Genomic DNA, 72,089 nt, shown 5'->3' on the forward strand with positions numbered 1-72,089 from the left:
TTGGTACCTACATGTTGGTACTTACATCACCCACACAACACAACAGCTCTATTCAGAGCTACCCTACCTCAAAGCACTCTAAAATATTATTTTACTATTTCCATTGGTTTTCCCCTTGTTACGCTTTCCGGAGTTTTTTTTTTTTACATATATGGGCCTCCTCAGCCACCCTCAGAAAACCTAGGGGGTCAGGATATGTCTCCCGTGCCCCCTTATACCCATTCCCAACATTGTTTATCCTCCATCTTGTGACTAAATTCGTCCGAAACACAAGATGGCGGACTCCCGTTACGCTACCGGTGAGCTACCCGGTTCGCGTACCGGGTAGCGCTTCCACCGCGAAAAATCGAAGAAAAAAAAATATTTTATTTTTTTGCCCCGCGGGGCCCTTTAATAGCCCCCACATCAATCCTAGGGGGTCAGGAGGGGTCTACCTTGCCCCCTTTTTATTCATTTCCCCCTTTGTTTATTTCCACCTCTTGTCTCTCGATCCTACCGAGAGACAAGATGGCGGCCGCTCCAGACTGTTTAGAATGTTGACAGTCACCGGAGAGCCAATCCGCTTCTCCTCGCGAAGATCCTTTACGCGTCTGGTACGCGAACCGGGGCGCTAACCGTGACGCTGTCACTGATATATATATTTTTTTGAACGTTAATTTCTCAAAATCCACTGGAGCACATATCTTGAGACCTAGCAAAGGCACATCGGGCAAACAGTCTCTACAATTTTGCCAAGTTTCATAGAAATCCATTCAGCCGTTCGAGCTAAAAGTGAGTCCAACCGCCGAATGGAAAACTCAATGTTAAAAACACGTTTTGGGACCCCCCTTTTTTCTCAGCCCCCGCTTGACGAAACCCCCCCAAACTTTCAGGGGACGCTCAGAAACAAAATGTGCCATTTTCCTGAAAATGTCAGCCAATTCCGTCCATCAACGCCAAAGTTATTCAACATAGAATTTTCAGAAATCCCTATTCAAAAAAATCCTAACTATATATACCTACTGACGACCGCCAGTAGGTAATATATATATATATATATATATATATATATGTATATATATATATATATATAACATTTCTATGGCAAAATAAAACCCCTTATTTTGTTCCTTTTCAAATTAAATGTATTAAGTGTTACCACTTTATTCCAATCAAGATGACTTCATGTGTGCCATACTTTTGTCATAAGTAAGACTGTTAGCGTGCTAGTTGTTCTTTAGAACACTCTGGGACATTCTGTCATTGGGCTATAGTTGGGCTACATCTGGCTGATATTTGGGCTACATTTGGGCTCTTTTGTCTCTGGTGGCCATCTTGGGAGACTGCATATCAGAATCTTTTTAATGAAATATAAGAGGATTTGAGAAGTCACTCAAAATGTGCCCTAATTTTTCTTTCTTCAGCACTAATCATAATTTCTATGGCAAAATGAACCCCCTCATTTTGTTCCTTTGCAAATTAAATGTTTTAAGTGTTAACACTTTATTCCAATCAAGATGACTTCAGGTGTGCCATACTTTTGTCATAAGTAAGACTATTAGCGCTCTAGTTGTTCTTTAGAACACTCTGGGACATTCTGTCACTGGGCTATAGTTGGGCTACATCTGGCTGATATTTGGGCTACATTTGTTTTTTTTTGTCTCTGGTGGCCATATTTGGGCTACATTTGGGCTCTAACATATATAGCCCAATGTAGCCCAATATATATTTTTCAAAGTTAATTTTCCTAAAAACCACTGGAGCATATATCTTGAGACATAGCAAAGGCAAATCGGGCTACCAGTCCCTACAATCTTGCCAAGTTTTGTGGAAATCCATTCAGCCGTTCGAGTTAAAAGTGAGTCCAACCGCCCTATGGAAAACTCAATGTTAAAAACACGTTTTGGGACCCCCCTTTTTTCTCGGCCCCCGCTTGACGAAACCCCCCCCCAAACTTTCAGGGGACGCTCAGAAACAAAATGTGCCATTTTCCTGAAAATTTCAGCCAATTCCGTCCATCAACGCCAAAGTTATTCAACATAGAATTTTCAGAAATCCCTATTCAAAAAAATCCTAACTATATATACCTACTGGCAACCGCCAGTAGGTAATGTGTGTGTGTGTATATATATATATATATATATATATATATATATGTATGTATATATATATATATATATATATATATGTATATGTATATGTATATGTATATGTTTATATCGAAGCTCCAATTGCACCAGAGTGCAGCTCTCTCCCGGACAGGTGCTTGTAACGCGGTGGTGCAACCGCGTAAATATACATGCTCACTCCTTACTCCTTCTTAGTCGTGGGAAAGCACTCCACAGAGACCGCAACAGTTGCAAATTACTTTATTCCATGATCAGCAGGGATATGTGTAACATGACGCGTTTCAGCGATGCCTTAGTCTGATGTTTACATTACAGACACCGCGAAACGTCCATTTTAAAACACGGTAAAGCAAATCGCATGACCAGTTGATCCATAAAGGTCGAAAACAGACTGAATTGTGCTGGCGTCAAAAGCCATCTTACAGAGTGTCAATAGAACTTTATCAAACACATTCAATCTGTTCAACATTTATCTGTTCAAATATAAGTTTGCATATTATCACAGCCAATACTTGCGATGTTTTAAATATTTTAAACGGGCAGATGTAAAAACCGCACACCAACATTAGATTGTAAATTCCAACAAATGTGGCTCTTAAGAATAGCAAGTTTTGTCCCACCAGTCATTGTTGACATGATATTTTCATTGGAGGGACTAACTTGCATTTATATAAGAATTTTTACATGTTTTAAGAGCCACAGCCTCAGTGGGGCTTCGAAAATAAAACAAAAGTTTGTGTCTGCTTTGGGGTCCCGAAACTCTCTTCCACACCCCCGTGGCATCACAGCTGACTGCGCAGGCCAAGTGTCAGCGTCGCTCCACACCCTCTGTGCACGATGTCCCCAGCTTCTGGCAAAGCCTCGGAGGACTCTGGCGGGCCACTGAATTAACCCGACTCCTCGGAAACACTGCATTAATCGCCAATTTTTTCAGCTCGGCCACTTTATGAGATGGTCCGTCGTGCGCGTAACTGGAAACCGCGCTAGAATTGCACTCACTCTCTCCCCTTTCAAGAAGAAGACCACTCGGGACACATTCGGACTCCAAAACAGGTAATTTATTCAGGGCTTTTGGCGTGACCGGTTTCGGCGTGTGCCTTCTTCAAACACCATTGTCCTTAAACCTCGATAGCTCCCACAGGGATTCTTATGAGCTCCTCCTTCAAACGGTAGTTGGTCTCACCTGGGGCTGATTGGCTAGTGCTCGCTTAAGTTTTGGGGACTACCAGTCCCAGAATACCGCGTGCTTGCAATCACCTTCAGGCAGTGGGACTTCGAAAATAAAACAAAAGTTTGTGTCTGCTTTGGGGTCCCGAAACTCTCTTCCACACCCCCGTGGCATAGCAGCTGACTGCACAGGCCAAGTGTCAGCGTCGCTCCACACCCTCTGTGCACCATGTCCCCAGCTGCTGGCAAAGCCTCAGAGGTCTCTGTGGCGGGCCGCTGAATTAACCTGACTCATCACATTTGATGGAATTTACAATATAATGTTGGTGTGCGGTTTTTACATCTGCCCGTTTAAAATATTTAAAATATTTAAAACAACGCAAGTATTGGCTGTGATAATATGCAAACTTATATTTGAACAGATAAATGTTGAATGGATTGAATGTGTTTGATAAAGTTGTATTGACACTCTGTAAGATGGCGTTTGACGCCAGCACAATTCAGTCCGTTTTCGACCTTTATGGCTCAACTGGTCATGTGATTCGCTTTACCGTGTTTTAAAATGGCAGTTTCGCGGTGTCTGTAATGTAAACATCAGACTAAGGCATCGCCGAAACGCTTCATGTTATACATGTCCCTGCTGATCATGGAATAAAGTAATTTGCAACTGTTGCAGTCCCCGTGGAGTGCTTTCCTATGACTAAGAAGGAGTAAGGAGTGAGCGTGTATATATATATATATATATATATATATATATATATATATATATACTACATCGAACTGATGAAAAAACTACAGGACAATGAAGACCTCATTATAAAACAATCAGATAAGGGGGGTAGCATAGTCCTGTGGCCACGATCACTATATATGGAGGAGGCGCACTTACAGTTGAATAATGTGTTTTGTTATAAAAAGAGCAATTTACAAATCGTAAGGGCCTCTTGGCTGGATTATTATGGTAGATTGGTTGCATGGAAAAGTGGTGGTCTAATCAGCAATGATGAATATCGCTTTTTAAGGAATGACCATCCTATAATTCCGTCCCTATACTTTTTACCAAAAGTGCACAAAAATGATCAGAGACCACCGGGACGGCCGATCATTTCTGCAATAGGTAGTGTTATGGAAAATACTTCAAAGTACATAGACTACTTTTTGCAGGAATGGGTTACATCTCTGCCGTCCTACTTAAGAGATACTTCAGATTTTTTACGTAAAATCCAGGATATGACTTGGGGGGGGGGATGACTTGATTCTCATTACTATGGATGTTACCTCGTTATACACCTCTATTGGGCATTTCGATGGTGTCAAAGAAGTTGAACATTATTTAAACCGTAGGCCTGCATTTTTCACGCTGCACAACAAGATGCTTATTACCATGGTAAAGATGTGTTTAGAACATAATTATTTTTGCTTTGATAACACTATCTATCAACAGATAAGGGGAGTCGCAATGGGGGCCTGCTTTTCCCCCAGTGTTGCGGGTCTGCATATGGGGCTGTGGGAAGAGCAGGTCCTCAAAGGACAAGATGAAGACACTTTGAACAGGCATGTACCCCTGTGGCTAAGATATATAGACAACCTTTTTATTATTTGGAAGGGGTCTGAACATCTTGCCAAACAATTTATTGAGCAATTAAATATTAACCATCTGAACCTGGAATTTACTGCTCATATGAGTAAGGAATCTGTTGTCTTTTTGGATGTGGAGGTCTTTATATCTGGCGGCACCATATCCACAAGACTTTACCGCAAGCCCACTGCTGGCAACTCGCTACTGCATGCATCTAGTCATCATCCCCAGCACTTGATCCAGAGTATCCCCTATGGGGAGATGCTCCGGGTTAAGCGCATTTGCAGTAGCGATGGGGAATGTAAACTAGCCCAGGAAAGTTGCAAGAAGAGATTTCTTAAAAGAGGGTACAAAGCATCGATCATTGACAAAGCCATTAACAAGACTAGGTCTCTCACCAGAGAACAGGCATTAATACCGAAGGAAGCAAACCCAGATAGTACTGATAGAGTCATCTAAAGTTAGAGTTATCCTGACCTTTAATAAGCAGCATGGGGCCCTTAGGAGAATCCTGAAGCGACATTGGGATTTGCTTTTGAAGGATCCAGTAATCGGTGGGGACCTTACCAAATATAACCGTACGCCACAGTTGACCTTTAGAAAGGCGAGGTCTATGGGCAATTGTCTTGTTAGGAGTAGCCCAGAGATCAAGTCACCATCAAATTGGCTATCAAAGCAAAAGGGCATTTACAAATGTATTGCTTGTAAAGCTTGTAAACATGCTAAAAATGTAAAGGAGTACAATACCCCATTTTTGCCACGGCCTGTTAACATCAAAAGGAGAATCACCTTCAAAACAGAATATGTTGTATACATCTTAGAATGCCCATGTGTACTCCGTTATGTAGGGAGCACCAAGCTACCTGTGCACAAGAGGGTTCTGCAGCATATACGGGCAATCGTCAATAAGGACCAGACGTACCCGGTAGCGAGGCATTTTGAGGCAATACATGGCAGTGACCCAAATCATCTCAGCTACTTTGCCATAGATTGTATACCATGGTCCCGCAGGGGGGGCGATCGGGAAAGTGCTCTCCGTTTGCTTGAGACCAAGTACATTTTGGAGCTTAATACTAAAACCCCTTCAGGGTTGAATGCAACCGAGGATTTGCATACGCGCTTTTGTTTTTGTGTATGCTTCATACTATCTATCTCTCAGCTCTGATATATTAACCGCATTGCAGATCCAGTCTCTTTAAATATATAACCATGTAATAATTGTGTGCTATTTTTTATGGAATTCTGTTGAATTTGTTTTTTCCTTATATAGTATATCACTTGGTTTCCACCTTTTTTATGTATTCAACAATTCTCTCTTTGTCATTGGCTTAGGGGGTTTTGGAAAGTTTGGCCAGTGTTTTGAAAAGCTAGACATGGTCTGCTGTGCATGCCCATTTGGGCCCTATTGAGAGATTTGAAAATCGTTTATTATTGCTTCACGTCGACAGACTTTATTGCAAATAAATGTTGGCACATTGTTAATGTGGTTGAGGGGAGTACTAGGCGGATTATCGATTGGGTGCTTTGGTATTTAGGCACCCACTTTTGGATATGTCCCATTATAGTATGGGTACATGATTGAGAAATCGCAATATAGATATCGCCTGGTGTTATTGCACTGTACATTAGAAGAGTGCATATACATGTATACTTTAACAGAATCAATGTATTTATATTTATACACTTTTAATGATTTGTATACCACGTATATGCCAGACATTATGCATTTTAAGCGGCTATTTCTTACAGTTTATGTTGTTAATTACTACCAGGAACGAAAAATGTTATGCAATCGGGCATTTAGGCCGATATTATGTACATATAGTCTGTCTTCCGTATCTACTATGGCACAGCACAGCTGAATGTAATTTAATCTTGCACTAGCACTTTAAAAGGTCTTTTTACCGCACGTAACGCGTCATGTGATCAAGGTCCAGGTGGGACCGAAACGCGTCATGGCGGCATTGATGCAGGGTGTTTGAATAAACGGCACAAAGAACTTTGGGTCCGCGTCTTCATCCTTTTCTGATTGAACAAGAAATTTCTGGGTGAAGAACTGATATATATATATATATATATATATATATATATATATATATACAAACAAACGTCACAGCAATGTTGTAGAATGACGAGACGAACCCAGGAATCAGTGCCAATTATTTTATTCCACTCACCACCACACCACCATTACGCGTTTCGGCCGACCACGGCCTTGATCACATGACAACGTTGGGGGCGTATGTGCTCAAATTTAAAGTGCTAGTGCTAATAATTATTACTAGACATAAACAACATACTATGATGTCGTAACTGTTAGCTGCATAAATGCATATACTTGTAAGCCAATCCGACAGTGCAGATGCTCATGTAATTATTGAAAAGACCTCTTACTGTGTAAATACACAAATATCTCATAGTGGTTACTCATAGAAATACATTTGTATGCATACATGAATATATAAATATATAAATATATAAAAAACAGATTATGTATAAAAATACAAAAATATATATATATATATATAAAAAATATAAAATATATATATATCTATATACATATGCCATCTAAAATTGGATAGATAAACTTGTGTATCAAATAGATAAATATTTGTAGGTAAAGAAAACCAAATATACACACAACCTTAGATATAGCAGCAATTCTATGCGATAACAACATTTATGTAATAAATCCTACCCAATAAATGTTGTTTTATCTTATCTGACATGAATTCAAATATGTCTTCATGTCAAAATATCTGATATCGGAACCACAATTTGACATCACATGAGCACTAAAAGGCTTAAGTGCAAAGTCAGCAATAATTAATGGCAAAATTTAAGTGCTACCACAAGTGAAAAAGTGCAAATACTTAAAAACAATATAGTGATAATAAAATTAATACATTTGATGAATTAGAAATTAGGAATGGAAGCGAACTACTCAGTATGTTTACCTTTTTGAAGTTAAGTCCAACAAAAATGTTTACAGGTAGGTATAACAGTCCTCGCCTGCATTGAGACCATTAGGAGTCTTGGTATCCAATAAAATGATATACCTGGTTTCAAGTCTGCGCAACATCAATTCACGGTCACCACCCCTCCTCTGGGGAGGCACTGTATCAATAACAAAGAATATTAGTCCTGATGGATTTTTACCATGCATTTCATCAAAGTGCCTAGCCACTGGGTAAGCCATATCTCCATTAGTAATTGCCCTGAGGTGCTGAAGAATACGTTTGTATACATGTGGTCGCGTGCTACCAACGTAGCGCAAACCACACGGACATTCTAATACGTACACCGCGTATTCTGTACGGCAAGTTAATTGACTTTGAATGACAACAGGCTTGCTGCTGAATGGAGTAGTATATTCTTTACGGCTTACTCCATTTTTTCAGGCTTTGCATGAAGCACATTTACGAAAACCTTTGCTAGCATCCAACCATGTGGTTGTACTTCTGATTTCAGGACTACTGGAAACTAAACAGTCACCCATATTTCTTGCACGTTTATAGGTGATGCTAGGTCTCTCCTCAACAAGATTGCACAACACCGGGTCACTGGCAATAAGTATCCAATTGCGTTTCATTATGTTTCTAATGGCCTGGTGTTGGTTGTTAAATGTTAGAATGAGCCGAGTCTCACTGTTGTCTTTTTTGGATGGCAAAGATCTATTCTGCGTCAAACTGGGCAACAAAGATGTTCTGTCTCTAACATTGGCTCTGCTGATAGCTTTGTCTAAGCAATCCTGTAAGTATCCTCTCTTTAAGAATCTTGCTTTGCATGCAGCCTGGGCCTCCCTGCAATCACTTTCATTGCTGCAAATGCGTCTTATGCGAAGCATTTCGCCATATGGAATACTCTTAATGAGATGGGACGGATGATGGCTGCCTGCATGGAGGATACTGTTGCCAGCAGTTGGTTTACGGTACAGCTTTGTTTCAAGTTTCCCCCCACGGGAGAAAACCTCTACATCAAGAAAGCATACTGTAGACTCACTGATATGCGCCGTGAATTGCAAATTAAGATTATTCACATTGAGCTGTGAGATGAAAGCCTTTGCATCACTAACAGACCCATCCCAAATTATAAACAGGTCATCAATGTACCTAAGCCATCTTACTACATTGGTCTGCATTATTTCAGTGTAACTTGGCATGAGGACATGCTCCTCCCAGTACCCCATGTGCAAACAGGCGTAACTGGGAGAAAAGCATACCCCCATTGCCACACCCCTCGTCTGTTGGAACAGTTGCTTACCAAATAAGAAAAAGTTGTTGTCTAAGCACATGGAAATCATAGACAGTATCATGCGTGTGTGCTCTGCTAGGTTACTGGGTCTTAATTCCAAATAGTGTTGTACTGCACGCAGACCATCCCTATGAAAGATGCTTGTGTAGAGTGACGTTACATCTAACGAAATTAACAAGTAACTATGTTTCCACTCAACATCCTTTATCTTATTCAAAAAATCCCCAGTATCGAGTACAAAAGAAGGTAAAGTCCTAACAAATTCCTGCAAAAAAAAAGTCAACGTATTTACTCACATTTTCTAAAATACTATTGCAAGCGGAAATGATAGGACGACCTGGTGGAGTTACACTATTCTTATGTATCTTGGGGATAAAATAAGCAACTGGTGTTACTGGATTGTCCTTTTTCATGAACTTAAATTCATCCATGGAGATAATGCCTGTGCTCCGCCAAGCCATCAATTTAGAATAAATATTTTCCTTGGCTTGTTGCGCTTGATTGGCATCTATGCGTTGATAACATGCTCGATCGTTCAATAGTTCCAACGCAACTTGCATATACATTTTTAGAGGCCACAAAACAACATTACCTCCTTTATCGGATTGCCGAATTACAATATTTGGATTATCATGTAGTTTTTTCATGAGTTGGTGGTACTCGAGATCACGATAGTAATGCTTATTGGAGAACCCACTTCTTTTTAAGAATAGTGTTTTTAAATCTTGGGAAACTTTATCATGAAAAAGATCAACATTGTCTTTCAGCATCATGGGACAAAATTTAGACTTGGGTTTAAAATTAGTGATTGTTGACGCAGTATTCAAACTGACAGTTGGACTCAATAGAGGTGAATCAGAATTATTGCCAATTTCAATCATTTCTTGAAGCAAGATAGATTCATCAGAAACCGAAATTGCAGTTTGCGTAGACTGGACATTATCATCTAAAGGTGAATTCCTTTTGTGCAAGCTGTGATATTTCTTCAATTTAAGCTTACGCACATATTTAAAAAGGTCTATTTTAGTTCCTGCATAGTCAAAATTAGATTTGGCGCTGTATGTTAGACCCAAGGAGAGTATGGATAGTTCTTTAGGAGTTAGTGGGGTATCAGATTAATTACCGTCTGTGCTTCGTCAGATCCCTGACTTATCTGCGATTCCACTGCTTGCGCGTTTTCTTTGCTTTGTTGTTTACTCCTGCGGCGCCGACTGCACCGCCTCCTTGCTGCCCGTTTTGAGGTTGCATTTTCTTTGCGTTTGCACACTGGGTACTTGAACGGAGGGTCTCCCTGCGATCCCGCTGGACTACCTCGATTTCTTGTGCCGGGGTGAACTTGCGAAACCCCACTCTCCGGGTACGAACTTGCTCATTATCCGACTCACTGTCTATGTTAGAGCTGCCATCTGTTGCAATTGATGCTTCATTTGCAGCTACCTCAGACATCTGTGATGTTGACTGTGCATTGACCGCTGGTAGGACTTGTGCAGATTTTTTGATGTTATCATATTTTTTGGCAAATGTGAAGATTTGCCCATGCTCATAATCAAGACGGTCCCTCTGAAATTTGTAAGCCTTACGCCGCTTGATTATGTCTTCCTCTCTTTTTAAACGGGCAGCCATCTCTTCACGATATTTTGCAATTAAAGGTGAGCTCTGCAATTTCTCAATTTCCTCATTGAGTCGATCAATCTCCACCAGTAATTTAGCCCTGTCAGTCTCTGCAAACTGCACAAGTATCGTCATAAGTTTCTTGGAATATTCCAGGTTGCACTCTGCCCAAGCTGTCAACATAAGAGGGTCGGGGTTTTCATATGAAGGTGCAAGCATATTTCTCAGGCCTCGTGGAACCCTCCCGACCTCCAAATAGCCAGTGAGCGAACTATGTTCCCACCACTTGGATTGTTCAGCTTTGCTGGCCTTTTCTAGTGCTTTAAACAAATCCTTCGTATTGCCTTGCGTGACTTGTGACGAACTTGCCGCTGTAACGGCAGGCGACTCCCCGGCCGGGGAGTCAGTAAACATATTTTTCGCCGCTTCCACTTGCCCCTGCAACGTGTCGGTGGACATGGTGAACGATGTGAGCTTAAAAGATATTGGTGTATATCCGTTAAATAACTTGAGTCTTGTGACGGATATACACGGCACACTCCACACAGGACTTACTTTAGAGCTCCGTTAAACGAACAGGTACTCGTAGGTGCAGCCTGCGTCCTCAGCCAGCGGAAGCCGACTTCCAACCCAGAACCACTCCCACGGTCTTCCCTGCTGTTGTTCCGGAACTTCTAATCTCCCGGGGCACTCGGGTCACTCCTTCCAGAGTATTGTTACAATAGATCCAAACGAGGATCGCAGCTTCTCGCCCAAGAGCCCAAACGTGGAGGGGTTCGCCAAATCCGGGGAAGCAGTCCCGAAGGTAATGTAGGCAAATAAACGTCACAGCAATGTTGTAGAATGACGAGACGAACCCAGGAATCAGTGCCAATTATTTTATTCCGCTCACCACCACACCACCATTACGCGTTTCGGCCGACCACGGCCTTGATCACATGACAACGTTGGGGGCGTATGTGCTCAAATTTAAAGTGCTAGTGCTAATAATTATTACTAGACATAAACAACATACTATGATGTCGTAACTGTTAGCTGCATAAATGCATATACTTGTAAGCCAATTCGACAGTGCAGATGCTCATGTAATTATTGAAAAGACCTCTTACTGTGTATATATATAGTCACCGCAAGCTCCTTCCGAGATACTGGGACCCGGGAGGGGTGGCATACATTCCGGCGGAGCGTGCCGGTTGTTTCAAATCAAAGTCTTTCCATAAGAATCTTACGCACGCTCTCAGGAAATGAGTTTTGACAACACAGTGTCTTGGAAACACAGGTCTATTCCACACAACGCGTTTCGCCTTGCAGCTTGTTCACGTGTAGAATTCACAAAGACCAAACCACACTAATAAAGTTAAATGTGAACATGGAAGAAGGACCAAAGCAAGTACATGGTGGCCATCTTGGATTAGTCAAACACATACATTTCATAATCATGATCTGCTGTTATATGTATATCAAACCAAAATAGGAGTTTCATAAAAGCAAATTGTTACAACTTATCGCAAGATCAAAAGATTAGATGAAATTACACTAGAATATTGTTGCAGATGTTTTAGCAAATAAAATTTCAGTGGCAAGTGCCCTAATGTTATAAACACAATTGAGATCACATGTAAGTACTGGTTTGCATTGTTTCATGAAGCGAAATTAATCTTCGCAATGTACCATTATTATACCCATAAATTATGTCAATGGTAACGGGTAATTGGCAAGTGCCCAATAACGACATAAAGTCAAAGAATCAGAACAGTCCTCTGGGCCAAGCTATCAATGTTCACAAACGTGAAAAGAGTGAATAACATACGTGGTCTTCGCTAAGGGGTGCAAAGGTTAGGTACGCCCGTGAAAGTGAATGTTCGTGAGTGGGCCCCTTCCTTTCCTCCTAAAGAGAAAGAAGAAAGAATGTAAAGTAAGACAAAAATAATAAATAAAGAAAAAACATTCTAAAAGTTACATCATAAATTGATTCATTCAATATATTAGATAACCCAAAATCAATAACCTGAACAAACTACTGTAAATACTGTCACTCTTTTAGGTGTATTGCCAGTTCCTCGTCCATGTTAAGACCTCCAGGGGTCTTACTTTGAAAGTCAATTATATATCGTGATTCCTTCTTTCTGAGAGCGAGAGTCCTATCCCCCCCTCTCATTTTGATCGGAATGTGTTCCAGTATCAAATAGCTGCAATCAGAGACATTGGAGAAATGGTACTGTTCGAAGTGTCTGGCTACGGGGTATTTAGGATCATGGTTGGCTATGGCCCGAAGATGTTCTAAGACCCGCTTCTTGGCAGCACAAGTTGTACTGCCAATGTACCACAGTCCACAAGTACACATAATAACATAAATGACAAAAGTCATACCACAGGTGAGAAATTGAGTCAACTTTTTGGTCACACCATTGTAGGTCACAGTATCTTTGTATGTGCTGTTTTTACAGGCCTTGCAGTGGCCACATGGATAGAAGCCAACTAATCCATGCTGTGAGCTGGGAGATAGAATGTTAACATCATTCCTAACCACTAAATCGCGTATATTTCTACTACGTCTGTAAGTGATATTTGGTCTCTCTGGAATCGAATTCCCCAGTATGCCATCCGTTTTGAGAATGTCCCAGTTCTTGGTAATGATTCTCTTGACTTTCTGAGAATCAGAATTGAAGGTAAGGATCATACGTGTGACATCTGTTTCGTTGGGCAACATCTCATCATGCTTATCACCAAGGGTATCACTTCTATCAACGTCTGCCACCCGTTTAAGTGCCTTGGTGAGAACCCACTGTGGGTAGCCTCGTTTGAGAAATCTCTCCACAATATTAGTTTTCTCCTCATTAAATGTTATGTACTAATTGCAGTTTCTCTTAGCCCTCAACAGCTCACCATATGGAATACTCCATTTCAATGATTCAGGGTGGCTGCTGAGGGCATGCAGAACACTATTACCTGCGGTGACTTTTCGAAACAAAGAGGTGCATATAGTGTCATTTACAATCTCCAATTTAACATCAAGATATACAGCCATAGTATTACTGATGTCCCCTGATAGAAAGATGTTGAAGCTATTGGAATTCAATTTCTCAATGAAACGTTCTGCTTGTTCCCTGGTGCCACTCCACACAGTGAACAAATCATCAATGTAGCGCAGCCACATGATGATTTTGGTCAAATCTACTGATAGGGTCATGCTTGTAAAGATTTCTTGTTCCCAAAACCCCATGAAGAGGTTAGCAAAACTCGGTGCAAAGCACGACCCCATCGCAGTACCCTTGATTTGCGTGTAGAGGGCGCCATCGAAAGAAAAAATGTTATTTTGCAGACAGAAAAGTATCATCTCTATTACCATTTTTGTGTGTTCCCGGTACTTCAATGCTCGTTTGGACAAAAAGTGTTTGCATGCCTCAATGCCCTGGTAGTGATCGATAATGGTGTACAGGGAATGAACGTCTAGGACCACAAATAGATAATTGGGGCGCCACACAAGATTCTCTATTTTACACAAAAAATCTTTGGTATCCCTGATGTAACTGGGTAACTGGCAAACATAGTCTCTTAAGAAAGAATCCACATATTTGGAAATATGTTCCCCCACACTCCCTATTGAGGACACTATGGGGCGTCCAGGAGGTTTGGTTTCATGCTTGTGAATCTTGGGTAAAAGATATAGAATTGGGAGTTTAGGATAGTCTCTCTTGAGATAACAGTATTTCTCCCAAGTTAGTAGACCTTTGTCCTTCCAGTTGGCCAATTTATCCCAGATCGAAGTTATACTCTCATGATAGATCACTGTCGTCACGGGTATATAGAAATTCAAATCTGTCAATTGTCGCATGGCCTCACTGATATAATCGTCCCTTTCAAGAATCACAATATTGCCTCCCTTGTCTTCAGGGCGAATTACTATGGAAGTATCCTCATAGAGGGTTTTTAGGAATTTACGTTGGTTCATAGACAGATTGTTATAGTTACTTCCTTTAGCCCTCCCACATTTGTGTCTGAGATCAATAAGTCCTTTAATCACACATTTGTGAAGGGTATCTACATTGTCATGGGGGAGTATAGGCATGAATGTGGATTTAACCTTGAAATTAGTTTTGGCTGCTGCACTCTGTTCAAATCCCATATCATTTAGAAGCTGTGTTGCTCTAATGTGTGTGTCTGGATCTTCAGTGGTATTATCTAATTCAGCAATAGTAACCAGTGTATCCACATCACCTAGCTCCAAATTCGAGCTACTTGTGTCATTGTCAACATTGGACACAGATCTAACATGTTGTCCTAGTCTTTTGAGTTTGTGCCATTTCCTTAATTTCAATTTCCGCACAATCTTGAAAGTGTCAATCCTAGTGTCTGTATAGTTAAAGCGTGTAGAGGGACAGAAGGACAACCCCAAACGCAAAGTTCTCTTTTCATGATCGGTCAACTGTTTTTTAGATAAGTTAATAATTGTTTTATTTACCGTTGTGATATCCATTAGTATGTTTTGTTGGAGCGCGTTGTTCGACCTCCCATGGTGCCCTTTGATTTGTCGGTGTTCCCAGCGTTGTTTGAGTCGCTTCTTGCGGTTGCGGCGTTTCCCCTTGTCTTGCCTTGTCCGCGTCCTCTTCCTCTCGGTTTTGGCGATGCAAAGTCCCTCGTGTTCTGATGATCTTTCTGCATCACCCTGAACTAGTCTAAAAAATTGACTTGTTTCCTGGAAGTGGTTTCATCTCCTGATATACTTCCTTCAGTGATGTCAGACTCGGTCTCACTTAGGATGTTACTTTCATTCTGGTTCAAATTGGTAATGTTGGCGTTGGGATGTTGTGACTGACTTCTGTAAAGGTGATCATATTTCTTGCTAAAAGTGAGAATCCTTCCACATTCGTAATCAGCATAGTCTCTATTCATTTTTCTTTGTTTCCTTGTTTTTATTTCTTCCTCATATTTGTTCAGACGTTCCCTCATGTTCTCATGCATTTTCTTCAGCACATCTTTTTCCATTGTTTGTGCTAATTCGTCTGCAATTTCTTGAATCTGTTTCAATAAATCCTCTCTATCGGACCAGGCAAATTTAATTAAGATTTCCATCATTATTTTAGAGCTTGATGCCGAGTGTTCAGACCATTCTTTAAGCATTATTGGATTTGGTGCCTCATACGTGGGAGTTATGAATATCCTCAGCCCTCGGGGTACCATGGCTTGGTCCACATAATTTTGGAGTGAGATAGCCTCCCACCATTTGGATACTTCGGCACGTTTAAGTTTTTCTAGTTTTTTGATTTTCTCATCCACACTTTGTTTTTTAGGGTCCTGGTGGTTCATTCTGGTCAGGTTATTAAAGTTATTGGGTTTTCTACTGAAGAGAGTAAGTGCCGCCGCCCTCCTCTCAGCTTCTTCTTCCATATTAATCGTTGGATAAATCCAAAAACCTGGGTTTTGATGCTTGGAATTTTCTTTATTAAGCTGTGTGTTGTATCAAACTCAAATCCCGTCTCGTAAATAGAGAGTTCCCCTTGCCTGCTCGAGTCTACAGTTCGTCGAGTAAATAAATGACACTATTAATTATGCACATCCGAAATCCACCATTAGTTGTTGGTAAGGCTGCTGGAGCAATTATACCAGTGGCCGGTCAGAGTCCTAGCAATCAAGAAACGTACCCGGTCAAAATTTGGTAATGTCATCCCAAATGAACGGAGATTCCGCGCTTGAAGCCGTGTACAGCGGTCTCTCCTAGTGGCAAGTAAACAAACCACCCGTCAGTCAAAACGCACTAAGACCATTACCCCGGAAGAAAGAGAGAGGTCGGCACTATCGGTGCGTTCCCAGTCTTCACCTCGCAAGGGACGGATCCGAGAGCGACAAGACTTACCTGGGGGTTGACTCGCCGTCTATTGTGACAGATGCTATCGGTCGTGCTCATAGAATCCGTGTCCTCGTAGCGGCCGGTCCAATGTATCTCTCGTTTGGAAAATCAAAAGTCACCGCAAGCTCCTTCCGAGATACTGGGACCCGGGAGGGGTGGTGTACATTCCGGCGGAGCATGCCGGTAGTTTCAAATCAAAGTCTTTCCACAAGAATCTTACGCACGCTCTCAGGAAATGAGTTTTGACAACACAGTGTCTTGGAAACACAGGTTTATTCCACACAACGCGTTTCGCCTTGCAGCTTGTTCACGTGTAGAATTCACAAAGACCAAACCACACTAATAAAGTTAAATGTGAACATGGAAGAAGGACCAAAGCAAGTACATGGTGGCCATCTTGGACTAGTCAAACACATACATTTCATAATCATAATCTGCTGTTATATGTATATCAAACCAAAATAGGAGTTTCATAAAAGCAAATTGTTACAAGATCAAAAGATTGGATGAAATTACACTAGAATATTGTTGCAGATGTTTTAGCAAATAAAATTTCAGTGACAAGTGCCCTAATGTTATAAACACAATTGAAATCACATGTAAGTACTGGTTTGCATTGTTTCATGATGCGAAATTAATCTTCGCAATGTACCATTATTATACCCATAAATTATGTCAAGGAAAGGAAGGGGCCCACTCACGAACTTTCACGGGCGTACCTAACCTTTGCACTCCTTAGCGAAGACCACGTATGTTATTCACTCTTTTCACGTTTGTGAACATTGATAGCTTGGCCCAGAGGACTGTTCTGATTCTTTGACTTTGTCGTTATTGGGCACTTGCCAATTACCCGTTACCATTGACATAATTTATGGGTATAATAATGGTACATTGCGAAGATTAATTTCGCTTCATGAAACAATGCAAACCAGTACTTACATGTGATCTCAATTGTGTTTATAACATTAGGGCACTTGCCACTGAAATTTTATTTGCTAAAACATCTGCAACAATATTCTAGTGTAATTTCATCTAATCTTTTGATCTTGCGATACGTTGGAACAATTTGCTTTTATGAAACTCCTATTTTGGTTTGATATACATATAACAGCAGATCATGATTATGAAATGTATGTGTTTGACTAGTCCAAGATGGCCACCATGTACTTGCTTTGGTCCTTCTTCCATGTTCACATTTAACTTTATTAGTGTGGTTTGGTCTTTGTGAATTCTACACGTGAACAAGCTGCAAGGCGAAACGCGTTGTGTGGAATAAACCTGTGTTTCCAAGACACTGTGTTGTCAAAACTCATTTCCTGAGAGCGTGCGTAAGATTCTTGTGGAAAGACTTTGATTTGAAACTACCGGCACGCTCCGCCGGAATGTACGCCACCCCTCCCGGGTCCCAGTATCTCGGAAGGAGCTTGCGGTGACTTTTGATTTTCCAAACGAGAGATACATTGGACCGGCCGCTACGAGGACACGGATTCTATGAGCACGACGATAGCATCTGTCACTATAGACGGCGAGTCAACCCCCAGGTAAGTCTTGTCGCTCTCGGATCCGTCCCTTGCGAGGTGAAGACTGGGAACGCACCGATAGTGCCGACCTCTCTCTTTCCTCCGGGGTAACGGTCTTAGTGCGTTTTGACTGACGGGTGGTTTGTTTACTTGCCACTAGGAGAGACCGCTGTACACGGCTTCAAGCGCGGAATCTCCGTTCATTTGGGCTGACATTACCAAATTTTGACCGGGTACGTTTCTTGATTGCTAGGACTCTGACCGGCCACTGGTATAATTGCTGCAGCAGCCTTACCAACAACTAATGGTGGATTTCGGATGTGCATAATTAATAGTGTCATTTATTTACTCGACGAACTGTAGACTCGAGCAGGCAAGGGGAACTCTCTATTTACGAGAGGGGATTTGAGTTTGATACAACACACAGCTTAATAAAGAAAATTCCAAGCATCAAAACACAGGTTTTTGGATTTATCCAACGATTAATATGGAAGAAGAAGCTGAGAGGAGGGCGGCGGCCCTTACTCTCTTCAGTAGAAAACCCAATGACTTTAATAACCTGACCAGAATGAACCACCAGGACCCTAAAAAACAAAGCGTGGATGAGAAAATCAAAAAACTAGAAAAACTTAAACGTGCCGAAGTATCCAAATGGTGGGAGGCTATCTCACTCCATAATTATGTGGACCAAGCCATGGTACCCCGAGGGCTGAGGATATTCATAACTCCCACGTATGAGGCACCAAATCCAATAATGCTTAAAGAATGGTCTGAACACTCGGCATCAAGCTCTAAAATAATGATGGAAATCTTAATTAAATTTGCCTGGTCCGATAGAGAGGATTTATTGAAACAGATTCAAGAAATTGCAGACGAATTAGCACAAACAATGGAAAAAGATGTGCTGAAGAAAATGCATGAGAACATGAGGGAACGTCTGAACAAATATGAGGAAGAAATAAAAACAAGGAAACAAAGAAAAATGAATAGAGACTATGCTGATTATGAATGTGGAAGGATTCTCACTTTTAGCAAGAAATATGATCACCTTTACAGAAGTCAGTCACAACATCCCAACGCCAACATTACCAATTTGAACCAGAATGAAAGTAACATCCTAAGTGAGACCGAGTCTGACATCACTGAAGGAAGTATATCAGGAGATGAAACCACTTCCAGGAAACAAGTCAATTTTTTAGACTAGTTCAGGGTGATGCAGAAAGATCATCAGAACACGAGGGACTTTGCATCGCCAAAACCGAGAGGAAGAGGACGCGGACAAGGCAAGACAAGGGGAAACGCCGCAACCGCAAGAAGCGACTCAAACAACGCTGGGAACACCGACAAATCAAAGGGCGCCATGGGAGGTCGAACAACGCGCTCCAACAAAACATACTAATGGATATCACAACGGTAAATAAAACAATTGTTAACTTATCTAAAAAACAGTTGACCGATCATGAAAAGAGAACTTTGTGTTTGGGGTTGTCCTTCTGTCCCTCTACACGCTTTAACTATACAGACACTAGGATTGACACTTTCAAGTTTGTGCGGAAATTGAAATTAAGGAAATGGCACAAACTCAAAAGACTAGGACAACATGTTAGATCTGTGTCCAATGTTGACAATGACACAAGTAGCTCGAATTTGGAGCTACGTGATGTGGATACACTGGTTACTATTGCTGAATTAGATAATACCACTGAAGATCCAGACACACACATTAGAGCAACACAGCTTCTAAATGATATGGGATTTGAACAGAGTGCAGCAGCCAAAACTAATTTCAAGGTTAAATCCACATTCATGCCTATACGCCCCCATGACAATGTAGATACCTTTCATGTATGTGTGATTAAAGGACTTATTGATCTCAGACACAAATGTGGGAGGGCTAAAGGAAGTAACTATAACAATCTGTCTATGAACCAACGTAAATTCCTAAAAACCCCCTATGAGGATACTTCCATAGTAATTCGCCCTGAAGACAAGGGAGGCAATATTGTGATTCTTGAAAGGGGCGATTATATCAGTGAGGCCATGCGACAATTGACAGATTTGAATTTCTATATACCTGTGACGACAGTGATCTATCATGAGAGTATAACTTCGATCTGGGATAAATTGGCCAACTGGAAGGACAAAGGTCTACTAACTTGGGAGGAATACTGTTATCTCAAGAGAGACTATTCTAAACTCCCAATTCTATATCTTTTACCCAAGATTCACAAGCATGAAACCAAACCTCCTGGACGCCCCATAGTGTCCTCAATAGGGAGTGTGGGGGAACATATTTCCAAATATGTGGATTCTTTCTTAATAGACTATGTTTGCCAGTTACCCAGTTACATCAGGGATACCAAAGATTTTTTGTGTAAAATAGAGAACCTTGTGTGGCGCCCCAATTATCTATTTGTGGTCCTAGACGTTCATTCCCTGTACACCATTATCGATCACTACCAGGGCATTGAGGCATGCGAACACTTTTTGTCCAAACGAGCATTGAAGTACCGGGAACACACAAAAATGGTAATAGAGATGATACTTTTCTGTCTGCAAAATAACATTTTTTCTTTCGATGGCGCCCTCTACAGGCAAATCAAGGGTACTGCGATGGGGTGGTGCTTTGCACCGAGTTTTGCTAACCTCTTCATGGGGTTTTGGGAACAAGAAATCTTTACAAGCACGTCCCTATCAGTAGATTTGACCAAAATCATCATGTGGCTGCGCTACATTGATGATTTGTTCATTGTGTGGAGTGGCACCAGGGAGCAAGCAGAACGTTTCATTGAGAAATTGAATTCCAATAGCTACAACATCTTTCTATCAGGGGACATCAGTAATACTATGGTTGTATATCTTGATGTTAAATTGGAGATTGTAAATGACACTATCTGCACCTCTTTGTTTCGAATAGTCACCGCAGGTAATAGTGTTCTGCATGCCCTCAGCAGCCACCCTGAATCATTGAAATGGAGTATTCCATATGGTGAGCTGTTGAGAGTTAAGAGAAACTGCAATTCGAACATAACATTTAATGAGGAGAAAACTAACATTGTGGAGAGATTTCTCAAACGAGGCTACCCACAGTGGGTTCTCACCAAGGCACTTAAACGGGTGGCAGACGTTGATAGAAGTGATATCCTTGGTGATAAGCATGATGAGGTGTTGCCCAACGAAACAGATGTCACACGTATGATCCTTACCTTCAATTCTGATTTGCAGAAAGTCAAGAGAATCATTACCAAGAACTGGGACATTCTCAAAACGGATGGCATACTGGGGAATTCGATTCCAGAGAGAGCAAATATCACTTACAGACGTAGTAGAAATATACGCGATTTAGTGGTTAGGAATGATGTTAACATTCTATCTCCCAGCTCACAGCATGGATTAGTTGGCTTCTATCCATGTGGCCACTACAAGGCCTGTAAAAACAGCACATACAAAGATACTGTGACATACAATGGTGTGACCAAAAAGTTGACTCAATTTCTCACCTGTGGTATGACTTTTGTCATTTATGTTATTATGTGGACTGTGGTACATTGGCAGTACAACTTGTGCTGCCAAGAAGCGGGTCTTAGAACATCTTCGGGCGATAGCCAACCATGATCCTAAATACCCCGTAGCCAGACACTTCGAACAGTACCATTTCTCCAATGTCTCTGATTGCAGCTATTTGATACTGGAACACATTCCGATCAAAATGAGAGGGGGGATAGGACTCTCGCTCTCAGAAAGAAGGAATCACGATATATAATTGACTTTCAAAGCAAGACCCCTGGAGGTCTTAACATGGACGAGGAACTGGCAATACACCTAAAAGAGTGACAGTATTTACAGTAGTTTGTTCAGGTTATTGATTTTGGGTTATCTAATATATTGAATGAATCAATTTATGATGTAACTTTTAGAATGTTTTTTCTTTATTTATTATTTTTGTCTTACTTTACATTTTCTTCTTTCTCTTTAGGAGGAAAGGAAGGGGCCCACTCACGAACATTCACTTTCACAGGCGTACCTAACCTTTGCCCTCCTTAGCGAAGACCACGTATGTTATTCACTCTTTTCACGTTTGTGAACATTGATAGCTTGGCCCAGAGGACTGTTCTGATTCTTTGACTTTGTCGTTATTGGGCACTTGCCAATTACCCGTTACCATTGACATAATTTATGGGTATAATAATGGTACATTGCGAAGATTAATTTCGCTTCATGAAACAATGCAAACCAGTACTTACATGTGATCTCAATTGTGTTTATAACATTAGGGCACTTGCCACTGATATTTTATTTGCTAAAACATCTGCAACAATATTCTAGTGTAATTTCATCTAATCTTTTGATCTTGTGATAAGTTGTAACAATTTGCTTTTATGAAACTCCTATTTTGGTTTGATATACATATAACAGCAGATCATGATTATGAAATGTATGTGTTTGACTAGTGCAAGATGGCCACCATGTACTTGCTTTGGTCCTTCTTCCATGTTCACATTTAACTTTATTAGTGTGGTTTGGTCTTTGTGAATTCTACACGTGAACAAGCTGCAAGGCGAAACGCATGGGGGAATAAACCTGTGTTTCCAAGACACTGTGTTGTAAAAACTCATTTCCTGAGAGCGTGCGTAAGATTCTTGTGGAAAGATATATATATATATATATATATATGTCATCCAAACCTTCGTTTCAGGAATACAAAAAAAAAGGGGGAAAAAAAAAAAGAAAATATATATACTTTTTTTAATTCAGCAGTGCCATCCGTGCATCCAGTAAGCCAACCATCTTGTATTACCTGAGGAAGGCGGAAGCTGAAATGTTGTTGTATATATATTATATAGCTCCAAGAAAGAAGTGACTCAAGCAGATGTTCAGTCCATCTCGATGCAGTGATTTTAAATGGCACATCCTGACATTTTCTCTGGAGTCCAGTAGTTCTTCCTTTAAGACACGTTCCACTGGGAAAATCTTCAAATCTGATTGTAAATGATCCACAAGGTTTAAATTATTGGATACAGGCTGGTCAAGTTTTAATAATTATTGCGAATTTGTGGTTCCTGAATAGTCTACGGAGTACATTCACTGTTTGGCCTACATATCGTTTTTTTATTTATTTGAACAAGTGCATTTTTTTCTGTCCAAAACTATTTAAAATGTGAATCTATAGCAAAAACTGACAGGAAACCACAGCACCTCCATTATGGATCTAGTTTCTTTTCTCTACATTGAGTGAAGCTGACTTCTGACCACAGGTTCCTTATCTTGTAAATAATCCCCAGGTGATAGACTGGATCTCACATTTTTAAAACAGTTCTCCTGTGTGCCATTAGGTGTCATATATGGCACCAGGCTGACTTTATTCTGCTCAGAAAGTGACTAGCAGAGCTGCATATAAGTACCAGGCACACTGATGTCAGTTCCTTTCTTTCTGCGCCTTCAGATGCCGATCCGAAGCTTCTCCCTGGTCTTTTTGATTAAAATGAATCCTGTGAGTGCTAGGGCATTGTCATCCCCTAAAACCACAAGGACCCACTTGCATCAACGCCAATGCTATTCATGCGGGATAAATATATACAGCTTATAATGCTATCTGACTCTGAACAGTGCTGTCTGTTAATAGACCTGTTGTTAGTTGCCACTGCTCTGCTCCTAGTGACCTGCCTTTATAACATAGCATCCAACTCTGGAAAATCTGGTGATACACGCGCCCACCAGCAGGGGCAAACCCAATACCTTATCTAGCACTCTTCCTGATTATCAGTCAAAAAGGAGAGAGACGTTTGGCAAGCAAATTACCCCTCCCCTCCCCAATGAGCTTTGCTCTGAGATCTGTAAATGGCAGCTGTCTCTTTGGCCTTTACTCCCATGTCCTTTGATATCTGATGGCTCAAGTTTTACCAGGTGTTCCTGAAAACCTTCAGGCTATTCGTATTCAGGACAGCTGTGATTCAGCACAATTCATGATCAGGACATAAAAGGACTGATTGAGACGTGCAGTGATGCAAGTGTGGCCCCCTGGTGCCCCTCCTCGGTGAGGGCTATGGGCTTCTCCAGGGACTTCCAGGCATCCTAAATGGATATGTTCTTGCCTTTTTGGTGAAAAATTGGCCTTCACCTTAGAAGGTTGCAGTTTCTACCACTTCAAATGAATTATTCTCTGAACATAAATCTACTATTTACTGGCACAAAAAGCAGCCCACAGAAGGCTTGCAGGCTCACTCTGCCAGGGCCAATGCAGCTGCCACTGCCTTAACATGTGGAGTACCTGGTCTGGACTTCTATCAGGCAGCTATGTGGGCTTCTGTGCACATATCCCCAGAGCACTACTATGTGGGCTTGCATGCACATGTTCACAAAGCACTACTGCCTCAAAAAGCCTGTCTGTCAAGAGGGGCATTTTTCCCATTCAGTCCTGCAGGACTTTTAGGTCTGAGCTAGTTCACAGACCTACCACCTTGGGGAGGTACTGCTGTGGTACCTAGTCACAAGGTAAATAATCTGTGGTATACATCAGAAGAAGTTACTTACCGTTATGTTATGTTATGTTATGTACTTTTATTAGGCGCACAGGTGCTCCAGCGAAGGAGCGTCCTGGCGCCGCGACAAGGTAGCAGCACAACACAACGAAATAAAACCCAGTGGAATGAGGCTAAGGGAACAGGAAAGTTTTCACCGCTCGACGGAATGAGAGCAAGTCCCTAAGGGCGCGAATCGCCGGGGGAAGGGAGTTCCACAGCATAGCAGCGCGGACTTGGAAAGAACGTCCACCAGCTCTGCTGCGCTTAAAGCGAGGGACAACCGCTAGTTCCAAGTCAGCAGATCTTAATGCTCGCGCAGGGGTGTAGTGGGCCAGGAGTTTAGACAAAACCACGGCAGGAGATCCCTTGAGTATTTTGTAGGCGACACAGAGGACCTTAAACTGAATCCGCTGAGCCACCGGGAGCCAATGCAGCGATCGCAGGGTACTAGAGGTCGGACATGATCTAGGTAGTCCTACCACCGCTCTCGCGGCGGCATTCTGAATCCGTTGGAGACGGCCAATTTCTGCTTGGTTTAGCCCAGCAAATAAAGAGCTTGCGTAATCCAGCCTGGAGATGACAGTGGCTTGGATCACGAGTTGCCGGGTGGCGGCATCAAAAAACTTAAGCACCGGACGTAGTCCCCGTAGAATGCCAAAACAGCAGGCCGCCGTACGTTTAGTATGACATACAAACGTAAGAGAGGGATCCAGCCATACTCCGAGGTTTTTAAGCTCGGAGACTGGGAGAGGTGTAGGACCCAGATCCCCTGGCCACCATCTCCCTCCCCAAAGTTCCGGTTGTTTCCCAAGAATCATGACCTCGGTCTTACTAGCGTTCAGCTGGAGACAGTTGGACGTCATCCAGCCAGCGACCGCCCGCAGTCCTTGTTGGAATCTGGGTGCATCCACGTCGGCATCCCCGCTGATCGTGACCGCTAGCTGGGTGTCATCGGCGTATGACACCATAGTCATACCCCATTGACGAACAACGTCAGCTAGCGGCCTTACGTATAGATTAAACAACGTAGGACTCAGCGAGGACCCTTGGGGGACCCCCAGATCCAGCAGATGGGATTTGGACTGGTATGGAGGGACGGTTACGCTAAAGGTCCGATTAGCTAAGAAAGACCGGAACCATTGGAGAGCGGTACCAGTGACACCGGCCTCCTCTAATCGACGCAGAAGGATGGGGTGTGATACGGTGTCAAAGGCGGCGCTCAGATCTAATAGCACCAGCGCCGCCGTTTGACCCGCATCAAGCACGGAGCGCAAATGCTCTACCATATACAGCAGAGCCGTCTCCGTGCTGTGGCCCGCTCGAAACCCATTCTGCGTCGTATCGAGGATATCGCCTTGGTGAAGATGTTCTGAGAGGACTGCGTTGACATGCGCCTCAGTCACCTTGGCGGGCCATGGCAGCAGTGAAATTGGCCGATAATTTTCGGGCTTACTACCATCCAGGCTTGGTTTCTTGAGAATGGGCCGCACCACGGCCTGTTTCCACTTGAGTGGAACTACGCCGGATGTAAGCGACGTGTTTATCAAAGAGCATAGCGGTGAGATGTCATGCACCGCCAGATCTTTGAACACAGCCGGGCAGAGCGGATCTGCTGGGGACCCCGACCTCACTTGGCAAGCCAATTTGCCAAGGCTTTCAGTTGTTAAGGTCGGAAAAGAGTGCAATTCCTCAGTAGTCAAGGGTTTAAGAGGTGTGTCTGCGGGTGGACTGGCCGATGGAAAAGCCCGATAGATAGCGTTCACCTTCTCCACACAGAAATCCGCCAGTATTTCGCAGTGCTCCACGGAGCTCTGGAGAGTAGCAGTCACCTTTTTGGTGGTAAGGTCTTTCAACACCTTGAAGATAGTTTTAGAGGGATTGGCGCTAGTCCGAAATTGTAAGGCGTAAAAGGCAGCGCGGGTTCTGCACACTGCTCGATGGTAAAGTTTAACAGTGGCTTGGTACAAGGCCTTCTCCTGGTTGTTGTAGGTTTTACGCCATGCCCGCTCTGCACGCCTACAGGAGGTCTTGAGTACCCGCAGCGCATCATCGTACCAAGGGCTAGTATTCCTGGCCCCGGATTTACACCAAACTGTCGGGATGAGGGAATCTAATGCCCTAGTCACCCAATTACAAAAGCCATCATATCCTTGATCTACCGCCCCAGTTATGTCTAATGGGTCGGACGATAGAAGGTGGTAGAACTCGTCCAACTTTAGTTTGTTCCAACGCCGTCTAGGGGTTGGACACGCCACTGGTTTGGGCTGCATAACAGGTACGGGGCACTGGATCTGTATCAAATAATGATCAGTCCAAGCCAGCGGTGTAAGGCTAGTAATGCTGGCTTCCGCCACGTTGGTAAAAAATGGGTCGAGAGTATGCCCCCCTGTATGAGTGGGTTGTGCAACCATCTGAGCCAGCTGAAGCGACTCTAAGTCTGCAATAAAACTAGACACCGACGGGCTAGAAAGATTATCAAAGTGCAGATTCAAATCCCCAATAATGGAGAAATTAGAGCACCCAACCGCCAGCTTACAGATGGCATCTGGTAATGCAGCTCTAAAGGCCACCTCACTCCCGGGGGGTCGATAGATCAGTAGCCCCGACCAGGTGAAATTGGGCGTGATGGCAACCTTAAAGATTGCGCTTTCACAGCCAGAAATCCTCTGTCCCAGCCACGAGCATGGGTAACAGGACTTGACCGCAAGAGCTATCCCTCCGCCTCTAGAGCCTCGGTTGAGGGTGAATACCGAGTATTCCGGCGGGAACGCCAAGTTGACAATGGCTGTATCGGCATCCTGCAGCCAAGTCTCTGTCAGACAGAATATGTCTGGCGAGTCGTGGCATAGCAGGTCGGAGATGTCCAGATGGTGCTTTGCCAGCGACCTGACGTTCAAGTTCCAGATGGTGATAAAAGGAGATGAACCAGCAGCCACAGTAACACGCTCCTTAATCCCCCTTCCTAGGGGGGCGGGAAGACTGAACCGCCCACAACCACATGAAAGAGGGCCACCTAAGGGGTCCACCCGCGTTATCTCACAGGATGATAAATATATTTCTGTTTGATACTCGGTCTAACTGCAGATTCCTCCCTGAACCTCTCCCCTCCCTGTTCTGTGAAATGGACTCTTTTCCATCTAAAAAGATGCCATCAGAATAATTCAGATGTTTAATAAGGTCATTAACATAGAGAGTAAACAGGGTAGGGTCAAGAACACAACCCTGTCTTACCTCTCTGTTTACAGGAAATGACTCTGTCAGCTCACCCAGTTAGCCACATCTGACCTGGGCATAGTTATTCTCATGGAGCTTCATTAGAATGGTTAAGAGCCTATTGGGTACTCTCATTTCTGCCAGAACCTGCCAGAGTGTAGACCTAGGTACCAGGTCAAATGCAGACTGCAAATCAACAAATACCACATACCGCCGGCCTCCTCCCAGAACCACTGTTTTACAGAATATAAGTTGGAGTTGAATGACCTGGTCCACAGTGCTAATACACTCCCTGAAGCCCATCTGCAATGAAGTTCAAATCTGTCGGTCATCCATTCTTGTAACCTTTCAAGTATTATTCTACTGAACGTCTTCAGAGAGGTGTCAATTACGCTGATCAGCCTGTAGCTGGACAGGTGCGAGAAGGGTGACCTTTCTTATGTATTGGTACAATCTTGGCCCCTGCCCAGATTGGTTGAATCGTTGCACCTAACAATATGGCGTTAAGAAATAGAGTGAAATATGGGCTCCAGACATCATTCTTGCTTAGGTACAAGTCACAAGGGATCTTATCCAGCCCGGGGGCTTTTTTTTGGGATGATCTTACTAATGGCTGATCTTGCTTCCATTATCGCAATAGGTGAGATTTCCACAAAGAAGGCGGGGTACCGATATCCCTTCCATTTACAGAGTAAAGATTGGAAAAGTGATCAACTCAGTCTACTGCAGGAACATTAGTCTCGATCGGACAATAGCCCTCTCGGCTCCCTGTTAATACCAAATTCCAAAAGGTACACTGGTCGCTCTTTCTGGCTTTTTGCCTCACCCCTCTCTTGCTGTTTAATTGCGATAGGAGGGCTGACCTTGCTTCCTTGCAGGCTTGATTGTACCAGGATTGGGGGCTTTACCTCCCTATGACCCTTTTTGATTCCACATAGAAGTACATTTTTTGTCTCTTATACATATTGTTATTAATGGTGCTAATTTTCCCCAAGATTTCCCCCGGTCTATTACCCAGACCAGTGGAAGAAGTCCCTAAATTGGTTCGCGCAATCCTGCCTGGGTAAAACTATCATATCAGGGACTAAAGACCAGGGGGTTTATTTACATAATTATTTAAGCATGTGCGTACTGATCTGGGCTAATACCTGTCGAAATCCCCCCCCCCTTTTCTGGACTGTATGGATTACTTAACTTGCCCTGAAAAAGCCCACCTGGGTGAAACGCCTTGGCTGCTATGTTTTAAATATTGAATAAAATAATCTACAACACCACCAATGTGAAATTACTGTTTCTGTCATTGCAGTCATCCTTCCGCTGTGGGATTTAACCCCTATGAATATTTGCCTTAATAGCAGTGCCTCCCTCATCCTGTGTGTTCATGTGTTTTATTTGAAACCATTTTTGGGTGGCTGGTTTCGGGAGGTGGGCATTGACTACTAGCAAACCATATACACAGAATTTTCGAATTCATTGATTTTTACCTAGAAATAAACACGGGTAGTTGATGCAGCAAGACCTACCCTGCCACCGTGTCTGTATGTAGTAGAAAGATACATTTTAGGTAAACGCTTCTTTTTATTTCCTATATGTCAGAATGGGCTCATTCAAGCACTGTACTCAATTTGTTGGCTTGGAATTGGGTGAATAGTGGCTCTCCAGATGCATATACCTCCTGAAACGGTTCATGGTATTTTGACTAGTAGGGACTGTTTAAAAATGAGCCACAGAGACTTTGGAGAGGGACGTTTAAGGATGTTCTCAGGTCAGCATTTCAGTGCCTCTTAGCCTTCTCTCAACCATTGCTTTCTGAGGCTAGTCATAGGACTAGAAGGTTCTCTCTTGTTAAAAAGATGGAATGAAACGCCTCCTCCTCCTGCCCTCGCAAATGCTGCCCCACACCTCTTAGCAGTGTGTCTGTTGTTCCTTCTGCCTTCATCATCTCACCTATCCAGCTGTCTGTTTCAGTGCTTTGAGCCATCTTTTCTGTGACACTGGCTGACAAAGAGCAGAATGATTGTTGTTGTCGTCCACAAAGCGCGTGTCTCTTCTATCAAGAAGGAGCTGTTTCATCCCAGGAGAATTTGAGCAGCCACCCTCTTTTTAAGCAGATGGCACGAACCCTTTCAATATGCCACGGCGCACGCAAGGGCTATTCGTCCCATCCATGGGGGTTGATGCCTTTAACTCTTGATGTCCTGAGTTTCCGGGCTACTATGGATTCTGTTCACCTGGGCCAAGTACCTCTTCTGCACTTTGCTTTCAGTGGTAGACTTGATATGATATATATATATGTGTGTGCTTGCATATGGGTGTGCTTGCGTATGTATATACATACACACCACAGTTAAATAGCTCATTACATGAAATAGGCGTCTTATGCTGTGGTGTTCATTTTAATTTAAAAGACTTCTTGTGCATGTCAAAACGTCTTTTTATTTTCAGTGGTTATTTAAAATCGCCTGTTTAGGTCATAGAGTGCAAGAGTGTGTGTTAGTGTTTTAAGCGTGCTGGTTGGCAGTAGATTTGACCGAAAATAGAAAATGTCATTAATGTGCACTTAATGGGTAAAAGATAAGAAATAAAAAAAACATTAGGGTGCTGTATTCTGGAATGATAGCTCATGTCGGGAACAGGTTCCAAAGAATCGTGGCACCATTTCAGATTCCGGTCAATAAGACTTCCACGCGCTTTGATATTTCAATTCTTGTTTTCTAGTATTAATTCATTCATCCAATTCGATTAGCATATGTGTTATTCCCCTGTTTAAGGTTGTTTTAATCCATTTTGAAGCTAACAAGGGGTTTCTTTTTTTCCATTTTTGGGTGTTTAAAGAGGTGCTACTAGCACTTGTAGAAAAACTGTCTTTCTTTCAAGCTTTCTGAGTATATTGTTTTCTTTTGCTTTATATATTCCATAGCAAGCAAAGCAAATAACTTTATTTCGGTTCATTGAGCCATAAAAGTACAGACGCAATATTAAAACATATTAAGATACAACCTAAGCTGTTTGATAAAAAATCGGAACACATCAAGCGAAAAAAGTAAATCTACAAGTAAATCACAGGTAAAAATACGCAGCCAGTAAAAATGTTGGGGGTAGACGTTCCTTCAAAGATATGTAGAATTATAAATCAATCTTGAAACATGCCAGTAATTTTGTTGTCCCTTATACATATTGTTATTAACGGTGCTAATTTTCCCCTGGTCTATTACCCAGACTAGTGGAAGAAGTCCCTATGGGCCCGATGTAGGTCACCAAATACCGGTCGGTAACGGCCGAATTCGGCCGTTACCGACCGGTATTTGGTGATTGAGATGTAGGGGCCATTATTTTACAGAATCGGTAAATTTACCGATTCTGTAAAATACAGAATCGGTAATTTTACCGATTCGGTAAATCCAAGATGTAGGTAGCACTGTTTACAGTGCTACAGCCCTCCAGAATTCGGTATTTTATCACCCAATTCAATTGGGTGGTAAAATACCGAATTCAGGTGTACATGTACATCTGTGCATGTACACCTGTGCCATGTGACACACAGACATGCCCTTGGGAATGTATGTGTGCCACATGACACACAAGCCTGGAATTGGGGTGCTACAGGGTGTCAAAGTGACACCCCGTTCACCCTTGCAGGATTCGGTATTTACCGAATCGGTAAATACCGATTCGGTATTTCCCATTGATTCCTATGGGCTTCAAGGCCCATAGGAATCAATGGGAAATAGCGATTCGGTATTTACTGATTCGGTAAATACCGAATCGTACAGAATCGGTAATTTATTACCTACATCTGCCTGCTTCCGATTTACCCACTCTTAAATCCCGAATCGGTATGATTCGGTATTTAAGAGTCGGTAAATCGGAATTACCTACATCGGGCCCTAAATGTTTTCTACTACTAATTTATATACTTTCTCTACTGATTCCTGGGAATGCACTATGGTGGACCACTTTACACTACGCTTGTTGGTGGCTGCACAAAATCTTCAACCGAAGGGTTCATTGTCACTGACTCTCTTGCAACAGGTAGATCAATATCCAGTACCAGGGTGTTTGGTTCGCGCTATATTGCCGGGGTAAAACTATCATATCAGGGACTAAAGACCAGGGGGCTTATTTACAAGCCCCTTTTGCTGCCGGTACGTCGTCATTTTTCCCACGTTAAAAGTGACGCACCGGCGGCGCAAGGGGCTTGTAAATAAACCCCCACGCCCTTATATCTACCAATATATAATCGATGAGACTGGTGCAAGACGGTTAAATGTATGTTTCTCTTCCTTATCAGAGGTTGTTCTGTCATGCCCATTACGCAAGCCCTGATTCAGTGATAAAGTGTTACTTTGAATTGCCAGGGGAGAGCATTTTTTTGATCGGGGATAGCCCGTTTAGGAATGCACCATTCACTGTCTTCATCCTACGTAAGTGCCTCCCTATTAACATCCAGGAGTTCATATTGGCAATTAAGGTCCCCACCCACAAATGTCAACACTTCCACAGGAACAGTTGCCATATGGGAGTTACATAGCTCTGTAATTGGGGGAGTCCCAATTGTTCGATACCAAAAGGAAAAATGGACGGAGCGTTTAAGCAAATCAAACACTCGCCCCCAAGTCAACTGATCTGGGTTTAATCCATCACCATTCTTTAGCTCACTCCACCACCCCAGTCCCAATTTTTTCCACCTGGTCTTGGGTACACATTGCACTGTACTTACCCAGATAGTAAGGACCCCCGATGCCTACCCTTGCCTTGCGATATTGCCGCTTTACTAAAAGTTAACATAGCCTGCACAGAACACTGGCTTGGCAGACCATATTTCTTGAAAAAGGCAAAGCTCATGCATGTCAATAAACAGGGTCCAGCCTGGGCACCTGAGTTAGAAAGGTAGGCCTGCTATGTTCCAGGATATTAGTTTAAATGAGGGAACTAACTTGTCTGTTTACTGACTCATCACAGTTAGGTAAGCTGAGAGGTGCCTCCCGACCATCAAATGAGTTGGATAAAGCATGGATAGCAGTACCAGCCTGAATAGTAGTGACCCTTATCTTGCCATTGTGTTCTGAATTTGTTAAGTCTGGTATCTGGTCAGGTGTCATAGGTTCACTATAAATGTGCTGGACAGACTCTCTGTGTGATATCTTAGGATCTATATATAATGTTCCATGTACTTGTAGTTCCCTGGTGACCCTCCTGGCTCTGCTCCCAAGGTTACATTGATCTCTGTAGTAACATGTGGCCTGGGTGTGGGTGCTCCCCTCTTGTTACACCAATGTATACACCCTGAGGTTGGAGAATTTGTGAGCACCTTACGGGCCCTGATCACAGTGCCACCAGTGCCCATCATACCCATGTGCTTAGTTACCCCCCCCCCATACCGTGTTTTAGCAGAATAGTCTATTTTGGGAGGACCCCTTCTAATATTAAGTCAGTCACCCCCTCCATAACATCAAAACGATTACAGGTGGGGACTCTAAATCCACATAGGCCACTCAGTGGATTGTTAAAGGCTGTGGCCCTCATTGGTACTGGGTGTGTTCCTAGCCTGTGCCTGCTACGAGCAGGCCCTGATGAATAGCGTGGTTTGTAAAAATTCCCAAGCGGCACTAGGTCAATGTTGGTCTCACCGTCCAGTTTACCAGTGTAAATGTAAATGTGTGTATACTTGTAAAGCGCACTACTGCCCCATCTCGGGACATCCTGGCGCTGTAGACCGCTGTGGAACCCTTCCTGGCTTTCCCTGTGAGATGCCCCCTCCAGGGCACCCCCAAGGTGAAGCCAGGCATACCAGCGCTGTTGGGGCCGTTGTGGAGATTAAGCAAGCTATTGCCCAGAGTTGCAGAGTGGGACCAATGATTAGAGTAGGCACCGAGGCGAGAATTATCGAGTCCGCGGACATTGAGCCCAAGACCCTGTCGCGTCGGGAATTGAACCCTGGTCCCAGGCCTGACCTCTGCTTCAGGGTCTGCCGCTTCTAACCAGTGAGCCACACTTCTCCACCACAAAGCAGTCTCTGCACTACCAGAGGTGACCTGAGGTTGATAACAATGCAATCCCCTGCTCGGTCCACCAGTTCAGGTCCCAATCACCCAACTCTGCGGGTGAAAAGGATGTTGTTGGCCAGAGGGTAGGGGGAGTTCCTATGCTGTGCCAGCCAGTTCAAACATGTATTAGTACGCTTTTCCTGACCCTCCCTCTGACACATACACAGCTGGGGAGCAGCAACCAGGCTTGCAGTTAATAATACACACATTTCCAACATCTTTCTAATTGAGGGTAATACCATATAATATGTAACAAGTTCCCTATTTTGTGGTTCAGACATCATGGACCTTCATCTTAGACTTAACTTATATTAGTGTATATTTTTCTAGTGTCGAGTATGAGAGCCAATTTACAAAATACTGCATTCTCCTGAAATGTGCCTCTTTTCAGAGCTCAAAAGGAGAATTCACAAGCTTCAGCGTATGCTGATGTATTAAGTGTGATCACCAGCTGTATAGCACATCTATCTCTTAAGTTGCTTCCTTTTTCTGATTTACTACCCCTTATATATGCATGCCAATTTCCTATTCTGCTAAAATGATTTCTTGGCAAATAATTTGGAAACAACATCTGCTGTATCTTGGATTTATTCTGTACCGCTGCACTTCAAGAGAAAGATTATTATCTGAAGGTTTGAGTAAAAATATTTACCAAGGCCTATCTTAATTTTGTTTTTTACTTTTTCCCATTGGACTGTTTTGTCTAATAGCAAAGATTTGCTAATTGACACTGTGTTAATTTCTTTCCATCTCTTCAAGATGCCTTTCTCCACATTCTGTACATTCCTTTAAAGTTGTATCTGCTTGTGCTAGCTGTATTTTCTTACACCTGTTAACAATCACCTGTTCTTACACCTGTTTGAAATCACCTGTTGATATTTGTTTTCTGTTCTCTTTAGCAGAGTTTCAAGCGAAAACATGAAACCTGATTAGCATGCTGGTCGTACACAACTCTGCTTGAAAGCCTTTCAAATAGACATCAAGACCTATCAAAAGCTCAATGCCATCAAGACAGAACTCCTGTTTACTAAGAACTACAATATAATCTAGTCCAAACTCCGCTCAATGACATGAATTTTGACATTTTATTTTTAAATCACAACTTTCGCCCTGTGGCACATCACTTTGATCCACCCTGGACACAAATTTCACCTTCAAGGGATCCAGGGCCATTACTTCAGGAATGCTATTCAAGCCCTTATGCTCTTGCATTAAAATGGGGAAAAAGTCATGGAACATGGCCTCCAATACTCTACACTGACCCTCAAGGGGATCCTACATGTGGCAGAATGTCACATTCATGGTCAGAAGAAATGTTATCACATAGCCCCATCCAGATGGAACTCCACTGGCTCTCCTTGCCAACCAGCACCATCTTCAAAACCTTTTGCATTGTGTAAAAATCAGCAGGGAAGCACCTCCACCTATCTGGCTGACAAGCCCACCATCTCCAGTGGCTTTCCACTTACATTGAGAACACCATCAAACAGGAAGCAAGGATATATGAGGCTACTTCCAAGGCCAAATAGAGCCTAATTTGACATTTTAGGTGCATGAAAAAGAAATATTTTATAAAGCTCATGGTCTATCAGAAACACCAGATTTGTTGAAGCCACTGAAAACCTTGAAGAAATTAAGATGATTCGGTGCTCTATTTGTGTCCATATAGCATTTTGGAGAGACATCCAACCAGCAACAAAGATGGCAATGTGGCTACGGTATGCACCCCAACTGATCCTGTGATCTCAAGGCCCCGGAGCATGCTTAAGTGAGAATATTGATTAAAGATCATGGATTACGCAATAAAATATGACTCTAAGGTGCGAGAATCGAATAACGGCAAAGTGGTAATCAAAGGTAGAGTGATGGCTTGATCACTCCATGTACTCAGAAGACTAGTGACCATATTATATTCAGTTCCCTGGTGGCACAATGGGTGTTACCACCCACTTCCAGAATCTCTGGGGCACTTTGGTATTATAGAAGGTGGTGAAGATACATGTGTGGCCATTCTGTGATCAGGCCTGCAATGATGCACATGTTTTGCCGGTGCAGTTACAAAGTGGAATTCCCTTATTTGCATGGGGCTCAAGCTAACGACAAAACAGTTTGCCTCTATGCTCACCCCATATAACTCAAGCAGATCAAAGGCAAAGGTAATGGAGGCACACTGATTGTGTTCTACATGGACATTGTGAAGAGTAAATGTTACAACACAAGAGTCATTCTCAAGGTCAAACTTTGAAAAGGGGTCCAGTGGGCACCCCTGATTGCAGGTGGGTGCCGTCACTCATGGCACCCACCTGCAAGGGGATGATTGGTCCTCTTTAAATTTCAGACTGGTTTACCATCATCACAGTGGAAGGCGCACCAGTAGTATCAAATAGTTGGTCCACCTTTCGCTTATGCATTACTCAAGGGCAAGCGGAAGTCTGTGGTTGTGTTGGGGACAGTGCATTTACCTTAATAGGGTATGCTGCTGTAGTCTGCAATCTTTGCACCCATTTAAATGCATACCACTGTGCAAACAGGGACAGTGAATTCTATATTTAATGATTGATTCCAGTCCAGGGAGGACCTGGCCTTACAGTTCGAGCTGGACTGTTCCCATTGGGTGCAGTGTCAAGACTGATTTGCATATGGCTGGGTCCAAACTGGAATGGCATGGTAAACAAAGAAATGGTGTATTTTCCCAGCTCTCTGAACTAGGGTGAATTTATGACATTGTTCTGCATTCTGTCCATCAATTGTTCTTTTAGCATTTGTCACCCGAGTGGGACGGGTATGCTGAGACGTGGGTCTTGTGTTCTCCATGCGACTGGAGTCAAGCTATCCTGGCTGATGAGTGGTGAAACACTGAAACCGGTCCTGGGATGCTTGTTTTCAGTCCAGGGAGGACCTGGCCTTGCAGTTCAGGCTCTCATTGGGTGCAGAGTCACTGATTTGCATATGACTGAGTCCAAACTGAAATGGCTTGGTGAGCAAAAAAACGATGGATTTAGACCCAGATCTCTGTACTGGGCTAAATGTATGTCACTATTCTGCATTCTGTCCATCAATTGTTCTTTTTGCATTTTTGCATTTGTCACCCTGTACTGTTGGAGTCAAGCTATCCTGGCTGATGAGAGGTGAAACCACAAAACCGGTCCGAGGATGCTTCATTCCAGGGAGGACCTGGCCTTGCAGTTCGTGCTGGACTGTTCCCACTGGATGCAGGGTCAAGACCGATTTGCAGATGGCTGGGTCCAAACTGGAATGGCAGTGTGAGCAAAAAAAACACCCTGTGTCACCCCGAGTGGGACGGGTATGCCCAGAAGTGGGTCACGTGCTCTCCATGCCACTTGAGTCAAGCTATCCTGGCTGAGAAGGGGTGAAACCCTGAAACCTGACCTAGGATGCTTGTTTCCATTCCAGGGAGGACCTGGTCTTGCAGTTTGGGATAGACTGTTCCCATTGGGTGCACGGTCAAGACTGATTTGCATATGGCTGGGTCCAAACTGGAATGGCATGGAGAGCAAAAAAAAACAAAACGAATTTAGGCCCAGAGCTCTGTACTGGGGTGAAAGTATGACATTGTTCTTCCTTCTGTCCATCAATTGTTCTTTCTGCGACTATATTTAATGCATGCACAGGTACACAGTCATTGTGGTTTTTTAATCAGTCTATTATGAAAGTTGTAATGTATGGTTGTTTTAGTTGGACTCGCACATCTGATGGAAATGCCTTTAAGGAAGCACTAGCTCCGGAAGATTTGGAGCTACATTATAAGTAGCCAAGTGCCAGGAGACCAAGATAACTTGGACTGGAATCACTAATTCTGAATGGTTATTTCTCCACTGCATCTCTGCCAGAATGGGGAATAGCATGCAGGTAATGGGTTTTCTGTGGTCATTCCAGTATCTTTTCTCCAATCTGTTGTCTGCAGAAATACAGAGGGAAACACCAGGGGCCATATTACCCGAGTGATTCGGGGTGCAACTGGCATTTGTGCCTGCTTTGCACACCCCTGGGGGCACTTTGGTATTACAGAACGGGCCGCAGACTCTTGTGCGTCCTCTTTTGTAATACAGATAGTGCAGGCGCTTTATGTGCACCATTGCTATCATCAGAGGGCGTTCCCTTATTTGCATGGGCATGTGGCCCCATTGCAAATGAGGGAATCCCTATGCACATGTGCCCCCTGATAGCAGCCATATCTGGAGGAGGGAAAGGACAGGTGAAGTGTGTGCTCCAGAAACAATCAATCAATAAATAGGTATACCAGTCCCAAAAAAAAGAAGGTCTTCGCTAGATTTATTGATCATGTTTGACCTAGTGAACCATGTCCGAATATGGTGGGGATAGCAAGCACCCCGATTCAGACAAATATTTAAACTTTGTTATCATGCGTCTGGGTCCAGATAGATTATGGGGGCCCAAATAGACAAATCCCAATTCGAAATGAGCACAAACATGGTTGAATGGAAATGTTTATGTACAGCACAAAAGATTCGCAATGGGATGCAAATTTGCTCCTGCAAATGCTAACATCATGATGGGATGTAGGAATTACAATATAAATGGAGTCTGCCTGCTGATGACTTCATGTAACGTAATTTCTTGACTAAGATTCATTGACGATATTTTTATAATTGGGAAAGGTGGAATGAAATTAAATTGAGTTACCAATTTTAACTGTCATGATAACATCAGATTGACGTCACTTAAAATGAAACTATATTTTTGCATATCTTGTTAACGTGTAATGAAGAAAAACTAACCACCTTTATTCATAGAAAAGAAACTGCATTAAATGCTGTACTCCATGCAGAATCATGTCATAGGAGTTAAGTAATTTAAAGTATTCCATATATTTGTGAGCAGAACACATTTGTAGCACACACAAAGGTTTTGAGTAGGAAGGAAAACATTTGAAAAACACTTTCTGAAATGAGGTTATAAACCTAAGTTATTGCTACAAAATATCTTTTCAAGGCATCTAAATCAAATAGATGTGTCCTTATATTTGCTAAAATTGAAGAAAGTTATGTAATCATACTTTGGCATCTATTAAAGCAAGAGACCGGGCATTTACATATTTCTACTCATTACATTTAGTAAGTTGCCTAACACTGGAGATATTTTAACTAAATTACATTTTTCCTGTCATAAAAGCCATAAATCCTTCGTGGCTGCTGGCGCTACATGTACATAATGAAATTCTAGTCGTTTGGCTCCATCTAGTGGAAATGTAGAGAACCATTGTCGTTACTGAAAAGCAGAAAAAGGTGTCACATGTTTCGCCACAGCAACAGTTTGATTCAATTAGCGTTAATTTATACATGGAAGTGCGGATATGCCTCTAAAGATTTAAATTTTAGATGACGAATTTGAATTTCGGAACTGCTGGTTACTTTAAATGTAAGTTCATTGAGAGCCTGTAATTGCAAATGGCCTAAAGCTCTCTACTGATTAAATATATTAGAAGCGGGCGAAGTCCAGTGTCCCTGTAAAACCCTGAAGAAGAGTGTGTTTCGCGACCTTTTGCTTTGGGTAAATGTAATAATCTTTATTAAAACTAGAATGTACACGTACATAGGGTGCTCTGTTCTCAAGACAGCGCGTTTAAACCGGAAAACGATCCTCCCCAGATGTGCAAAAAATGTGCACATACACATGCGAAAATGAACTGAAAAACAGATTTTGTCGTTTCCTGTGTTTATACGTATGAGGCCTCTAGTGGCCCTTGGCAGACTCCTTGCAATTATTACGTAATCTGGTGGGTGTGACTGGGTGTCGGTGAAAAAGTCTGTGGCACAGAACATTGAGTTAACGGTTACATGCTGAAGAATAGAGACACGCAAACTAGAGCTCTGTTTGTGGCGTGGTCTGGTCACTGGTCTAGTGTTCCGATGCACCAGTCACTCCCAGAGGGATGGCTTACGCCTCACCCCACACCACACCCATCCAACACAGGCGTCACAGTACATGTGTCCCTCCCAATAAAAGAGGCCGGGCGCATACATTGGCGACGAGCGGGCTGAGCCCACGTGTGCAGCGCCTTGTTTGATGGTTGAAGGGGGAGAGTGCTGCCCAAGGCGAGGGCACCCCCCCTGCTTGATGGTGTGGGAAGCGCCCGACAGCCAACGGGGCAAGGAAAAGCCTGTGTGGTGAAGGAAGTGCTACAGAAGGGTGGTGTGTCATGTCCGGCACACGGACCCTGAAGAGAGAGAAGCGCAGGAGCCCACCCCTTATCAGAAGTGCCTACACAGTCATCGGCATGAGGTGAGCCTAAAGATTGCATAGGAGTATGCCAGGAACTGTGACGAGCCCGCCTGGGGAGAAACGAGTCTCTCCCAGAAACCCTCAGTGAGGCGGGCCTCCACCCAGCACCTGGAATGGACAGGGGGGAGAATCAAGGCTGATGGCGCCCTCAAGTTAAGGGCCTGCCAACCCTCCTGCGAGAGGCTTTGCCCCGTTCCTGGAGTGTGGCCTGCCAGTCCGTTGTGCACACCTAATGGTACCCCTACACAGTGACGAGAAGTGGTAGTCGGTGTGAGGTGTAGGAGACAAACTCTACAGCATGGTGTGTAGCACTCTGCCATCAGTGGGACCCAGCCTCCGTCAGCCCTGTATGCCCCACAGCTGCAAACGTGCAGAGTGCTGCGGCGCCAGTGACGTTACAGCAACCTGGGAAAAGAGTGGGAAGCAACTGTCCCTCTCCCCTCATGGCCATGCGTGTGCCGGTCGTACTCACCCGGTCCAGGTGAGGGACCAACTGCTGAGGAACGGGTGTGCCTTCCACTTGGCCAGAAAGAAAAGTCTCTCGCCGTGCAGCAGAAGGAGGGAGAGGCCTTGCTGGAGGTATCCTGTTGCGTTGGGTCGGTGTGGAACCATTGGAGATGGGCTCCCTCCCTCGGAGGAAGAGAGCGCGGCCAGCGAGGTGAGCCTGTTGTTGCAACAGAAACAAATGGGCATTGCCGGCATAGTATGGGGCCCCGTGCGGCCCAAGAAGGTGTTGAGAGGTGCCATAACCCACCCCAGCCAGCAGGAGGAGCACATCCCATTGCGCAGAAAAGAGTAAATAAATAAATAATGACATTTGAGGATGAAGTGGCCTGCAGTCTCAAGAGAAGCGCGAAGGCTGCGAAAATTAAAATAGTACCCACAGGTAGTTGCTTGGCGGTACTGAGGAAGAAACAAGAGCAAGGCAGCCAAAGAGACTCAGTGGAAGTTTCTGTTATTTTGTTTTATTTACTCTCCCAGGTTGGACTTTAATGTTTCCAGTTTGAATAAAGTTTGGGAGGAATGTAGTGACCTGCTGGTCACTGGTCTAGTGTTCCGATGTACCAGCCACTCCCAGAGGGATGACTTACACCCCACCCCACCCCACACCCATCCAACAAAAGGAGCCACAGTACATGTGACCCTGCCAATAAAAGGAGCTGGGCACACGTGCCTTGGGCCACCTCTACTAAGTAAGTATGTGTGTCTGAGTCATCACTGTTGCTGCATGAGGGCCTAGGGCCCTGCACTACTACAGTCTGTTACCTTCTCCTGGGCTGGGGAGGATGCTACAGCTGGGCGACGAGATAGGGGATACTTGCCCCCATAGATGCAATACTGCTCTCCCTGAGAGTTTGTGGTGGTGCCTTAAACTTCTTGGGATTTCCAAGCGTGCCTAAAAAAGCGGTCTATGGTTGGCGTATGTGGAGTCAAGGCACAATTCTAGCTTTTGAGACGTCCTCAAAGAGGGTGAAGGAACTACAGAGGAGCACAGTTAGTAAGCCTGCCAAAAATTTACTTGTAAGGGCAAAAGAATAGATACTGTGCCATAGCATAACACAGAGCCAGCACTGATACAAAGCAGAATTGCTAAAAACAGTGGCAACCAGGTATAAAGAAGCGCTAAAGGCAGTGACTGCCAGGTGAAAGAAAATGCTAGAGGCAGAGAAGACCAGGTGCAAAGAAACGCTAAAGGCAGCAACAGCCAGGCAAAATGCCTAAAGTCAAGAACGGTGAGGAGAAAACGCAGGAAGTGAAATCATTACTCACCTTGAAGGAGGAAGACGGTGCCCGTCAACCTCAGCTCGGGCACGACGACCCAAGCACCAGTGAACAAGGTAATGCTTACAGAGGTGCCACCCAGCCAAGAGATGCTGAGGATCAAACGCTGTCTGAACAGCATGTACTCTCGACGTCAGTAGGAAACAGCACAACATACAGTGCTGCTTTGTTTCTGAAACCATTGCCTCCTTTCGATGCCGTCAAAAAGCAAAATATTGGCACCAGATGGACTATCTGGATCAAAACGTTTGATTACTTCATAGATGTTATAAAAGAAACGGATAACAAAGCGATCATCAAATACTTAAAGAACCTTGCAGGTGATGGAGTAAAAGAAGTCATAAAGAAGATATTATAAGCTGATAAGGTATCAAGAATACGTTGGAGGCCAAGTTAAATTCAATGCCGAATGTCAACTATGAAAGGTACACTTTCAACCAAGTGAGCCAGCAATGTGGTGAGCCGATGAGTTTGATTTTTTAAGAGACTTGATACACTTATAAAGCACTGCAAGTTCAACGAATTCAATGATGAAGCAGCCCTGTATCTCAGAGTTATTAATGGTTGCCTCTCCGATACATTCCGACATGCCTGCTGAAAGAAACTCTCAGTTTAGAGAAAGTGCTCATGGCTGCAAGAACGGAGGAACGTGCCGATCGACAAGCTGCTGATATGGAAACTGGAACAACCCAAAATGAATCAGCGTTGAGCATGAAAAGTAAGCAGAAACACAAGGTAGCGTTCCACCGAGTGATGTCTTAAAAAAAAAAGAAATTGTATTTCCTCTGTGGATTCTCCTTTCCACATGAAAGCAAATGTACTGCCATCGGACAAATGTACAAAGGCTGTGGGAAGGAAAACCATATCATAACGGTTTGCAAAGCAAAAGAGAAACTAAGTGCATCATGAATAGATGAGAAGATGGATGCCAGAAAGTTCCAGAAGTACTCTAGCCATTTTCACAAGGCCAAATGGCAACATTGACTAAAGCAAGTGGAAATGAAACAAAGTCGATTGTTATCAAACTCATCTTACAACGGTTCGGTAATGATTCTCAATCATTTGAATGTCAAACACCACAAAAGCGCACCTCTCTGGCCACAACCAAATGGCATTGTTGAACAATTTGAGTAATTTTAAAAGAGTGTTTCAGGGTGCTGCACTGGAAGGCATTGACCTCAAGTCTGCTTTACGCCCAGCCCTTCATGTCTACTGTTCTACTCCTCATTCCACAACAGGAGAAAGTCTTGACACCTTGCTGTTTGGGAGAGCTCTTGGAACAAAGATATCAGAATGGAACACCAGCCGGTCAATAGACCCTGATGAGATTCAAGTCACTGACACCTCTCGCAAATGCAAAATGAAGGCTTACGCTGACAAGTTCCGACATGCTTGAGACACAATTTTTAAGAAAAGAGACCGAATACTTGTCAAGCAAAAGCAGACATGCAAGATGGGCACTCCATTTGATGCTGAATCGCAAAGAGTTGTGGTGAGCAAGGGACATATGGTAACAGCCCAACGACCTGGAAAATCCATAACCAGAGACTCGTCACAATTTATGCCTTTCCCTCGATGTTCGTCAGCTCCAGACCTCCTGGGTGAGGCAAGTCCACCTGAGTGCCCAAGTCAAGCATCCAACTCTTCTCCAGAGATGCCAGATGAAGGCATCTCTCCTCTATCTTGTACAACTAGATCTGGAAGACTGGTGCGAGAACCTTCACGACTCATCCAGAATTTTTAATGTATATATGTGAATATATTTATTCTTCTTTTTATTTAATAAAGGGGGAGATGTTGTGTACTATGTTTATATGTATGAAACCTTTAGTGGCCCTCAGCAGATTCCGTACAAGTATTACATAATCTGGTGGGTGTGGCTGGGTGTGGTTAATAACGTTTGTGATGCAGTGCAGTCAGTTAACAGTTGCATGCTGAAGAATAAAGACGAGCAAATCGGAGCACCACGTGTGGCATGTCGGCTACCTGTTCCCGGGCTGGGGAGGATACTACACTGTTGACTCCACCTCTTGATGCATATACATTGAAATTCCGCTGTCCAATACCAGATTTGGTGCCATTCCTTCTATGCAAGATGACCATAGGAACCCTTACAGATGTGCACAGAAAAGTGAGGACATTCCTAGCATATCAGTGATGTTTTCAAGTCTGAAGTGTTATTAAATGCTGCCTACTCAACTCTCAAAATCTGCAATATTATCCTTCACCTTGCATTAATGTAACCCCTTTGCTGCGGGGGTTATTCCCTCGCTGTGCTGGGGAGGGAGGGGGCGCGCACAGCGCCCCCACGCTCATGACAAGCTCAGCTCGTCATGAGCCACGGCGCTCCGGTGCTCATGACGAGCTGAGCTCGTCACAGGTGCATTGGCTCCCGTGGAACGCTCAGCACAGCGGGGGAATTCTCCCCGCACCTGAGCGATCCACGGGCCATGACGAGCTGAGCTCGTCATGAGCACCGGAGTGCCGTGGCTCATGACGAGCTCAGCTCGTCATGAGCATCGAAAAGGTCAAGTTCAAGAGGATGCAGGAGTTTGATATTGCGGTAAGAAGGTAACTTGACCAACTCATGCACGAGGTGAGTGAACTTGCAGCCCGTGGTACGTTTATGCTTGGTCCGCTGTCAAACTGTAACCCAGCAGTGCACATGTGCAGACACAGCATATCACTCTTGTGAGTTGCATGCAGTCATGGTGCTGTGCCTGTTGTGCATCTCTCATTTTGGCAAAGTGGGCAGGAGTGCGCTGTAGTGAAAGGTGTGCATCATATATTGTTTTATTCTTTGTCTATTCTTGTTGGATATCATTGTCGTCTTGGTTCATATTTCGCATCTTCCACCCTGTGCCCCTGAGCAGAGGCGTAACTTAGTCGGTGAGATTCAGGTGGAGTGAATTTCAAATTTCCCAACGGAAAAAGCTATGACCTAGATGACCAAGGTGCAGGATGGACTGTTTAATGAGAATCAAGGTCAATAGTGAATTTCGGTAGGTGGACCGCAGGTGCTGATTCCTAGTTTGGTAGACAGATACACCGTTGCAATGGTGATGGGTTATCATGTCCCCCAAACTCATGGCCCGATTTTGAGTTTGGCGAACTACAAGTTTTACGCCAATGGAGCTAAATTTAGTGTGAAACTTCCTTTGATACCTTGTTGGAGTAGGTGCCATCGGAAATAAACCATCCAACTCTCGGACCTAATTGAGGTATAAGGCCAGATGGCTTTTTACAATTGTTTTACTGACCATCACCAACAGGTCTCCATCCCAAAAGGGAAGCCACAGACCTCTATTTCTGTACTTCACTTATACATACAGTGCACGTACCATACTGTGCACGTAGATAAACGCATAAAATATACACTTGGGATGTTAGCGCTAGGCACCTTTCATACAAATGGTTACCCTGCTGTACCTTAGAAACAATCTAGAATGGGTTTAAGTAACAAAATTAACAAAATAAGGAATAAGTCTGATTATGCATTGGCAATATCTTCTCAGCCAGTGTCAAATAACTCATTTTTTTTAATGAATAAAACACCCTTAAATGCAAAATAGTGTGGGAAGATCATTACATGAGACTTTTCGTAAAGAGAGCTTCTGTGCCATCTTCTCTTGTGTAGTGTACAGACCCTACACCAAGCTTAGGATAATCCTGACAATGTTTTCAAGGGTTGCCCTAGGCTTGGCACACAGCAGGTTCAGGTTCTTAATGTTTAAATGATGTGTACACTTGGACTCGCTTGTTTATGCTGTCTGCCCCAGACATGGAGCACTATATGTAATGTTTCTTTCTACATCTTACATCCTCAGATTGCTGCTTGTCTCAGAAAGCGTCCCACAATACTGCATGAAAAAGTGACTTAGACCTACTTCCACACAATTTCTTTCTTTTTTCAGAGTGACCTCCTTTTTTAGCTGCACGCCTTCTATTTCTGAATACAGCCTTATCTCGGTCTGCCGTAGTCTCTCTTATTTTAATTCTGAAATTTGCTGACACTTCATTTTATAGGGTGCAATCTATCTACTTTAAAACCCTGTCCCTGTACCCTAACATTATCTAATCTCTGCCAGCCTATTTATTTCCCCAATCGTTCATCTGAAAACATATATCCCCCACCAATGATCCCACCTAAATGGTATTATTGTAATCTATGACAATGTAACTGGAGTAAATGCATGTACTTTGAGTGCACATGACTAATCACAATAATTAACAATAACCCACTGGTTTAACCACTAAGCTTTGACATCAGCAATAAGTTTAGCACGCACATTCTAGTATCCACCACTATCGCAAAAAGCAGACAATGGTAAGGTCCACCATGGCTTAAGGAACAACATTGCATAACAACTGAACTACTAAGCCAGTTTCTAGACCAACAAGCATTTGCAATGCAATAGGTCTCGCATTAATTAAGTTTGAGCTATTGACATTGCTAAATATTGCAACACCAATTGCAACAAAAGTCTATAAATTGTAGGCCAAAAAAAGTTTATTTATTTTTCAGCAATGGTGGCATGCTGCGCTTTAAATGAATATGTTTAAAAGTAAAATGCACCATACTGCGATTGCTACAATAGTTAATTGTGGATGCGTTAACAATTGATGAATGCACTGATGGCTAGTGGTTTGTGTGCCTGTAGAAATTGTGCACTGATGGCTGGTGGTGTGTGTGCCTGGTGGAAGTGTGTACTGCCGGCTGGTGGTGTGTGTGCCTGGTGGAAGCGTGCACTGACGGCTGGTGGTGTGTGTGCCTTGTGAAAGTGTGCACTGACGGCTGGTGGTGTGTGCCTGTTGAAAGCGTACACTGGCGGCTGATGGTGTGTGTGTGCCTGGTGAAAGCGTGCATTGACGGCTGGTGGTGTGTGTGTGCCTGGTGAAGGCGTGCACTGACGTCTGGTGGTGTGTGCCTGGTGGAAGCATGCACTGACGGCTGGTGGTGTTTGTGCCCGGTGAAAGCGTGCTCTGACGGTGTTGGTGTGTGTGCCCGGTGAAAGCGTGCACTGATGACTGATGGTGTCTGTGCCTGGTGAAAGTGTGCACTGACGATGATAGTGAGGGCAAAGCCTTACGTCTAGACCCGATGATTACAGCTGCTCTCTGGGATTCCTTCCGGTTCAACTGATAAGCTGCACCATGTCACGTATCAGGTATTTAGCCTTCTACCAAGTCTCTGAAGCTTTAGTGTGCAACCTTGGTAAACTCAACCAAATCTCTGAAATGTATTCTTCAACCTTTCTACTTTCCAACAAATCACTGAATTTATTGTATTCAACCTTAATAATGTCCACCCAATATCTGAATCTGTCGTTTTCAACCTTCATAAATCCCACCAAATCACTACATCTCTGGCATTCAGTCATGGTAAATTTCACCAAATTTCTGAATCCTTAGTTTTCAACCTTCACAAATTCTACTAAATCTCTGCCTCTAGTATTCACCCTTCGTAAATCTCTCTGAATCTCCCGTATTCAGCCTCTGTAATTCTCACGAGGGCCCTGAGTCTCGCCGGGCTCTCTGCTTTGCCCATCAGGCCTTTTATGCACCTGGTCCCAGATGTATCCTATCTAGATTCCACGTAAAAGTTCTCTCACCCCAGTTTTCTATAGCTTCCTCCTTGTCTTAGTAGTTCGTCCTTTGAGCCAGGTGAAAAGGTGGCAGGGCCTTCACTGGTGTCAGCCTCCAGCTCTTCCATGAATCCCTCATCACAGAACATCCCAGAAGCCCCTGAAGGCCCACCCTTCCTGTTACAACAGGATATCGAGCTAGTTCAGTTTATAACTTTCGATTCACCAGCCCTGGCGCCTAGAAGCCTTCGCGACACCCGCAGCGCTGCATCAGGAACGCCACTTACCCATATCAGAAGCTTCTTGCCCCTCACATCTGCCCCAGTGCCTGTAAGGCAGCACCTGCCTCTTGCCACCGGGTTGTCTCTCAATGAGAGACAACCCGGTGTGTGCCCACCTGAGACCCTAAGATGCACATCATTGTGCCCTGCTTCTACCTTTGTGCCCAGGTTCTGCCTCAAAATGCCCCCTTTCTGCCTCTAAGCACAGATGTTTTTGCGCTGATGATCTGTTTTGGTCCCTCAGTCACACTGACCCAGGCACCCATCAGGTGCACACTGAAGCCCCACCTATCACCCCTCCCACCCCAATGCCATCTGCGTGTGACACTGTTCTTGTGCCAGCTTAAACTGCCCCCCATCACACACTGAGCATCTCCCCGCCACCCCCAGGGAAGCAGGAGGGGGGGATGGGGAGGGACCCGGATGGTCCTCCACTCCGAGAGGAAGGAGAGCCCCGGGTCGGGGGGCACAGGAAGCCTCCGCTTGCAGCGGGGAGCAGTGGGGGCACCCTCCTCTGCTCCCGGGATGGCTCCGCAGGCGGCTGCTCCTGACACCAGATGGGCCTGACCTGCGGGATCCGGCCTCTGTCCCCGCACCCCCCCGGATGAGGAATGGTAGGACACGAAGGAGTTCTTGGGGGAGGGGGTTGTGTGGGAGGGAATACTGTGCGTGTGGGGTCCACCGGAATATTTGTGAATGGGATAGAGCGCCGCGCTCCTCATGTCTGAGGTTTATGCAGGTTGGGGGGCTGCAGGAAAGGATGTGGGGGAGCAGGATGAAGGGAGGGGTTGGTGAAGGAGGGGCTCACGCCAGGGATCAGTCAATATGTAGGACTGTGGAGGGGCTAAGAGTCAGTCTCTGTATGAATCTGAAATGGGATGCGACGGAGGGGGCTGTTGCTGTATCAATGATTTGGGGGCACCATCGCGTCCTAATAAGGTTCACTGAACCTGCTGGTGGGGGCTGTGTGGAGAGAGCGAGTTGCACAGGACATTGGCCATGGCGCCTCTGAGATGGGGGGACATGAGGGTAAATGGGGAGGTCTGTTGAAGGTGGTCGGTCTGATGGGGGCGGGGGGCTGGCTGTGGAAGATAGGTGGGGGCTGCTGAGAGAGCTCTGTCTGGGTCTGAAGAGAAGGGGCTGTTTACAAATGCTCGCTGCGTAGACGTGCCGCTAATAGAGCTGTCTGCGGGACACCCAGCTGCCTCTGGCTATTAGAGAGACGTTTGTCTGTGAATGACGGGGGTGTCTGTGAGAGGCAAGGTATGTCATGGACAGGGCCGTCTGTCTCTGAGAGCTGTTGCCTTTTCTTAGTCACACACCGGATGTGCAGCACTGTATTGTAAAAAACACAAAAAACGCCCGCAAGTGGTGCGCGCGTTTGCGCAATTGCGAGGCATATGTTTTCAATTTTCGCGCCTGTGTCTGGGCACGATAATTGAAAACATATGGGCTTTGGTGCACGTAACAGACACCAATAGGCCTATTGCGTGTTCTGTTACAAAACAACACGCACTCCAACCCCAATCAGAAAGGACCATAGGAAAAAAACACGCACAAGCGTGTTCATTTCCAGGGTCCATTTCTGAAACCTGGACAAAAGGACTCTCGCTGCGCAGTGTAACGCTAGGCGCAAGACCTAAAAATGAGCATGGCATGTATGCAGACATCTTAAGAACAGGTCAGGTATTGGCCTCTACTGAAGTACCTGCCTTATCTGACTTTTCACTGCAACCCTGCTTGAAATATTCATGAACAGTACATTTATAAATTAGAAAATCAGAAATAATCAACAAATATTTCACTAAGAACCAGGAGTCACCGCTAATCCTCACTGCAAATGTATTTTCTAAGGCCTATAACTGTGATCATAGTTTAGTATACAATTATTAACTACTTGTTTGATCTCAAAGGAAGGAGCATCACACCAGAGGAATCTTCAAAATCGAATCTTCTGTTACACAAAGGAGGGGCTCCTACAAGTCTTTCACATGTGTTTATAACACTAGGAACAGCATTAGGCATGAGAGGCATCCCAAAAAGACCCCCCGGCCAAAACTACTTTTTGTCTCTTTTTATGTTGGAGCACTGAAACCCTTCATGGTCGCAACAACTACGCAACTTCAGAACATAGGTGAAAAAACACACGTCTAACAACTTCACAATAAACAACAATGAAAAGAATGTGGGCTGACTAAAACAAACCAGAATACAGGTTATGAATGACTAATTGGCTCTCTTCAGAAGAGCCAAAGACGACCTGGACAACAGAAATAGAGAAACAATATAAGGGTTTATGGTGTGCCCAAAGAAGTGGAAAAAAACACAAGACTGAGTTTCTGAGCAATTTCCTCCAAACATTTATCAGTCGAGACGGGCTGTCAAATTGATCATTCAGAGGATCTACAGCCTGGCCTGCAAACTAGAAGTTTACCTACAGCAAAACGCAGGGTACGATTTTCTATTTATTAGATTATATTCAAACACAACTCCTAACCAACACTGCAAAGACAACATTGTTTTATGACTCAAGACCTTGAGCAACTCCCAGCACACATGAAGAAGAGATTCCTTAAGCTTAGCCAGACTTTAAATGATTTCATATCAAATAAGGCTTTAGCACTCTGAAAAACGTAAGATCTCATACCGGTACAAAACATCAAAAAAGAGCCTGGGCATTTAACAAAATATTGGACCAGTTTTCAACCATCCATCCTGAAAATATGGAACCCATCAGTCGATTAAGCCCTTGATGGTCACACATCTGTCAACACCAACATGTCAATAGAAACAATAGCAGAATGATTACAAACAAGGAGAACTAAATGTAATACTGGTAAACAGAACAAAAAGATAAAATGAAAAAGTCTAAGTAGAAAATGTGAAATATTCTCAATGAAAGCATCATGGCTAACTGTAGTAAAGTTACGTTTACATGCACGTTTTCCACTGAATTGTTGTTTTTCTTTTGCTTATTTATTTATGTTAATAGGTTGCCTTATTAGTGTTGTGAAGTATATATATTTTTTTATAAACCTTTTTATTATTTTCAAAAACAAAGAAGGAAATAGACATACCATGTGCCATACAATCAGACATAATAATAAGGCGAACAGGCGTAGAAACAGGATAGATATTAAGCAACGAAAAAAATGGTTGAGACGCCTACGCTAATGTTTGGGAAGCAGGATATGCAACAGTACAATATATGATCCACATTAAGCGCAAGCCCTCAGAGCCTGCCCACCCATAAATCAGGATAATAAAAAAAGCATGAACACCAGATACTAGAATACAATCAGAGTCAGGATGTTCCACCAACTACACTTATAAGAGGAAAGTGAAAGAGAGTTCGAAGAAAAAGAAACCATAAAAACAAAGATGAAGACAAAACAATAAACCCATCCCCCACCCTGCACCCCTGCATATGGCTGTCGCCTAACCCCAACTAGCAGTGTGCCTGTCGCCCCAGCTAACTAAGTACTAAAAAGTAGAAAATGGAGGAGGGCATCTTCATACATGCCCCCGGTCTCCCCTCCCCCCGCCAGAACCAAGAATCCCCAGACTGAGGTCAAGAAATCTATTAGGCTGCAAATACGTATCGCAACAAGGGAAACTTCAAACACCGCCCAGCCTCCCGAAAACATCATGTTAGCAAACCCCATGTCCAGCAAGACTCGATGTCAAACCCAGTCACTCAGTCTCATCCTTGACCCTTCCGATCAGACGTATGAGCCCCTTCTGGACAAACTGTCGCTTCCGCAGGATAATCAAAGCACGAAGAAGCTGTAGCAAAGTTCAAACTGAGACGTAGCAGAGAGATGAAAGTGCTGAGAACTCCGTCAGGTCCAAAGACTCCCCTCACCGTTATGAACTCCCAACGTTGTTTCGTCCGCCATCTTAGCGGTGCCGATGTATAGGGGAATGACGCAGTTTCAAACCAATAACAGTTCCCATCAAAAGTCTCCGGAAAGGGAACACCAAGTAGACCTTCCATAGTCGGCAATGATCGTAGGCCTGACAAGCCATTTGCGGCATCGGGCATCGAACTCGCTCTTATCACCCAAAACACTGGTCAGAGGCTCCGACACCTCCCATAGTACGGGGTCTGCTTCCTCCATCGAAGTGGCCATCTTGGGTATCTCGAGTCGCTTCATTTCTTGTAGTGGAGAAGGGTCCGGTCCAATCCGCCCAATTTCAGACAAATGCGCTATCATTTTATGAATGTGGGCTTCAACGCAAACATGAAGTGACCCTATGGCTGCCAGCACAGTACGTAGTGACGGGTCACTCTCGGTCCGTTCCACCACTCCTCGCTCGTTTTCGGTCATATTCATGTCCCCAGAGAGCCCGGTCTCCCTGAGGGGAACAGGTGGATGTGGAATGGACGACTGCAGAGGGGGACTTATCGTTGGTTACAATAACAATCCGGACTCCGCCACCGCAGGCGGAGATCCCAACCCAGCGATCACCGGCGGGGTCCTAACCAGGCCACCGGGCCAGGGACCCCCGGCCACTGCTTCAATTGTGCATCGTCACCCCTCCTTCGATATTCACCAAGTCAGCCAATCATCGTCAACATCGATCCAAGAAATCCTCCACTTCGGTAGACCGGACCCTGTCACACAACTACAGCCGATGTTGTTCAATTGAAACCCGGCTGGGCCAGTACTCGAGACCCCGGCTTCCAAGCTGGTCTAGGCCGCAAACTGCCACACGACGTATCTTTGTCTACCAAACTGGTAGAAATCTCGGGATTGCACCATTAATCTCTAGTCCGGTTCATACACACGGAGGCAGGGTGCAAAAACAGGATAAATAACAGGATCTTCTGGCAGGAGTCGGAGGTCGGCGGAGCCGGGAGCCTACGCGGCCATCTTGTTTGCTAGCGTAGCTCCTCCGTGTGAAGTATATTTTTAATTATGTTCTCTATCCATTTAATCAGTATTACCCTTGTGACACTCTTGTTCCATGTGAAACTTGCCATATGGACTCTGAAGTGGCCAGTAGTCAGTTTCTACAGGGCATCCTGATGATGTTAGGTGGACTCCTTTTATTCATGATTAGACTTAGAGTGGTCAACACTATATTGCCTTGAAGTTACTACACTAATACACATATAACAATGTCAACAGTTAACACTTAATATTGATAGAATAAACTGAAATATTTGATTGTTAACCAAACTACTCACCTGGAAAGTTTAATTGAGACAAAAATACCTTATCTGCAGAAGGAAGACAAAAGGTGAAGTAGTATTTCTCCAAGAAACTCATCTGAGAGACAAAGGGTTGGATAACCATAAATTGAACTGAAATTGAGAGGTCAGTTAGTCTCCCTCCATCAAGAGGAACACAAATGGTGTGGGTATTCTGAGGAACAGAGGCCACATTGTCAAAGCAATCTCAGGTAACAGAGATGGCCAAATATATCAGTTAGTTATAGTAACCAACAATACACCTTGATTGATATGCGAAAGCTATGGTATACTTAGAAAGTGACTATTAGGGGAAAGATGATAAACGCTGGAACTCAAAAGTGCATATCACTGAAGCAAATACTACCAGAATCCGACTTAGAGGACGATCTAAAAATCGATTTTGCCTTAGGATAGACTTCAATAAAAAAAATCCTCTCTCCCGGTGTGGTATTCCTTCATTACAATGAAAGTGTATTTCCAGGGAGGAAGAAGCAAAGCTTGCAAGCTACTTGCTAATTCCCTCAAACGAAAGACAGACTGAAGGGAGTCAAAGCCATCAAAAAAGCCATCCTGAAAGACAACAACAGCAAAGTTTTCTCTAAATATTGCAAACGGCCTGACAAGAGTGATCTGAGAGCAAATAAGACATTACGATACAGTGTAAGACAATCCAACCATCAGAAAAATGCAGAATCTGAAAATAATATGCTTGAGCAAAGACATAATTGAACCGGGCACAAAAATATATGAAAAACATAAGAGCCTGGGTCGTGATAGCTCTGCCACACTAGAGTTCCACTAAATTATTCCCCTCGATCAAGATAGATAAGAAAACAGTCACTCTGAGGCAATAAAAAGTGTATTCCAATGAGTTACCTACTTGCAAAACCAAAGTCAGGTTCTGTTAATTAATGTCTTTATGTACAGGCTACAAAATGTAAGCCATCTGCTTATGCAGCTGATATCCTCTGTTTAATGCCCACCCCCTTGAGCTACAGTCAAGAATTCCTAGACAAAACCAATTCATTTGTACAAGTGATGTAAGCAAACTGAATAAGACACTGTTCAACCTGACATCCTTGGTGTGGTTTTCCTCCAACTTTTTGCCTTCCAGACTCCTGTTTTCACCGACTTCGTTTTTGCTGTCTTTGGGACTCTGCACACTTTACCTCTGCTTACCAGTGCTACAGTGTTTGTGCTCTCTCCTTCATACATGGTAACATTGACTTACACCCAATTGGCACATTTAATTTACTGATAAGCCCCTAGTAAAGTGGTACTACATGTACCACTTTAGCAACAATGACCAACTGTCTTGATGCGTCACAGCATTGGTGCAGATCCAAACATGTACATAAACTGCTCTTTTGGCAGCTACTGAAGAGATCAGAACCATTGTTGACTGAGGTGACAATGTGGCCTTAATCCTGTTGGATTTGTTGCTGCATTTGACACACTTGACTACTGGTCTCTGGTTTACCATCTTGAAAGGCTAGGTATTAAAGGAACAGCTCTCAAATTGACCAGGTGCTTTCTATCTAATAGAGAGCAAGTAGTGGCATTGGGGGATTTTACATCTGCCCCCTTTACGCTTCCCTTAGGAATCCTCATTCAGCCCAACCCTGTTTAATGCCTACATCACTCCATTAATTGAACGTATTCGAGCCTGTAGGTTCTCAGTATTTTTCTATGCTGATGATACCAAATTAGTTGTATCTGTCTCTTTGGACCCTGAAAAAGTGGCTTCACAGTTCAATATGTGTATGAGTAGCATCGCTCTTTGGGGGCTAATGAACAGTTTGAAGCTCAATTCGGAAAAAAATGAGGTGTTGCTATTTGGTAACAACACTGCATTCTGGAACAACTACAGGTGACCACCAAACCCTAGGCCTCTTCCATCCCCAGTGCAGAAGGCAAGACATTTGTGGGTCATTTTTTAAAACAAATTAGCCTTCATACATAATTCAAAGCAGGTTACATCTTCCAGCTTTCTTATGTTAAGAATTCTGAAGGAGATGTTGTCTTTTCTGCCATTAGAGCTAAGGAAAATAGTTATCTCGGCTCTGGTAATTTCTAAAACATACTATTGTAATGTGCTATATGTCGACTCTCAAATACACCTTTTGAAAAAATTGCAGACACTGCTGATGAATCTTCAAAAATTCTGTTCAGCCTCCAAAGCTATCAAAGAACTGCATTGGCTCCCTATTAAGGTACAAATGCAGTTTAAGGCCGTGTGTTGGGTTCATAAGGCTGAAGGAGCTAGGTTTAACGTTCTACACTTACTTTGGAACCCCAGGCCGATGTCTCTTCAACATGAAAGTGTGGAGGGGAGGAAAATCGTTAGCTAGTCAATCATTGTAGTCCCAATGAACTATGACTTTGAAGAATCACCGACTCCCGAATACATTTTGTTAATTTATTACAAAGCCAAGAACAGTTGGACATACAAGCACCTCAAGATGAGGAAGTAGAAATACATTGTAACTAATCCAAAGCCAAACCTACGGGTGAAATTGAGACGGTGCAGCGTGCACAGAATAACCAGATCCAGAATCAGAATACAGAAAATGACTCCAACATCAAGGTTCCCCTTCATTGGAGGTTTGTAGGTATAAAGCATTAGTCTGTCCCTACACTACCACTAACATGACATCCCTACTTAGCATTTCCCAAAGTCAAGATCAGTAAAAGGTGTCAGCACATGGAGACTTCCTAGGAAGTCCATTCACGTTGAATGGGTCAGGTTGCATGAAGCAACAGAGCTCGTTCTTAGAATCTCTCTCTCTCTCTCTTAAGGCAATGCTGAAGTACCCCGGACAATGTGTGATGTATTCTTATAGGTTCTGTATCGATCCCCCTATTCCTGACCCTGTTCTGGTTAACAAGTTAACTAGCAGCCATCCCATGATGCAGAAACCGTTATCTGATTAGGCCACACTACGGCACAGGAACGTGTTATCTGATTAGGTCATAACGCTTGCCATCTAATTAGACAAGCGATATTCCTCCAGCCCCTGATAAGGCATACGGAGTTCTCAAAACAAATCAAACCTATGACAACCTGGGAAAAACCCTGCGGCCATTTTTTTGATTTCATCGAGAACTTCAGCAAAAGAATGTGCTAACGACCAAGTCGTATGACATCCTTATTGACGTATCTATGTCCATCCTTACGTCAATCTCGGCACCTTACAGGTATAAATATTACCGGTATTGCCTTAAGCAAACACACGCGGTGGTGACGAGATCGGAGCAGCCAGACTTGCCGAAGCCCAGAGCAGAGCAGACCCCGCTGGCGCAGCCCCGCCTTCCTGACGCGCTGAGAACGAGACGCTGCTTTCTCCTGCCGAGAAATCCAGCTCCGGCGCTTCCGGGTAGCCCTCGCAGGCAGCCTGGAATATCGAGACCAGAGACGAGAGATACCAGCCCTCATTCATCCTAGATTCAAGGTACAGAACTGAATAACCCCTTGCAGAGAATTCTTGAGTCAGTCACTTGGCAAAACAAACTTAACTTAAACTGCTACTTTCTATTCCCGCCCACGTATTAGGCTTAGGTCAGGTACACCGGGGTAGGCGTAGTTAGAAACACCAGTTGAGTACGATTAGTCAAATGTATATGTGTATGTATCTATTTTATCCATTTTAAACCACCTTATGGCTTAGAAACCATATAAATGTTTTTACAGTATTATTTTATACTTCTGCTTTTATTGTATGCACTTTACTTAACCATAAGTATTGCGATAATATCGATCCATTTCTCTTGTATGAGAAAAGAGACTGATCAATAAATAACATCTTTTATTGAACACGCCCGTCTCTTCCTTTTCTCTACAATCTGGTGAGACTAAGAATGCACGTACTGACTGAGTAAAATAAGTTGTCTTTTGTTTTCACACGACTCTAGAGATACACTCTTGATTAGGGGAGAGCAAAGTTGTCATGTTCTATGGTTGTCAGAAACTAAATCCCTTCTTGTCTATCCAGGGAGGTTCAACTCCTCCTTGCCTATTCGAGAAAGTTTCTAGTGAACTCTGAGCTAGCTGGCAAACCCAAAACTTTAAGTCTAATATCGACAATAGAAGACCTAGTTAACATCTGGTCTAGGCCTATACTATTGAAGGTATTATTCCAATGCGCAGAGCCTATTGGGATAATAGGAACTACACTACATGGCGCCCAAACGTTTGGAAAGGCGATAAAACTAACGCAAGACATTAGAGTAACTCAGTCGTGCTTTTTCACTCAGACCCCTTTTTTCCCATAATACTCCAAAGAAGTCTGGAGTGGGTGAAAGGTCATATCCGCCAAACCTCGCAGGAAGAAACTCCTATGTATGGTTCTTGGTTTAGTCAACGTTGAAGGATACACTGTTCCAAAATATTGTGCATCTAATCTTTGTTTCCAAAGAAACCTGATCTGCAAACAAACAAAATAACCTTCCTGACAGTAGAATGTCAGACACTGAAGAAGAAAGAGAGATAGCTAGAGTAGCAGCTGAACTCGTAGCAGCTGATAATACTATGCAAGAAGCAGACCCGGATTTAATACACATCCCGGTCAACATAAGAAAATCTATAACTTTAAAACTTATAGAAAATGGACTGACACCTAGAGGTGGCACAGTCATATTCGTAATAGAGGCACACGAATATCGGCAGACAGAGGTATTCTATTCATGGATAAACTTTCCAGCAGCAAACGCTGTAACAAAGTACTTCCACCATTACAAAACAGAGGAACCTCCTGAAGAATACACTCCTTTCGAGGAGGTGGAAGTACCACTTAAATTTCAAGAGCACCTGCTCTTGTTTAATGGCGCCCTAAAACACAACAATCACATCACCAGGCTCGGTCCATTAGGTAGACCAGGAGCAACGTGGCCGGTCCTAGCCGGATACACACCACATCCAGACATCGAAAGAATGTCTGCAGCAGATCTTCTAATACAACTAAAACAATTAATAAAAGTACATAGACAATTAGTCCAATATGTAATGCGGACTTCAACAATCCAACCAGCAATTAAAATTGCACAGCTGACCCCTCATCAGGGGAACACAAATAAAATTACACCACAGAACATACAGTCCTGCCTAGGTAAAGTACCAGCTAAAAGGGAACAAATACCATTCTGGTTAGCACAAAAAATCACCCAAATAGAGGCGGTGTTTCCAGACACCACCCCTGTGGATAAACACAGGATTCTGACTATCTGTCTTCCAATGGGAATCGCACCACACGTGGAGGACTGTGACACTTGGGGTACAGTCTTTGCTTCCATTTACACAAAAACGCATGGTGTACCATCCATCTCGGTAATACCAGATGTGCTAAAACAAATTCAAGACGAATACGGTCCAGAACCCGCTTTAACTCTTGGTATGAAATTACTGAAAGACTTCAAGCAGGTCTCGGCTATATTACTAGCCAATATAAAGGGAGAAGCAGCAAACGTGGCGATCCGCCAAAGGTTAAAAGAAACAGATATAGCAGACCAACCAGCTGAAATTGCCAGAATTATAGAAAAATCCTATGAGGAACTAGGTAGAGATAGTTTAGGTGGAATACCAGTAAAACCCCAACTGATTGAAAGTCCTGAAAAAATATTTATTAAAAATAATCTAAACAGTCAAAAGAAGAACTGGGATGGAAACAAACAATCCTATCCAAAAGAAAAGAAATTCCAGTCCAGAGGAAGGTCTCCTCGGCGGAGAGAAAAATCTCCGGACCAAGGACCTAGGTCTCCCCAAAGTGAGCCCTCTGTGAAAAAATACAACCTTAGAAATAGGGATAATATAAAGAAACCGGATAGATATCAAGATTTTGATACACGTCCCTCTCAATCTTTTCAGACTTCCTCGCAGAAATCGGAAAGAAGAGGACGATCGGAACCCAGGGAAGGGCACGTCAAGTCCAAAGACAAGGAACCTGCTCATCCAAATAAGAAATTACAATTTCCAAAAAAGAAGGTAGCCAGTATTAAAGTAGTTAACAATGCCGAGAATACTGAGGACACAACTGAAAAACGGAGAATGGGCTCAGACAATGCTAGACAGCGCAGCAGAAGTGAGCATAGCTCGCAAAGTCCTTATGAATCATCTGGAGACAGTGGACACGAATGAATATCTTCAAGTGGAAACTGCAGACACCAGAGTTAGCAAACCTCACAAAATATATGAAATAACGTTACGTATAGAAGGGAATAAGACTAGAAAAATAAGGGGACTATTTTGGGATAATCTCTCCAAGGGCTATGACATCCTTCTAGCTGAAAAAGACTGGCCACCAGAGTTTGTCAGGGACTGCCCTCATGGCGAAGAAATAATTATGCCTGCCTTCTCAAATCATATACCAATACATAAAAAATACACACTTGCTAGAAAGTGGGCAGTAGCTCAAGCTCCTGCTTTATATAAAAATCACGTAGGATGGGATGAGGATTCTCCTCCTCACAAAATCCAGTTAAAATCACAACCTACTGCACAAAGACAGTACCCAATTAAGCAAGAAGCTAAAAAACAGGTAAAAGAAATCCTAGATCAACTAGAATACCAGGGGGTGATTGAAACTTGCACCTCACAAATGAACAACCCTTTGTTTCCTGTTTCCAAACCAGACAATTCATATCGTCTAGTTTTGGATAACAGACACCTTAACTCATGTTGCAAAACTTTTGCAGTGCAAAACTCGCATAGTGCAGCGCTAATGAAGAACATAGTGCGCAAAAAATACAAAACAACATTAGACATCTCTAATGGATTCTTTTGTCAAAATATAGCACCAGAGAGCGGATATTTGTCTGCGTTCTCAATAAATGGCGCTCAAAAACAATTCTGTCGGTTACCCCAAGGGTTCAAGAACAGCCCAGGATTATTCTCAGCGAGAGTAACAGAGTTACTACAAACATATGATGACGAAGCATTATCTTATGTCGACGACATATACCTAACAGATGATGACTTGGATACTCACTTGAAGAGAGTGAACACCATAATACTTGGGTTCGCAGCAGAGGGTTACAAATTCAACTTTAAAAAATCTAGAATTGCCCATCTAACAGTCCTGTTCTTAGGATATGAATTATCAAGTGAAGGCAAAAGCCTGGCTGACAATTTCCTAGAGAAATGTGCCGTACTCCAAGCACCTAGAACACTAAAAAACCTACAGTCAATTCTAGGCTTCCTAAATTTCGGAAGAACATACATTGCAAATTATGCAGAAAGGGTCAAACCCCTTTATGATCTAATAAAACCAGATTTTAAAAGAACCAATTGGACTCAAACACACACAGAAATTTTGAGATCCTTACAAACAGACATGTTAATTAAAACAAAATTGGAAACACGTGATAACACACGCAATCTTGTGATTCGAGTCATCCCAGGAAGATGCGGATTCACATACCTGACCTCTAACGAGGGAGAAAAGGTACCAATTGCATTCAAATCACACTTATACACTAAAGCTGAAATGAAATTTAGCCCAACGGAAAAAATTCTTACTGCAACACAGACAGCTATAGCAAAAGAACGAGCCCTGGCACAAGGTAAACGAATAATAATCGTGACACCGATACCAGCCTTGGAGGCGGTAACAAAGGCAAGCATTCCGAATGCTAAAGCACTACATCCAAGGTGGATACAGCGGGTTAATTCTCTTGCTGCAACAGACGTGGTATACGAATTTGATCCCAATTTAAAAACACAAGAATTTCTCCAATACGAATTTGAATGTCCTCCGCCGACCGAAATTCTGCCTCTAGATCATTACGGCTGTATAATATATACAGACGGATCAGCACAACCCGCAGTGGGGGGTAAACAAGCTTACAGTGCTGCGTGCGCGATTGTTAAAGGTCGCTGGCACGAAGGAAAATTTAAACCAGCTATCACCAAAACACAATCTCTGGGAGACTGTACAGCTCAGCGAGCTGAACTGATAGCATTCAAGATGGCGCTTGAAAATACCGATCGAGAATTCCCCACACTCATAGTGTGCGATTCGTATTATTGCGTTCAGTCTTACAACGAATACTTGCAGATCTGGCTTCAGAATGGTTTTAAGGATGCAAAAGGAGGCACAATCAAGCATAAAATGCTCTGGGAACAAGTAGTTCTTTTACAAAAAGAACTACCAAAGACTCACGTGATACATACACTGAGTCATCAACGTGATGGCGTTCACGTTGCAGGGAATTCATTGGCTGATGAGGCCGCGAAGGCAGCTGTGCAAACGGCTTCCGTAGCTGCCATCACACGGTCAAAAACAAAAATAGACGGCGAAATATTACAGGCTGTCAGCGCTACAGAAAAGGATTCGATAGAAACACTCCCGAAAGGCTTTCCAGTAAAATACTCATACATAACTGATGCAAACAATGTTCCTTTTGCTCGAATCCCTGGAGTGGGGGATAGGGCAATTCCAAACATGGAACATAGGTTAGGACTAATAATAGCGGCACACGAAGGGCTCGCTTCTGTACATGCTGGCGTCTCAGCCACAGTATCATTGTTAAAACAGAGATACTGGTGGCCACAAATGAGAAGACAAACAAGGAACTATGTTTTAGAATGTGAAATATGTCAAAGAATGAAAGTATCAACGGTGAGACGACCAGCGCAGACGCCCCTTCTAATCTCAGATAAACCATTAGCTTGTGTCTATCTGGACCACTGTGGTCCCTTACAAAGGGATGGTAACTATAAATATATCCTGGTCGCAGTGGATTCATGCACGAGATTCATATGGATGTGGCCCCAGCGCTCGGCTGACGCCAGAACTGTTATAAAAGATTTGCGGGTCTTTATCGGCACATACGCAATTGGCATGCTGCATTCGGACCAGGGTCCTGCTTTTAGCTCTCGAGCTTATAAGGAGGCCATGACCAGCATGGGCATTGCATTGCGGTACTCTTGTCCATTTCACCCTGAGGGGAACGGAATTGTAGAAAGAAAAAACCGTGACATAAAGCAATCTATAACAGCAAAGGTATTAGGTTCGGGAGCTGGGTGGGTCAAACATCTAATAAGTGTCCAACGTAGTCTAAATAACCTGCCAAGAAATTCTCTGAAGGGATTCAGTCCGTACGAATTATTGTTTGGAACTAGGATGTTAGTCTTAGATCTTGACAGTCAGACTTCAGTGGTAAAGGAAAAAAGCTTTGATATCAAAGATCGTTTGGCTATTTTGCAGGACTTAAACAAAACAAGAAAAGACCTGAGCAACATAAAGTTGAAACAGCAGCCAACAACCACTGAAGAACCACCACCTGTCCCAGCAAGACCTGTCTGGATTCCAAAAGTCGGGGATCTAGTCAGAGAAAAGATCGCATTAAAGAAGGAATTTGGGCCTTCTTACAGAAAAGCAGTTCCTGTCTTGTCTATTAACGGGACAAGATCAGTTGTACTACCGCCGCTTGCTGGTAAAAAGGAGAACCGAGTTGTATCCATCGACCTGGTAAAACCACAATCATGTGGCCGATAACAAACAGTAGGCCAAGTGGACTCCCGATAAGTAGTAGAACACCAAGATTTGCTACCAATACAGAGGTCCTAACTAAGAGGCTAATCACATTCGAAACGCCTACAGAAGAACAACAAGGACTATGCAACAATGCAATGGAACTTAAACCTCTGAAAACCCAAATAAAAACATTTAGTAGAGACACACCAACCTACAATGAAGTAACAAACGAATATGCAAGAAACAGTAATCCTGAAGCAATTGGAACAATTGACAGAACTGCATCCGGCTACTTCATAAACTTCGATGATTCCTCTGAAGACCTAAGTGAATCAAAAACACAGCCATCAACAAAAACCTTTAAAGATAAAGCTAAAGAACTTTTGAAACAGCTGAAAGAAACATATCTGATTTCTCCATGGATTGAATTTTGGGTGGGCTTTGGTGCATTTATCCTCATACTTTGGGTCATCATGGTACTAACTTTGGGACGCTTCATTGAGGGAAAATATGCTACAATGGACACAGCAAGTCAGAAAATCAACTTGATCCTCAAGCCACACACATCTTCACACGTCGAGAAAAGAGAACTTTCTTCAGTCAACTTCACAGCCAATCCTATACCAGGTGGGGTAGCATGGGACAATACTGACTACGAAATTTATGGTCCGGTTGAGATCCTGAAATATCCACACCAAATTAAGATCTCGTTGAGTGACTTTGTAAAAACAAGCTCATTTGCTGATGATTGGGACTTTGAAAGTATAAATAATATGATGTCTGACTTAGTGATGTCTGCTAAATTTACCAAACATGATTATTTGCAGGGTTCGACTAATTATGATAGTATGTACTGTTACAACCACTATGGTAACCATTTTCTACATAAATCTGCACAACCTAGAAATGTTTTAAATTATAATCAATGGGAACATTGTGCAACCCCTCCAAAAGGAAGCTCAAGAACCTTTTACGACAAATATTCATACTTTTCAGGGTTTAACACAAGTAATGCTGAAACATTTTATTTCAAATTGTCAAATAAGACAGGGACAAAGACCATGCTAACAAACACGAAATTGATATATTCAGACTCATTTTTTGAACAAATGAATACTTTTGGTTTTGATTATTGGGACAAAAATGTTGAAGTTAAAAGTGTTTGGGGTACAAAAGAATGGCAAGTACAAGGTATAGAATCATTGTTTAGAGCCTGCATGATCCCAGAACAAATTATATTTTTAAATGACACTGTTCAACAAACCACCTGTCTTGGCTTAGCCAAAATCAAAGACTTAAATAAACCGTCTATTCCAAAGCCAACAATGGACAGCAATAGCTCTACAGATGAAGAGATAGACGTAAACTATATATTAAACCAAAACAGAACACATCCTGATTGGAAACAGTGGTTGATCTGGCCCACAGATACTAATAACTGTCAAGACAGATTCCTGAACAAAAAACAGGGGTTCAAATTGACCAGGCCAGACCCTAGATATTCCCAAAGACAACACCCAGGGATAATAACCAGCTACAGTGTGGGCAAATTATGCCTTCAATGGCTACGAACTTCCACACTGACAGAAATTAAGCAACACCTAACTTTACTTACTGATGGTGCTGACTTGCGTGATTTCATTATGGGACCGCGCAAACAGCGTCAAAAACGCTTCATAGCAGCCTCTGTATATGCAGCTTACAACAAGGCCTGGAAGGTAACTCAAATTGAGACAGCAGAAAGTATACGGGAAATTGACCGTATTAATTTGGAAAAATCACTTTCTGTAGTGGACAATGGGTTAATGTCTCTGTCCTCCAGAATATTTTCTTTGGACAGCATTGTGTCTTCAGCAATCGACATAATATCGCAAGACTTACTGTTGTTACAACACGGTCAGTCTCAATTGCGTTCTATTGTACAGCTTGGCTGGACGTTACAAAATCTGCGTTCAGGCTATGTGCCTTGGCGTTTAATCATCACAACGTCACTATTCAATATCTTTAACCTTACTGATAAACAAATCAGTATGGCACAAAAGGGTGCTGATTATACAATCCTGAGCATTGAGAAACTCGAGAGATTACCAGTGACAATGTCAGAACGACCTGTCAGTGAATGGATAATACATGGGATAATTAATATTCCAATATCAACCTTCAGGTTTCAATACTGCCAAAAATATATACAGGCTGGCATGTACGAAAAATTGGGAAAAGGGTACATTAAGACAACATGGAACTTGCCCTATTCACATGCATGTGTCAGTAATAAAGGACAGAAAGTGTTTCTTAGTGGCAATAATTGTGCGATGTCACTAAGCGGTACACTTCTGTGTAATGGAATTAGTTTGCATGGAGCCTGTGAAGGGAACTCAAATAACCTTTCATGTCATCAGCTAGGCACACCTGCAACGGAGATAGAACCATTCCTTAAAAGACTCTATAACGGGAGTTACATTCTAATTGTGGATCGCAGATGTTGTAAAGGTCAATCAAACAAGGGCCACCTCACAATGGGTGGGTGTATAACCGGATGTTATTGGAATACACCTTCTTTGTTAAAATACCCCTCACACACCAAAAGGGCCCTTGGTGTCATGCTTCATCATCGGGGTCTTCCCGTCCCGCTGCGGGGCGGGGCAGTGCTGCGACAAGCGGATACGCCGGAGCACCTTTAGATGGAAGTGCTATGTGTATGGAGTGAGTGTCAGTGGGGTCAGGAGTGAGATATTGGTGAAATGTTAAAAAATACCTGGCCTGGTGGAAAAAAGATATTTATTAAACACTGGCTGGTATTGTTAAAAGAAAAGTGAAACGGAGAGATGGAGCTGATTAATGGGCTCTCTCTCCTGTGTGGGTCAACATGTTTCGAGGCGCACGGCCTCTTCGTCAGGACCTTAGGGGAGATCCCTCTGTCACTCACTAGTGTTTCCTCCACAAGGGTAGAAATGGTGTATATACAAAAAAGTGAAAAAAGAACTATGTGTGTAAATACAATTAATAATTACAACACTATTATGCTACCACACTGATAATGTAGTATGCCTGCAAGATAAGAAAACCAGTTTAATAATAGCGCCGATCCCAGTATGCGCTTAACTCTATGTCACCTGTAAGGGAAAAGAAACATACACACACAGATATACCGGTATGCAAATGAGGGATCTAGCATGAAATAGTGAAGAAAAACATCTTCAGACATACATAGTCACACACTCAGAGTAAGTAATGGGGGATGTGAATAGCCAGGGAAAAAGGAATTCAAATACATACTTTTCAATGGAGGAATTAATGCCTCATGAGTCAGCTTTAGACAGAAGGGTATAATGGGGTCCCAACTGCAGGGGGGAAAAAAACAGGAGAGGGGGGGGGGGTTGCATTGTAAATTCTGTCCCATTAGTAGTATCCCTAGGTACAGGCATTGCTGGGATATACAGGTTTGTCCTCTTGGAACCGGCTACGCCGTACTTACTGAGCCCCTTGCACGCTTGTGCTTCCTCCTTCGTCTGCTGCTTCCGTAGTTATGAGGGAGGAAGGGGGCGGCGAGTATTTATATACTTTAATGATTGGATAATTGATTAATTACCTCTGGAAAAGCCCGCCGAAACTGTGAGGGCCAAAGAGGTAGGTAAGGAGGGCGGCCATGCTGGAAGGTCCGCTACCCGCTCATTAGTATGCACGCCCGATCATAGGTGTAGGAGATGCAAAGATCGGTGCATGGCTAGAGATAGGAGATCGTTACAGTTATAAGCCTGGGGTACTGAGGGGAGGTTATGACTTACTTGGCGCTGAGCGGAGGAAGGCAATGCGTGTGCAGAGTGCACCGCGCATGCGCCGGTCACCCTGCGTCGTGCGCATGCGCGTCACGATGTCACTCTCGCCCGGTGTGTGCGCGCGCGCACGGGTCCCTCAGTGGATAGTGTTCGTTGCGTCTCAATGCTAGGGGATAGACAGACACCGAGGCATACAATGGGATACATATAGTGTCACTCAAAGTGGGGCGGATTACAGGATTTTGTGCTCACTAAATTATCTGAAGGTTTTTTACTGTGTTCAAGGTCAGTTCATTGAGGACTAGGGGGGGAGAGCTGTTAGTTTAGCCATGCTGATGATGGCTTCAGGTTATTATTATATGGAAAGTACAGTCATGTATAGGACTTCCATTTAAAAAAAAAAATATATATACATGTTTTAAAAAAAGGGAAAGTAGTAAACCTTTTGAGGGAAAAAGGAAAGTATTAGAGCCATGCTCCTATCTGCCAAGAAACTTATTCATGAGGGTTCTGGTTGTCAGTGGCTGTGTAACTAACACAGGCTCCCCAATTCAATTACAATGGGCAGCAGCCTTTTTTAGGCCAGCGCCGAGGCCCCAGAAGGGGAAGAAATCGAAAAGGAACCCAAGTCCATTGGAACCAACCTCCGGAGACCATACCCGGTGTATCGACTCGGAGCCAAACAGCCTCCACCAGTCGGGGAACTTAGTAGTGAACCTATCAGATCAGGATTTAACAGAGACCCAGACGTACGTTTTATCAAAAGGTCTAGGTTTTGTCCCTACGAACAGAATGGACAAATTTAAAATCTGTCTGGAGATGAAGGAGTTCATGCGAAAACTAAAACTCCGAGCTTTTTTTCAGGATTCCACCAAAGAGGGCATCGAGCAGTCAGATACAGGGTTGAAGAAAAAGTCGACTTTCACCCCATTAGACTCAACTATCCCTGTTGAACTGCTAACCTTCGAGAAAGCAGTAATGGAAGATCTTGAGAAGTTACCCACGGGTGACAAGATCTCCTTTTGGAACAGTTCCAGGCAAGAACAAACAGCATTACAAGAACTTGCAAATAACCAGACTATAGTGATCAAACCAGCCGACAAGGGTGGGGCCACGGTTGTACAATCTCACTGCAACTATGACAGGGAGTGCAGGAAACTGCTGGAAGATGAACGTAATTATCAAGAACTGAGAGATGATCCATCTGAGGAAGTAAGGATAGCGATCCAAATCATGATCGAAGAAGCCAGAGCTAATGACTGGCTTACTAGGAAAGAGAGTGAGTTTCTGGTCCAAGATAAACCGAAAGTACCATACTTTTACACTATCCCCAAGATTCACAAAGACGCCCCCTATCCACCTGGGCGTCCGATAGTGTCCGGTATTAACTCACTCTTGGAACCACTATCGAAGTTTGCTGACGCATTCCTTCGGCCTATTGTCCAAAAAACCGACACCTATCTCAGAGACACTAAGGCAGTCCTCCAATTGATAAAAGACGTTCCTTTTGACCCAGAGCATGATCTCCTACTAGGACTCGACGTGGAGAGCCTTTATACAAGCCTCCCACACAAAGAAACGTTAGAGATAATAGAGGAAGTACTTTTCTCTACAACATGGGATTACCAAACCCCTAGACAAGTGGTCCTGGAGTGTATCTCTTTGTCCCTCACAAAGAACTTCTTCCAATACGAGGACACCTACTACCTCCAAAGACATGGAACCAGCATGGGGAGCACTTGTGCGCCCAGCCTGGCGGGACTATATGTACACCACCTGGAATCCACAAAAATCCTGGGACAGAGCAATCCCTATAGACACCATGTATTAACATGGAAGAGATACATAGATGACATTTTTGTCATCTGGAGGGGTGATCAAGACTCTGTTATCCGGTTCATGACCTGGCTGAACCAACAAGATCAGTTCCTAAAATTTACACATACGATTTCCAATGAAAATTTGGTGTTCCTAGATTTAAACATCTACCCGAAAGAAGGTAAACTTGCAACGAGCACTCACTTTAAGCCTACAGCAAAGAACAGTCTGCTCCTGTACAGCAGCTTCCATCCACGCCACCTGCGGGAGAATCTCCCGTACGGACAGTTCCTTCGCCTACGTCGGAACTGTAGCAACATTGAGGATTTCAAAACACAGGCGGCAGATTTGGAGGTCAAACTCTTGAACAGGCAATACCCCACGAACATTGTTCGGAAAGGCCTCAAACGTGCACGCAATAACAACAGGGAAGCACTTTTGGAGGATACCGAAGGGAAGGAACCCGATTCTCGCCCAATCTGCGTGACAACCTATAACACAAACTCCAACCAGATCACGAAGATCGTGAACAAACATTGGAGAGTGTTATCCTGTGGTAAACTGAATTTTCCCAAACCTATGTTTGCACATAGGAGAGGAATGAACCTGAAGGATCTTCTAGTTCATACCAGACCGAAAGCTACAAGAGCAATTGAACCCCCCAGGATAGCAGGTGTTAGCGGGCACCACCCCTGTGGCTCGTGTGTATCTTGTCAATACACACAGAAGAGTAGAAACATCACATTTACTAACAAGTCTACATGGGAACAGCGAGCCTTCACTAACTGTAACACCCGCAATGTGGTGTACCTAATCACATGTCCGTGCCACAAGGAGTATGTGGGAATGACCAGCAGACCCGTGAAGATCCGAATGGGCGAACACCGTAGCAACGTCCGCTGCAATAAGACTACCACGAAAATGTCTACACATTTTGCTACTGTTGGACACAGTGTCCATGACCTTAAATGGACCGTCATAGAAGCCTTTCCCAACGACAGAGACCTTCTATCGAAAGAGCAACGTTGGGTGTACCGTCTGGGGACACATCGCACAGGCTTGAATGACGATATTCCGTGGGCGCATTTGAATACCTAGGGTCAGCTGTTAGTTACACAGCCACTGACAACCAGAACCCTCATGAATAAGTTTCTTGGCAGATAGGAGCATGGCTCTAATACTTTCCTTTTTCCCTCAACAGGTTTACTACTTTCCCTTTTTTTAAAACATGTATATATATTTTTTTTTTAAAAATGGAAGTCCTATACATGACTGTACTTTCCATATAATAATAACCTGAAGCCATCATCAGCATGGCTAAACTAACAGCTCTCCCCCCCTAGTCCTCAATGAACTGACCTTGAACACAGTAAAAAACCTTCAGATAATTTAGTGAGCACAAAATCCTGTAATCCGCCCCACTTTGAGTGACACTATATGTATCCCATTGTATGCCTCGGTGTCTGTCTATCCCCTAGCATTGAGACGCAACGAACACTATCCACTGAGGGACCCGTGCGCGCGCGCACACACCGGGCGAGAGTGACATCGTGACGCGCATGCGCACGACGCAGGGTGACCGGCGCATGCGCGGTGCACTCTGCACACGCATTGCCTTCCTCCGCTCAGCGCCAAGTAAGTCATAACCTCCCCTCAGTACCCCAGGCTTATAACTGTAACGATCTCCTATCTCTAGCCATGCACCGATCTTTGCATCTCCTACACCTATGATCGGGCGTGCATACTAATGAGCGGGTAGCGGACCTTCCAGCATGGCCGCCCTCCTTACCTACCTCTTTGGCCCTTACAGTTTCGGCGGGCTTTTCCAGAGGTAATTAATCAATTATCCAATCATTAAAGTATATAAATACTCGCCGCCCCCTGCCTCCCTCATAACCACGGAAGCAGCAGACGAAGGAGGAAGCACAAGCGTGCAAGGGGCTCAGTAAGTACGGCGTAGCCGGTTCCAAGAGGACAAACCTGTATATCCCAGCAATGCCTGTACCTAGGGATACTACTAATGGGACAGAATTTACAATGCAACCCCCCCCCTCTCCTGTTTTTTCCCCCCTGCAGTTGGGACCCCATTATACCCTTCTGTCTAAAGCTGACTCATGAGGCATTAATTCTTCCATTGAAAAGTATGTATTTGAATTCCTTTTTCCCTGGCTATTCACATCCCCCATTACTTACTCTGAGTGTGTGACTATGTATGTCTGAAGATGTTTTTCTTCACTATTTCATGCTAGATCCCTCATTTGCATACCAGTATATCTGTGTGTGTATGTTTCTTTTCCCTTACAGGTGACATAGAGTTAAGCGCATACTGGGATCGGCGCTATTATTAAACTGGTTTTCTTATCTTGCAGGCATACTACATTATCAGTGTGGTAGCATAATAGTGTTATAATTATTAATTGTATTTACACACATAGCTCTTTTTTCACTTTTTTGTATATACACCATTTCTACCCTTGTGGAGGAAACACTAGTGAGTGACAGGGGGATCTCCCCTAAGGTCCTGACGAAGAGGCCGTGCGCCTCGAAACATGTTGACCCACACAGGAGAGAGAGCCCATTAATCAGCTCCATCTCTCCGTTTCACTTTTCTTTTAACAATACCAGCCAGTGTTTAATAAATATATTTTTTCCACCAGGCCAGGTATTTTTTAACATTTCACCAATATCTCACTCCTGACCCCACTGACACTCACTCCATACACATAGCACTTCCATCTAAAGGTGCTCCGGCGTATCCGCTTGTCGCAGCACTGCCCCGCCCCGCAGCGGGACGGGAAGACCCCGATGATGAAGCATGACACCAAGGGCCCTTTTGGTGTGTGAGGGGTATTTTAACAAAGAAGGTGTATTCCAATAACATCCGGTTATACACCCACCCATTGTGAGGTGGCCCTTGTTTGATTGACCTTTATCCCTATTAAGAGGAGGACGTGCCCACCTCGGTGCCCATCGGCACCACCTCTTCACTCCCCCCTTTTGATTTCCCTGTTCGCAGATGTTGTAGTCTTATGCCCGGGACTCCTTATCTCGTAACTACGACTGCGAAGGTCATGTGCTGTGGACACTCATTGTTCCCCAGCTCCTTTCCAGACAGGGAGGCAAGGGCATGGCCTAACTTAAAAATTACTTCTATTCGAATAGATACTTTAAGCAGAATGAAAACAGTGCTTCTTCAGACGCCGACCAGACTCACGTCATCAAAAGAAACGTATGATCTCCTAGTCGCAAGGACGACTGCAGAGATTCACTCATTGTTATCAACTAATTCCCCCATACATTTCACGGAAATCCTGAATGAAATCTTAAATATTTCTGATACCAGTGGAGTCTCAAAAGTCGTCCATTCGATTTTTGGCGGACTTCCCCTCATTTTGGGACTAATTGCAGGAATCCTATTCTTGGTCCTAATATTTCGTTATGGCAGACCATGTCACAGACAAAACACCTGCGACAAGGGAAGAAACAATCCGAGCCATTGGATACCGGGACCGGATATCAAAAATCCTGGGACTATCCCGGCTTAGAGACCTGAACATGACTTGGTTTCTTTCATTTCGACCAATGTGGCATCGATGTGTTTTACCTGTATTAAGGTGCTTGCTGTGCGGAGAAGAATGCGTGTTGGACACCTGTCTGACGCTACAATCAGATGCGCCAATGGATGCAGAAACATTGTTGAGTCCAATAACGGCTCATGCTTTGTGCTGCCCTCAACGGCTGCCAATCCTGATGACGGCATTCGTGGAAACTTCACCACTACGATTAAGGGGTAGTGGAGTTCAAGATGAAAGCAGCATCGATCAGGTACGACCTTCTGTCAGCAATACTAATCAAAACGTCAATGGAGACAATCATGCGCACGAATGCATGGTTACATCTTTTTCCGAGTTAGTGGAACTCTCCCAGGAAGCTGTTGACAGCTTTTTCGACAGTCTAAATGATATGATGTTCTCACCAGAGCAGAAATAGAGACTCTTGAGCAAGCTAGCACACGGCGTTCCAAACACCCTGAATTTGGCCTTCA

This window comes from Lissotriton helveticus, chromosome 7 (genome assembly GCF_964261635.1).
Source record: "Lissotriton helveticus chromosome 7, aLisHel1.1, whole genome shotgun sequence".
Lineage (NCBI taxonomy): Eukaryota > Metazoa > Chordata > Amphibia > Caudata > Salamandridae > Lissotriton > Lissotriton helveticus.